Genomic DNA, 72089 nt, shown 5'->3' on the forward strand with positions numbered 1-72089 from the left:
CTCATCTAACCCTTTAAATAACAAAATCAAATATTGATCGTCATATTTAGGGTTTCAAATTACAGACCAAAAATGCGATAGCGATCGTGATATTGTGGTAGCACCGCCGTCCGAAATAGTTTTCATGATTTTTGCGGTGGGTAACGGATTCACACCAATAGCGGTATGTCGCTTGCAATTTAATGGGTAACGGTGGATTGCGCTGATCACGGGACACTATAAGCGTTATTCCAACCATGATTCCAACAGTAATTTTTTCTTTGTTTCAAAAAATTGAAGGTCAGGGGGGAGGAGGAAGGGGTTTGAGAGTGAAAGCATAATTGTTTTTTCATACAATGAAATCGGGGGGGGGGGGGGAAGGGGGGAGAGAGTTGAGAGTAAAAGAAAAAAAAGTTTTTTGTTTCAGAATGAAAGTTCGGGGAAGGGGGAGGGGGAGTTGGTTTATTTATTTTAGTTTTTAAAATAATTTTTAAAATATAATTTTAAAGGATGTATTAATTTGACATCCCTCCCACTTTTATAATTTATAATTTAATCCCTAGTTTAAAATGTAAACTTTAATTTTTATTTAATTTAGTATTAATTTCAGTAATCTAAATTTATGCAATTTAAATTTTACAATTTTATTTTAATTATATTTAATTTAGTCATTTTAGCGTAAGTTGAGCGACATTTAAAAAAAATGTTGATTGTGATACCCACAATGACCGCAATAACATATGTTATGTCCGCAACTGTGAAAAACGCGACGCGACCGAAAACGTGACCGCGAATGCTATTTAAATCCCTGGTCACAATGCTTATATGACAGTGTACAAAGCTTACATGATAATCTACAATGTTGACATGGTAGTTCACAATGGACAATGAGGTGATGGATGAATTTAACTGATTTTTGGCTAAGTTTGATGGCCTAATTAATTTTTAAAAAAATTTGATTTTTTTAATTTTTTAGAAAAATTAATAAATTATTTAAAGTTGAAATATAAAAAAATATTAAGATATTCAACACATAAAATATAAAAATATTACAAAATAAATTATTTAAAAAATGCAGTTTATGGACCACAATGAGTATAAAAAAGTTTAGGGTCATAATGATTTTTTTTGCAAAAGTTTAAGACTTTTAGGGATCATTGAGTCAAAATATTATTGTTAGAAAAATTTGAATTTGTGTAAATTAAGTTAAAATCAAGATCATATATTTTCTCCTTTTTCAAATTACAAAGCAATTTTAATAAAATTACTGAAAATATTTTTTTTATGTTTTCATATTTTCATTTTTTATTTTTTAAAAATCGTTTTCTAATTTACACTCAAACACATTTTCTATTTTCTAAGAAAATGAAAATGAAAATAGTCTATAATTCTTAGAACCAAACGCACAACAGAATGCCTAACCCTGAAAGTAGAATGTGACATGAACTATGTGATATATGTGTAAAATAAAGAAAGTAAACAAAAAAAAATAACAAGAACAAAATATTTGAGGGGGAAAAGAGAATTTTAATATTGTTTTTCAATGTGAAATGTGTTGAAAGATTTCTTCAATCTTTAAATTTATATTTATAATCATAAGTAGTAGTTGTAAGATAATATTCTAATACTAATAAATACTTTTTTTATATAGAAGTCATCAATTTTACTAAAGATATAAAATATCCAAATTATAATAGAGGTTTATAACACAATCTTAAACTAAACAAATAATAAGGATATTTTTCTGAACACGAGAAAATTATTCACTTAAGATCAAAATGATCATATAAGTAAAATATTAAAAAACGTAATCAAATAAACTCGGATAGAAGGTAGATACGAAAAGATCTGACCGTATTGGTAAATAAACCACAAAAGGGGATGAAGCTATTAAAAGGCCACTAACAAATCACAAATCAGAATTGAACGACATGAAAATACTATCTACGAATGCAAATTGTGAATGCAAATTGCGTATCAAAATCCAATCTGAGAGTCCAAAGGAGGGAAGATTAGCATGATAACAAATAAGACGTCATTTTGATCAGTCGTGGCGATGTCATATCCAACCTTGAAAAAGGGATAAACAAAAATAACGGTCAAACGACCGAAAATGTGCTATAAAAAAATAGAGAAAATGTGTCATAAAGACAGAAGAAGATATACCATAAAGGCATAATTATTAAAAATAAAAAAATAAAAAATGTTTTAATAAAGTAAAGAAAAAATAATGAATACCGACAATCGACGATCAACACCAAAACTAATTCCATTAACAATAACAAAGATAAGGGAAAAAAAAAGAGAATGATGATGCTAATGAAAAAGAGAGAAAATAGATACTTACTAAGACTTAATAATAAAATAAATCAAAAATCTTATCTTATACATAAAACCCTACTCATGATAGACGAACACATAAATAAATATTTATAACATATTCATCATTTTTTCTACTTCTTTAAAACTCTAAATCATCGTTTTTCTTTTCTCTTACATGATTGATTCACTTATTCCTATTATCTTTTTGTTATTCACATCATTACAGATCCCTCAATAAACATAACTTTAATTTATTATTATTTTATATATTTATGATATACTTAATTAATTATAAATTTATTTCAATTTTAAACTATATCCGTTCTCCTAGTCACTCTCTCCTCCCCTTTTTCTTTTTTTTTCTTGCTTTGAGTTTGTATTGTCTTTTATATATTAAATTAATTTTTTTTCTTTGATTTTGTTTAATTGAATGCAACACCAATTTTGATGTTAGTTATCGAGATGGTTTTTTTTTAATAAGAATAATTTTTTTTCATGACACGTTTATCTATATTTTTGTGGCACGCTTTTCTTTTATTTTTTCTCAATCGTTTGACTCTTCTTTTATTTATGTTTTCTCAGGATCGTATTTTACGACGCTACGACTGATCATATGACGTTTATTTGAAATCTTATTGATCTTTTTACTATGGACCTTTATATGAATTTGGATGCTCAATTTTGCGTTCGTGGATAGTTTCTCTAGATGCTCGGCTCTGATTTGCATTTTGTCGGTGATCTTTTAGTAGTTTAAATCCCTTATTGTGGTTGGTTTGCCATAGCAGTCAGATTTATTTGTATCTACCAGTTGTTCGAATTTTTTCTGGATGAGATTTTCATCTTTTCCTTGTATGATCCTGATATAATCTTGAATGACTAGTTTCTTAATTATTATAAAAAAAATTCTCAATTATATATTTAATTTACGATTTTTGTAATAAATTTTATTGTAATTTTGAATTTTTCTTATTTATATATTAATAAAATTAGCTGCTTTTATTTATTAAAAGAACAATTTCCTTCCTCGCTCGAAGACTCCCTTACCCCTCTGATCTCCCAAAACATTTGGGGTGGAAATTTTTAATATCTAAAAAAATAAATCTATAAATATTCAAATTAGCTATTAATTTATGGGTTTATCTAAGGAAATGCGGACTAATATACGGCTAAGAAACGATGTGGCCGAAAATTTAATAAGGTAATTAATAAATTCGGTAAAGCACTATCAAAAATGTTGACAAACTCATAATGTGATAGGTGGAAAATATGAAGAACTATTAAAAAATTTGGTAACTGATAAACTTTGGTTATCGGTAGGTATCGATACTTATATATATAAGTATTCATACTTATTTCACTGTGAAAAATATTAATTTAGGGTTAGCTTTTAAGTGAGTTTTAAGATATTAATTTAATAATTATAAGCGTCTAATGACTTATTTTTATGTTATGGTATATATTATTATTAAATTAAAAAATAAAAACATATATTACATATTTATTATTATCTTTAGTTAAAATTGTTAAATTTAAATTATAAATAATATTTTATAAAAAATCTAAATAATCAAATAATTTTTTGTGTAAATAAAATTATTAAATTAATGTTGAAGGTGAAAAACATAAAGAACTATTAAAAAAATTGAAACATAAATTGCATAGCTTTTGTATCCTTATTTACTTTAAAAGTATGTATATTGTTTCGACAGTAAGTTATGTCAAACTATTGTCGTGAAAAAGTATTCATACATATATTATATGTATCGATACATATATTTAAAACTTAATCGGTTAAAATAAAATAGTCGCTACCTATTAAGTAAAAACTACTTACCGATTTGTTTGAAGGTTGCTAATAATGTAAACGGTAAAATAAAATAAGCGCTATCTATTACGTTAAAATATCTACGGGTTTGTTTAAAGATTACTAATAATGTGAACGGTAAAATAAAATAGACAATACCTATTAAGTTAAAATATCTACCGGTTATTTTAAATGTTACTAATAATGTAAACGATAAAATAAAATAAGTGTTGTCTATTACGTTAAACTAGCTACTGGTTTGTTTAAAGGTTAATAATAATGTAAACGGTAAAATAAAATAGGCGTACATATTATGTTAAATAGGTGCTACCAATTACGTTAAATAAGCGCTACATATTATGTTAAACTAGCTATCGGTTTGTTTAAAGATTAATAATAATACAAACGGTAAAATATATACAACTTAACCGTTTGAAATAATTTTTTAAAATTCAAAAGTATAGATACTTATTCTAAAAGTATAAATACTTTAAAGGTTATAATAATAATGTATCCATACTTACTCTAAAAGTATGGATACTATTTCAACAGTAAGTTATGTTCAACTATTGACCTGAAAATAAAATAGGTGATATCTATTATGTTAAATAGGCGTTACCTATTACGTTAAATAAGCACTACCTATTACGTTAAACTAGCTACTGGTTTGTTTAAAGGTTAATAACAATGTAAAATGCTCATAATGTACACGGTAATATATTGATAATATTGAAAACAAATCAAGTAATTAACCTATTTTTTATCGTTAGATTTCTAAAGCTCTGTCAACTTTAAGCAAGCGCTACCTATTGCATTAAATAAGCGCTACTTGTTATTTTATGATGGTTTATAATGTTTCCAGTAATTAACCTATTTTATTATCGTCGGATTTCTAAGGCTCAATGAGCTTAAACTTTGGTAACATTTTAGGCGTCACTTAAAATGTTGATAATATTGATAACAAATCAAGTAATTAACATATTTTGTTATCGTCAGATTTCTAAGGCCCCATCATCCAGTAATTAACTGGTTATGTTAAAGTCAATATTTTTGACACATTTTACATACGACGATAATATTTCCAATTATTATCATTATTATTACCAACACAAATAATATTTACGATGAAAATATATAACATTTCGGCGATTTTCCCGATATATCACTGTTGAACATTATATTTCCCGATCAGGCACCGTTCAGACTGTATTTCTCGATCTAACACCCTTTGCAGAAAGGCACGGCCCCTGCAACGCGCTTTACACTAATTTGGTGCCACGTGGGGTAAGGCGTGCCCCCTGAAGCGCGCCTTACGCTAACATGGTGTACACGTGTGTAAAGCGCGGCCCAGAGGGCGCGCCTTAGGCCACCTAGGAGTATAGCGCAGGGTAGGGGCCGCGCCTTAGCTTTATCTGATATAATTATGTAAAGCACGGTACTGGTACCGCGTCTTGTAGCTTTTCCCGGCTATAAATACCCTTCCCCCGGGGTAACTCCTCATATCTCCTCTTGATTAGAAAAAAATTAATACAACAATCCGACAATCTTCTCATATTTGATTCAGAAGTTCGTGTGATTTTTCGTTATAAGGTAATTTTGTGATAAATTTTTTTATTATACTTATTGTTTATTATGATTATTTGAAAAAAAAATATTATACTAATTGTTGTCAATTAATTTCTGTGTTTATATATAATTAGAAAGCATACGTCGAAATAGTTTTGCGGTACAGGAAATAATATAAAATTATATTATTTAAATTATTTACGTTTATGTGTAAAAAATTTATTGTGTTATATTTTCGTTCATATATTATTTATTTAATCATCATTGTTCCAGTTGTTTTTTTTTTTTTGCAAATATAATATTGTCGCACTTTTAAACTCAAAGAATGGCGCGACTTTCAGCTATTGTTTGTTATGATGGTGAAATTCGAGAAGATAGAACCAACGTTGTTTTCGTATCAAAATGAGCGTGTTAAAATATCATTGAAGAGAAACATAACTCTTGAGGAGCTGATAACGAAGATTTCGAGGAAGATTCATGTTGGAAGTGGTAGAAGAATGTCGTCGTTGCAATACAGATTTCCAACATCATTGTTGTCATTAACTTATACAGCGTTCGAACTTTTGAACAATGATGATGTTGAAATGATGGTTGAAGCTCAAAGTAATTATTCAGACGCCGATATTGAGATGTATGCAAATTTTATTCAAGTGCGTGCTGTTTGGGGTCAATCATTAAGCTCCTACTATGGGCTGGCTGAACAAGTTGACAGCCCGACGAAAGTAATGTGTAATGATTATAATGCCATAATGGGGAGACATTCATCCACAACTCCTTACGATATGTACCGAGGTGGGTCGACGAACAATTCGTATGGCAACATCGCGTCTAGTTTAAGGGGAAGACATTCATCTGCAAATCCCTTTGACCTTAATATGGAGATGCTATCGACGCAATAATCTGTGCAGTTTCCATATGACAAGATGGCTTCAAGCTCTAGGGGAAGGCATTCGACTGCGAGCTTTTTCGATCTGAATGTCGATATGCCTTCCAATTCAAGGGGAAGGCGTGCAGGTAGTAGGTTCTTCGACCTAAATGTGGAGAGCATGGAGGAACCATCATCTCCACCAGAAGAACCGCTTCATGAGCCTGGTGCGGATGGTGCTGAGACTGGACTATTCATTCACCCAGAATCACCGCAATTCAACTCCGATGATAATGATGATGTGGATGAAGTTCCAGCAAATGTGGCACAAACGGACCCTCCAGCACACATGAATGAAGCTGATTATAGTGCAATGTATGGGCCAGAATTTGCGGATATGCCTCATCTCGGTGACTATAGATATTACTCATCAATAAATAATAGTGAGTTATATTTAGGCATGGAGTTTTCAAGCAAAGAAGAAGCGATAATGGCTATAAAAAATTACAATATATGTAATTCTGTTCAATCAAGAGTCGACCGCTCCACGCCAGAAAAATATGTATGCTACTGTGCCCGACGCAAAAATGGATGCAATTGGATGGTTCACGTATCGAAGAGGAAGAGGAAAAACAACAGATGGGAGCTAACAGTATACAACGGTCCTCACACATATTGTGCTGGAGGGGTCAACCAAGATCATCCCAACTTGGACTCTGAAGTGATATGCCAAACCATCATGGCCATGGTAAAAGCAAGCTCTCATATAGCTGTTGTTGTGTTGATTTCAGCTATACAATCGCAGAATGGGTACACTGTCTCCTATAAAAAAGCTTGGTTGGCAAAACAAAATGTCATTGTCAAACTTCATGGCGAATGGGATGTATCTTACAACAAACTTCCAGGCTGGTTTAGGCTGTTGCGGAGGTTGAATCCTGGGACAATTGTGGACTTCGAAACCTCCTATGCATACCATAATGATCGAGTTCTCCGCGATCGATGCCAATTCTACCGGGTTTTTTGGACTTACCCACAGTACGTTAATGCTGTCAAATACTGCAAGCCTGTGGTCCAGATCGACGAGACTTTCTTGTATAGAAAATACAAGCAAGTTTTATTATTAACAGTTATCCAAGATGGCAATCACAACATTCTTCCAGTTGCTTTTGCTCTTGTCGAAGGAGAAGATACAGATTCTTGGGCTTTTTTCCTCTAAAATTTACGTGCACATGTTATCACGAGGGAAAAAATCTATGTCATTTCAGATCGCGGAGCTGGGATCAAAGCAGCAATGGATTCTTTGGGTCCAATGTGGCAACCACCCTTTGTCCAACATAGGTATTGTCTCCGACACATTACTGCGAACTACCATGGAAGATACAAGAAGAATGATGAGCGTCAATTACTTGTGTGCATAGGTAATTGAAACTGATGTAGTTTGTTTTCTTTCGATCCTTTTGATCATGTTAGTAAGTTATACATTTTTTGATCAAGTTACAAACTACTTCCTCGAATCTTTGAATCAATGCTTCAAGATTTGCAGGCAAAGAACGAGGAAGAATATGATTACATCAGCCTCATCGATAAAGAAATGTGGACGAACGCATATGATGGTAGATATCGATATGGACACATGACGACCAACTTGGTAGAGGCAATCAATTCAACCTTAAAGGGTGCACGTCACTTACCTGTAGCGGCTTTGGTAAAGACTACATATTTTTGTTTGGGGGCGCTTTTGCGAAGCTCAGGGGACAAGCTCAAACCTGGATGCAAGACGGTCATGTGCATCACCCTAGATTAGTTGCAGATCTACATAAAAAAAATTGCTGCATCAAATGGGATGTTTGTAACAAGTTTCTCTAGAAGGCATGAAATGTTTCGTGTCACAGAGTTGCCGCGACCTCTTCAAGGGATTGAAGTTGTGTCGTTAAGAGTAAATCTAAGGGATAGAACGTGCGACTGTGGGTTTTTTCAAGCTCTGAAATATCCATGCTCTCATGTGATAGCAGCTTACTCATATACACGTCAAGACTATAACCATTTTGTGGATCACATATACCTAATATCTGAAGTTTTTAAGGTATACGAATTTGAGTTCCCCCTATAGGTAATGAAAAAGACCCTGATGAGGTTCAAGATTGGCTTCCGATTGTACCAAATCCGAGTTTATTGAGGGAGTGTGGTCGTCCAAAATCTAATCGAATTCATTGTGATATGGATATTCGAGAAAGATCTAGACAAGACAGAAGATGTGGGCATTGTAAAAACCCAGGACACACTAGAAAAACATGTCCACTTCTGTTGTCATCAAGTAACAATTGATGAGGAAATGATGTAGTTGTTTATCAATTAATAATTATTGTACTTTAATTTGCATTTACTTCAAGTTAATGTTATTCGATAACCGCTGATGAAGATTAAAAAAACGATATAATTATACGAGATTGGACATTGGCATTATATTAACAAATAACTGATATTAACGATACAATAAATATTAAATGGTAAATGATAACTAAATTACAATAACTAATATTAAATTGTAATAAACAAAATTAAGCAAAATAAATTAACAAAAAGTCCAACAAATTTATCAAAATAAATTAAAATAAATCCAACCATATTAACGAATTAAAAGTAAGTATTAAATGATAAATAAAAAAAAATTGCAATAAAAAAGTCCAATAAACAACTACAATAAAAAGTACTAAATACAAATATAATAAAAAAACAAAATCTATCGATGCCTGCGACGCGAATGTGTTCCGTAGGGCAGTGGATGTCGGTCTCGAGGAGGATTTCTTCGTATCACTGGTTGTGACTCCTTGCTGTCATCGTCATCACCATCATCGTCGTCGTCATCCTGAGCAGCTAAATTTTGTTGATGAGGAGTTGATGACGATGAAGCACCTCCATAGAATAAGGACCCTGGAGGTGTATGACTGACTATCCCACCGGCCTACGAAAACTGGGAAAACTCATAAAACCCAGACATCGCTGAGTGTGAAAACTGTACAGGAGGTGTTTGTGCTGCGGCCATGGGTGATGAGGCTGAACCCGCTAAATATCCAACATATGAACCCCAAGTCGAATCTATAAACATAGACCCATAATAACCTCCAGGAGGGGTCATATAACTCTGTGAAGGTGGCAGCGACGGGGTCATAAAACCAGGTGATGGTGGCAGTGGCGGCATCGGGTAAGGGAATGGCGGTGGCGGCATAACATATGGTTGCGGTATGTAAGTCGCTGTAGACGGTGGCTGCTGTGAAGGTCCTGCTGGTGCAGCTGAGGATGAATCGGAAGAACATGCTCTCCGTCCACGAGTCGGGGGACGATGGTACTGTGTCGGTGAATGTCTCTGTCGACGTCGTGGAAAGGTTTGCCCTCGTGCATCCTCGGGAAGCAGAAACATTTTCTCATTTCTGTTGAACCACTTATAATAATCATCACCAACCATTAAGTCATCAACATAAATGGGCTCTCTACAAGGAAGGCGTCGATGTCGATCCTCCCACAACACGACCCACTCATGATGCCTCACCAGCCAATCTGTATCGGTCTTGCCGCGTCTATTTGTGGCATGCAAGTCGTCCATATTGCGAGGTGCTTTCGGAATTGGTTGAAAACAACCACATTGCCGGAGCATGCGATTAGTAGAGTGCCACTCGATGGTCGTATAACATATCAAAGGGACAATCGCCATCCAAACATCTGATGGGGCCCTCAACTCAGGTGGGATCACTGTCCTCACATCATCATTAGAATATGACACCCATTCAAACTAAAACAAATATATATAATTTTTATCAAAATAATAATCTAATTATATAACTATAATCTAAAATCGATTTTTAAACATTTAAATTCATACTTGTGTGCCAGCCTTCTGATCGATGAGCACCCTAATTTTTTCTAAATCATTAGGTAGCTCCTGATGATTTTTCCTATTAGTAGACCACCTATTCAAGAAAAAAATTTATTATATGCTATATAAAATGATTAATATACGAAATCAGTTTTATAATTACCTCAAGAGTAGCGGAAATACGAATGGGTTCTTTACAACGGGACATAAAAAGGGCAATCGATACCATACCCAAGACTGCAGCAGGAGGAGACATCTGTCGATAGCATTTCTCTTGTAGTCAGTGGCTCGACATATCTCCCTGTACAAAAAAGCCAAAACTTCCGAGCCCCAACTGAGTGATCCGGCCAGACGAAAGTCGACAAGATGTCGCAACCACATACAGTGAACTTGGTTGCACGATTTGTCCGACATCAACAACCCTCCTATCAGTTGCAGTATGCATGCCCGTGCATACATTTTAACTTCATCATCTGACGCGTCCTAGCTCAACTCCCGAAAATTGGCATCTAACTAATTTAACGGTATCCGACCACCGTTAAAACTTTCCGAGACACGTCCTAGATTATCCCGACACAAAGCAGTCCAGGAACCCTACGCGATCCCCGATATCACATCTCCATCCACCGGAAGCCCCAGGTGCATAGCAACATCCTCAAGTGTAATCGTGCACTCTTCGCACGGAAGATGGAATGTGTGGGTCTCTGACCTCCACCGCTCTACTAAGGCAGAAATAAGGTGTGGTTCTATCTTACAGTGACCCTGATATCTACCTATGTAACCGAATCCAGCCTCTACTAAATACTGCAAGACACTGCTAGGTATCACTAACTTAAGATTCCTAATAAAAATGGATCTAATACACGGTCCTTCTCCTAAAATTAAATAATTACAAAAATTAATTCTTAATCTAATAATCATGCATTAAATAAATCAACAAATAATTACTAATAATTTAAATTAAAATGTTAAAATGTTACCGTATCAGCAAAGTGTCGAGATATATGATTTCCATCCAAGCGAAGTAGACCGTCTTCCATTTTATATCTACAAAAAAATTAATTAAATAAAATATTAAATAAATTAAATAAATTAAATAAAAATATTAAAAATATAATAAAATATACCTTAGACAGAGATTATAAGAGTATTTGAGAGAAGTTGAGAGAATTTGGTGTGATGAAAGTGATTGAGGATGAGAGTATTTATAGGGAGGGATTGGGGTGTGAAACGTCGGGGTAGGTGAGTAATTATACCCAAGCGGGGCGCGCCTTACTGACGCATGGCAGATTCTGGAGTAAGGCGCGACCCTTGCACCGCGCTATACCCCTGTACACACGTGTATACCATGTCAGCATAAGATGCGTTTCAGGGGGGGCGCCTTACCCCACATGACACCAAATCAGTGTAAAGCGCATTGTAGGAACCTTGCCTTTCTACAAATGGTGTTAGATCAAAAAATATAGTCTGAACAGTACCTGATCAAAAAATATACTATTCAACGATGATATATAAAAAAATCACCTAACATTTCCAATATCGCTTTTAATCAATCACACCACTTTTTAACTATATATTAATCCGACTAACAGCATAACCTCCTTTAATTTATTGAATGCAGCCGACTTAGAATTGAGCCGTTTCTTACCACGCCATACATTATAAAAAGGCAAAAGGAAAAAAAAAACAGCAATTGGAAAACAGAAAAATATTAAAAATAGTTTTTACAATCAACAAATCCGTGTTTATCGATCGAAGTGATTAATCCAATTCATCTGTGGTGCAGTCTTCCCTCTCATTCTCTTGCGCCTAATCTTCTTCTTCAGCTGTTTTCATCGGGTCTATCGTCTTTTCTCTCTTCTCTTTCTCTGCACTGTAATTTTCTCCTCTCTTATTTTTCATTATGTATATGTATATTCGTTCTTCTCAATTGAATTTCACTTTCAGCATCGAGATTCGTTCTTTCTTTTTTCAGTTATGATTACCAGATTTTAGGAATGTGTATAATGTGCCATTGTATGCATCGACTCTGATTCATTTTTTATTAATATTCAGTCTGGTTTTGATGTGAAATCTGATCGTTCAAATAGTTTATAAATTAGATTCTCTATTTCTTTTTTTTTCGAAGATATCGATGTTACTCGACGTTTTTTCCAGCTATCACATTGCTGTCTAATCTATATATGTCCGATGGTCGTTGATCCAATCATTTATTTTTCAATTATCTTGCAATGAAATTTTATTGCAGTGTGTATATTTCAGAATTTGGGCGTGATTCATGGAGAATTAGAGGCATTTTAGGTTCTTTTGTGGTGTTTTGGATTTGGAACAATGTCCTCGAAAGGCCATTTTGGAACAATGTCCTCGAAAGGCAAACATCAACCAGTGACGTTGTCTGTTCTACTGGAACGAGAATCGACAAATGGAAAGATAGAGAAACCTGAGATTGTACATGGACTAGCGAGCCAGACCAAGAAAGGGGAGGACTTTACGTTGCTTAAAATGGATTGCCAAAGAACAATGGGAGATGGTGTCACCACATTCTCAGTTTTTGGGGTATGGATTTTTGTCTCCCTTGAACCATTGCCAATCATATACTAATATGCTCCAGACGTTGTCACTTATCGCCATGAAGCTATAATTTGTATCACTAGCATACAAAGATTTAGAAGCTTTTGTCTATTAGGCTATTGGTGCAATCACCTGTACAATATGTTTTGTTTTCCCCAAATGTACTTGTCATTATTTATTTTCTGTTGAAAATCCTTGGAAGGATCATCATTTAAGGCGGATCTTTCTTGATTTTCTTTATTGTTTTTGTTCTCTTTTTATGGTTTTGTTTTGCTAAACTTGTTTCCTTTTTGCAGCTCTTTGATGGCCACAATGGATCTGCTGCTGCTATTTACACTAAAGAGAATCTCCTTAATAATGTCCTAAAGGCTATTCCGACGGATCTTAATACAGATGAATGGGTTGCTGCGCTGCCAAGGGCTTTGGTTGCTGGCTTTGTTAAAACTGATAAAGATTTCCAAGAGAAGGGTATGAGTTGTTTTGGTAAACATATCTGAGTACAGCATATAATTCATAGGATAATTTTTGGACAAAAATGGAGTATTGCTCTAGATATTAATTTTAATGTTATAAGACTTTTCCATTTACTTTGGACTGGTTGTTACTATTAATGCAAATTGCATCTTTTTCAGGCACTCTTCTATGGTAGCACATATGCTTTAGCCATGTAGGCCGTGTCCTATTTTACTGAACTAACTTTTTAATATTCTCCCTACTGTCTTTCGATGTTGATTTTTGCTTTATGTGAGGTCCTTGTATGATATGGATTACAGAGTTTTATAGATTTATCATTAAGAATCTTCGCGAGAAAAAATGCTTATACGTATAGATGGTTGCATATTGGAAGTTTATGGATATCATTTTTTTATAGTCGATTATAACTACCTGTAATTACTCAGTTGCTAAATGGAGCCCTTGTACAACAAAAAGAAGATACCAGATCAGATGGATCAGCTTGTCTATATTAATATGATCTTTTCACAGAAGATATTTAGTTTATGACTATTTTCTCTGTAGTTAACAGATAGTTCTTGAGATAACTTGAAATTGGTCTAGATATAATTGTCTCTACCAATAAGCGTCCAACTTGATACTTTTACCATCCATACCATGAGACACTCGCTAGATAGTTTCATCTAATAATTATTTTTCCTTATAATGATTTTACACAAGCATATAGTTCATGGACATAAGAACATAACTTCTTCCTCCCACCAAAGCAATTGGGTTAAAGAAATCATATTTTTAACTGTTTTCTCTTTCTTTTTTAAGCAACTTCTTTGGGGTTTCTCTCACATGTTTAGTATTTGGTATCGTGTTACGCTTTTCTTTCCAGAAAAAATATCGGGAACAACTCTAACATTGGTGATAATAGAAGGATGGGTTATAACAGTCGCATCTGTTGGTGATTCCCGGTGTATATTTGACTCAGCTGATGGTGGAATATATTACTTGTCAGCTGATCATAGGCTTGAATGCAATGAAGAGGAGTAAGTTAATGACATGGAGTTTGTTTGATTTGAAAGTTTCCTTTAATTTTAAGGTCTTACTCTCTGTTTTCTTCTCATCAGAAGGGAACGAATAACTGCTAGTGGGGGTGATATTGGTCGGTTAAATGCTGGTGCCGGTACAGAGGTATCTGCTCTTTTTGAGTGCTTCAACACCTTCTCTTTCTAGGCAGTGAAACTTAACACCCTCAAGATATTTTCATTGAGATATATTCATGTGAATGGATGGATATGCAACAAGAATACTTGGAACACACAAATTAGAAGCTAGTTTCGGTCATTTCATGACTTATCAAACATACAATAAATTTATTTGAAAATTGATGTGAATTAGAGGGACTCCTTTTTTAAAACTTAGAAATATAGTTCTAACAATTGTAATTAGCAATAACTTTTCTGTATCCATCTTTGTTTGGATACATATATTAAGAACATGCTATTGACATGCTTGTAAATGACTTGGTTCCATGTATAGAATTTCAGTATCTGCACTCAGTGACAAAAATTGCATTTGATTAATTGTGTGGATCAAAGCTGCTGACTTAATTTATTTTGCAGATTGGTCCCTTGAGATGTTGGCCTGGAGGCTTGTGTCTTTCACGTTCCATTGGCGATAGGGATGTTGGGGAGTTCATTGTTCCTGTTCCATACGTACAGCAAATAAAGGTTTTGTCTCTCATATTCTATGTGCACATTGCATTTTATATAGGCTAGTTGGTCTATCTTAATTTCTGGAATTAACTTCTTCGCTTAAAATTGTATTTTGTGCACTGCCTTTGGGAGCACCTGGTTAATTTGTATTTTCCTTATGAAACTGCTAAGAAGTTTAGTACGTTCTTTTTTGTAATAGACTACAACTTAGCTTGGACCAATATCTTTTCTGAATTCATTGATCATTGACGGATTTAGTACAGGTATTATGTTCATATCCTTATGTTCTACACATTGGTGGAGCCACCTTATGCATTGTGGGGTCAATTGACCCCCAAAAAAGTTTCATTTTTTTACTTTGTGAAATATAAAAAATAATTTGTGAAGAATTGATCCCGAAAAAAGTGGGAAAAATATTTTATAAAAAAATAATTTAATCTATTTTCACCCACTAAAATCCAAAAATTCATAATGTTTTTATTTTCTTTCAATCTTCATCTGATCAAATTTCTCTTATTATTTGATACTCTCTAGAAATTTTACGAGATAAGTTATCATTTTTTCAAGGCTTTCAAGTGGGTCTCCTAATTTCATAACAACTCTTTCTTTTCTTTTCAAACTTTATTGATCAATATTAGAAAATTTTGGATCGTGACTTTGCTGGTCATAGATTAGAACTTCTATGCATAGTTAGGATTTTTTTATTGATTGAATGATTTTGGTATATTAATTTTCTATGGGATTCCTATGTCTTAACATCTTGCGTAATAATATTTAGAGATTGATTAATACAAATCCTTGAAGAAATTAAGTTTGGTTGTCTTTACTCTTGATTCTTTGTAATATTGATTAGAAATTTAGCATTGTTGTTTAGAACTTGTGGGTGATAGTGTGATTACTGTGAATGTTGTGTTTGTGTTAATTTTGTGTTTATCATATTGCATTCTCATATTAGAAGAAAACTACTAGTTGTATGTTGACTTATGTTATTGAAATTTATATGAAATACTTTTTTCTTTTAATTTCTACTTCAATAGTTTTGTAATAATCTTATATTAAATCATATTCTACTTTAATTTATCAAGGTTTAATGATGTTAGCTAACCAGGCTTCTTAAATAATGGAGAAGTCGGTAGCCTTGTTGTTTCCCGATCTAGGAGAGACACCAAATGCTACACGTTGAATTGAAAGTAATCTGCACAAAATAAGAAGAATTGGCTAAGTAAATGGATAATTAAGAAAGGAAATAGAAATGGAAAGAATTAAAATGGAAAGAAAAGTTATCAAAGATAGGCTGCGGAAGTGATGTTGAATTATCCTTCAAATGTAAGAGAATTCAACCACCAATATTGTTGTTGGACGTATGCCTTAATTGATGAAGGAAAGTTGCTTTAATGGTGATGAATATGGTAAAGGGATGGTGGTAGAGTTGGCGTGAAAGTGATGATGGAAGATGGCGATGAACAGATAGTATCTTATAAAATTAAGAAGGAACCAATGCTATAAAGGAGCAAAGACATGTTTCTTATAAGTCTTATCAGGGATGGTAGTAAGGACTTTGACCCACTAGTTATAAGAACTAGGAACCAGAAATATCAAGGGGAAGGAATGACGCCACAAACATAATAATTAAGCTTGCTTAATCGATATAGTTCTAAAAAGAACTTAAAGAGAGAATAATCTCACAAGAGTTTAATTTATCAAAAGGGTTGTCTTACAATGTAAATAGCCTAGCCTATTTATAGCTTTCAAAGGGTTTAGGTCGATTAAACACTTGATGGTTCGGCCAAGGTTGAAACCCTTTTGAAAATACATGATTTTTTATGAAAATACATGATTTAAATGAAGATACATGCTCTTGGCCGAATGGTTTTGTATTGGTTCATCCCTAAGGATGATTTGAATGCATTTGGAAGTTATTTGGGCGCCAAAATGAAGAGGAAAGAGTCTTTGGCCGAATAGGAAGCATCCCTTGGTGTTTTGGCGCCAATTTGATGTCACATGGAGTGCACATGCTTGAATGATGCACATGGAAGCCTACTTGAATGCACATGAGTCTTCTTGTAATGCTTTGGTGAGGTTGTAATCATAGGATGATGTCTTGAAGTCCATGGAATGGAGATAGGCAGCAACTAGGTGTGACTTAGCTTCCAACATGCATCTAGGTGTCATGGTCTTCAATGGGCAGCAACTTGTCATGAATGGTTACATGTGTAGAAGGTAACCTTTCATCATTTGAGCTACTTTCCATGCGTTTGAGCTAAAGATGAGCTGGCCATAGATGAATTACATGAAGATGAGTCTTTGGTCAGCTCCTTGTAACAAGACACCTCTTGGAATGGCAACTCTTCGCGAAAAAGTACGAATCCACAAAAATTGACCTAGACCATATTTGTAGTGCTCTGTGTGGTGGTGATGATGGTGCAACTCTCCAGCTGAAATGAGGTCTCTAGCTAGCTCAAAAATTCAGCTCAAGTCAGCTATGACCTTGGGGGTCAGCTGACAACTTTTCACCATTTGTTCTTCATGATCTTCCGAGTCATCCTATGTAAGTTTTCCTACCTCCTTATCCTTAGTTAAGCTCAAATTTAGCTCTCATCATGTGGCCGAATATGCACCTACAAAAGAAAGCATAATATAAGCTAAGTATTTAAAGTAAATAACTTATAATATAAAGATGTGGACTATAGGTTATAATAATAACTCATGCATCATATGATAATGAATGAATATTATTATTATAACTATAGATTATATGCTTGAATATCAATCAATGATGCAAACCATAAAATGAATGAATGCACATGTTATGATAATTCAGGTATAGTCTAATCTGTAAATGTATGCTTATAATAATATATAGTGCATAAATGAGTAAATATAAGATAAAGTAAGGTAGAACTCCCTTAGAACCAGATTTGAATAACATCCATGGTGTGATCAAGTCATGGAGAAAATTGGAGCTAGACAGTATCACATCATCCTCCCTTCTTTTAGGCGATCCTTGAGAAGATTCTCCCCATGAAATGTTCAATTTCATTGTTCCATCTCGTTTGTGTTGTTTTGGTTCAACATTTCTCTCTGTAAAGACTTGCGTCTCTTGGAGTCCTCCTTGATGTCCTTTTCGAAACATCATATCCTTCATCGATGAAGAATGTCTTTTGATCAATCTTTTTACTTGAAGCAACACATCCTTTGGAGAAGGTATATAACTCTTCGTCTTCTCTCTTTGAATCATCATGATGGTTGGTGAAGAGTCTTAACCCTTGAAATCCTTCAAGTAGGTAGATCATGTCAACTCCTTGGTACTGTTTAAAAACATCATGTCCTTTTGTGAAGACACTAGTTTCTTGAACGTCTCCTTGGTGTTGTTTGTAACCAACATGTCCTTTGGTGCATGGATGTGTCTTCTGAACTTTGCTCATCCCTTCAACTTTTCTTTGGTGATGGTAGGAAACATCATGTGCTTTTGCCTTTGTATCTTTCCAAATGATCACCTTTGATTCAATGGAAACAACCATTAAATAGCTAGGTATGGTAGGAATAAATTTTGAATCATCTTCTTTGTTTCTTCTCATCTTCCGGTGCAACTCTTTCTCAAACTTATGTCATCTTTCATTTCCTATATCCGCAAACATATTAGTTGAAAAGAAAATGAATTCCAAAAGAGTAGAGAAAACAAACCCATTAATGCTTATGAATGGAAGTGAACACTTGTTCATGATGGACAATTGTATTAGTTCATCCTTTGAAGTATTTTCATTATCCTGCATCAAAGAAAAATCAAGAATAGGAGAAAAAGAATCGTTAGATAAAATCAGTTGTTTATCCTTCTTGTCTCCAAATTCATTCTTTTCAATTCTTTCATTCGTAACTCCAATGTCTTCTTCATTCGAACCTTCTGCCAAACGTTCTTCTTCAAGTTGCTCCTTCATTGCTTCAATGCTTTTTCTCAAATGAGTTTGGTCTTCATGCACTTGACTAGGAGAAAGTGGTGTCAAAATGAATTTCTTGCCATTATGGGTGATAGTATATCTATTCGTAAACCCATCATGGATTGCTCGTCTGTCGAATTGCCACGGCCTTCCTAAAAGTATATGTCTAGCATCCATTGGTACAACATCACAAAGGACTTCATCTTGATATTTTCCAATTGAAAATGGAATGACAACTTGCTTTGTGATCCTTACTTCTCCACCGTCATTTAACCATTGAAGTTTATATGGATTTGGATGCTTGGAAGTTTTCAGACCAAGTTTTTCCACCATAAGAGTGCAACGTTCGTACAACTTCCTCCATCGATGATCATAAAACAAACTTTGTTGTTTACATGACAACGAGTATGGAAGATATTTTCTCTTTGATCATCCTCTATGATTTGAGTGCTTAAAGCCTTTTTAATGACAAGAACTTGTCTTGAAGCTGTATGAAAATCAAGCAATTCTTGTGACATGGTTAGTGAAAAAAAATTAAAACCTTACTAGCACACCACAAAAACCTCACTTGATCACTCCAAAGAAAATTTCAGATTGCACTCCACTCACACTCGTGTTTGCACTCGGGGATATATTCTTGGCTTTTTCTTGATCCCCCTTCTGATCTCACCCTCTCGTATGCCTTTTTCCGCTCGATTCTCTCTTGTGGGTCCTTTTTAAGAACTAACTCAAGATTGAGCAAGTCTCTTTAGTTGGTGCGTCGACTTAAAAGAAATGGTTAGATATAGAAATGGTTATGGTAGAGGTATAATAGAAAAGGTTAAGAAAATAATAAGGTAATAGAGTAAGAATAGATGAAAGAATAAGGAAATGAAATAGTAAGAAAGTGAAGATAACTTACAACTCAAGTTGCAACACTTACTATCTTCCTTTACAAGAAACAACAAGGATACCTCCTTCTAGTTTGTTGTTGGGCAGATTGTTTTGTGCTTCTCTTTGAGTGTACTTTGCAACTTTCTTCACTTTTCTTTTTCTTTGAATTTTTTTCTTCTTTTTCTTTTCTTTCTTTTGCACTCCAAATTTGTTGTAGGAGTATTTTCTTTTCTTTTTGTTTTTTCTTCTTTCTTGTTGCTTTTTGTTGTAGCACTTGATTGTCAATCCAACAAAGCTCTGATTACCGCTTGATGTAAGGCTAACCAGGCTTCTTCAATAATGGAGAAGTCGGTAGCCTTGTTGTTTTCCGATCTAGAGAGACACCAAATGCTACACGTTGAATTGAAAGTAATCTGCAAAAAATAAGAAGAATTGGCTAAGTAAATGGATAATTAAGAAAGGAAATAGAAATGGAAAGAATTGAAATGGAAAGAAAAATTATCAAAGATGGGCTGCGGAAGTGATGTTGAATTATCCTTCAAATGTATGAGAATTCGACCACCAATATTGTTGCTGGACGTATGCCTTAATTGATGAAGGAAAGTTGCTTTAATGGTGATGAATATGGTAAAGGGATGGTGGTAGAGTTGGCGTGAAAGTGATGATGGAAGATGGTGATGAACATATAGTATCTTATAAAATTAAGAAGGAACTAATGTTATAAAGGAGCAAAGACTCGTTTCTTATAAGTTTTATAAGGGATGGTAGTAAGGACTTTGACCCATTAGTTATAAGAACTAGGAACCAGAAATATCAAGGGGAAGGAATGACGCCACAAACTTAATAATTAAGCTTGCTTAATCGATATAGTTCTAAAAAGAACTTAAAGAGAATAATCTCACAAGAGTTTAATTTATCAAAAGGGTTGTCTTACAATGTAAATAGCCTAGCCTATTTATAGTTTTCAAAGGGTTTAGGTCGAATAAACACTTGATGGTTCGGCCAAGGTTGAAACCCCTTTGAAAATACATGATTTTTTTATGAAAATACATGATTTAAATGAAGATACATGCTCTTGGCCGAATGGTTATTGTAGGAATTATAGAGATGATTTGTTACCATTCCTATAGAGATATGATTTGTTACCATTCCTATAGAGATATGATTTTGTAAATAGATTTCTACAATCCCTTATTTTAAGGGATCATATCCTAGGATTATTATTTTTCCTTTCTTAGAGTTTCCTACTTTAGAGAGAGATTTTGTATATAAATATGTAATCTGTCATATTGAAAAGAATAAGAAATTACAGAGAATTACTCTGATTTTTTACATGGTATCAGCTTAGGTTACGGTTTCTTTCCAACCTAGATGATGTTCACAACTTCTTCTCCTACTCCGGAGATCACTTCAAATCCAGAAAATTTTTCTGGTTCTGCTGCTCAATCAGAAGGTAATCTGGTCATAAAAAGAACTAGAAGGTAAACCTCATGCTACAGTTTTTTTCTCCTCCCAGTCGTCCCCTAATTGGATCCTCGATTCTGGTGCTACGGATCATATGACTGGTAATAAGGATTTGTTTTGCAATTTTTTTCCAAACTTTGGTAAAGCTGTCAAAACGGCTGATGGTTCTTTGAGCAAAATAGAAGGACATGGCACTGTTATTCTCAATGGCCAGATTGTACTTGAAAATGTCCTCTTCGTACCAAATCTGGCTTGCAATCTCGTTTCCGTTAGTAAACTTTCCACCGACTTGCACTGCTTTGCAATTTTTAATGATATTGATTGTACTTTGCAGGCACTGAACTCGAAGAAGATGATTGACAAGGCCAGCTTGTAGAATGGTCTCTACATTCTTCCTGTCTCTACTAAAATCGAAATCTCGAAATCTTTCACCGCTTTAGAAAAAGTTGATAATGTTATGTTATGGCACTATCGTTTAGGTCATCCTAGTTTTCATTATCTTGCAAAAGTTTTTCCTACTCTATTCATTCATAAAAGGTCAAATTCTTTTTCTTGCAAAGTTTGCTCTCTTGCCAAACACACTAAATCAACTTATTCTCCTTCTACATATAAGCCTTCTCACCCTTTTGCTTTGATCCACAGTGATATTTGGGGTCCTTCTCGGGTGAAGAATGCTGATAATTGTAAGTGGTTTATCACTTTCATTGATAATCACAATAGGATAACTTGGACTTATTTGCTAAAAGATAAATCTGAAAATGCAGGTGTTTTTACCCAATTTTATAACATGGTTCTCACTCAATTTGGGTCTAAAATTCAGCTCTTTAAATCTGATAATGGCAGTGAATTTTTTGCTAAGTCTTTGGGTGCGTTTTTCAGGGAAAAGGGCATAGTTCAGATTAGTTCTTGTGTTGACACCCCACAACAAAACGGTATTGCCGAAAGAAAAAATAGACACCTCCTTGAAGTTACTCGTTCTCTTCTATTTACCACTAATGTTCCAAAATATTTGTGGGGGGAAAGCCTTATTAACTGCCACATATTTAATCAATCGAATGCTTAGTAAGGTTTTACAATTTCAAACACCTCAATCTATATTTTTACAATACTTTCCCCATTTTAAACCTATCTCCTCCATTCTTCCACTTAAAATATTTGGTTGTACTGTTTTTATCCAAAACATTGCTCCTAATAAGTCCAAGTTAGATCCTAAACGATTTTTTACCACTATGGATATAACATTTTATGAGCAGGATCCCTATTTCACTCGGGCTGAAATTCAGGGGGAGACATGGAAGGATTTTCAGCCACATCAGGTATCTCCTCCTACTCTTCATTCTCAACCTTCAGAATTGCCACCAATTTTGTCCTTACCTACAGATTTGTCACATGTAACTACTCCCATTGATCCACCGGTAGTACCTATCACTACTTCACCTATACCCACTTTAAATACCCTTCCTGAAAATACACCTACTCCCATTCAAAATATTCCACAAACAACACCGATCAAACAGCTCCGTTTCTATACAAGGAAAAGAAAACATATTCCTGAGGCTGTTTTGCAATCTGATGCTTGCCGAGAATTGGATTTGGGTCCAGCTGCCGAAATAGAAGAAGAAATCAGTAAGTCCACTTCCCTTACTCTAGATGACTTCCCTATTGCTATTAGAAAAGGGGTTAGACAGTGCACCAAGCATCCTATTGAAAAATTTGCTGGTTATAATTTATTGATGCCGTCTTTTCAAGCATTTACAGCAAACTTGGATAAAGAACAGGTTCCCACAAAATAGCTGAAGCTCTAAAGGATTCAAAATGGAGAAGGGCTGTTGAAGAGGAAATTTGTGCATTGGAGAAAAATGCAACTTGGACTGTTACGGACCTTCCTCAAGGAAAAAAAGGTTGTTGGCTGTAAATGGATCTTTATTGTAAAGTATAACTCAAATGGTAGCATCCAACGATACAAAGCGAGACTAGTGGCCAGAGGCTTTACACAAACATTTGGGATAGATTTCACAGAAACTTTTGCACCTGTGGCGAAGCTGAATACTGTTCGAGTACTCCTAAGTTTGGCTGTAAATTGCGATTGAAAATTACACCAACTTGATGTAAAAAACGTTTTTCTTAATGGCAAGCTAGAAGAAGAAGTCTATATGAAGTTGCCACCTGGCTTAAAGTCTGTTGAAGGAAATAACAAGATGTGCAAGCTCAACAAGTCTCTATACGGGTTAAAACAATCGCCCAGAGCTTGGTTCGAGAGGTTCACTAAAGTCATCCTAAAAAACGGCTATAAGCAATCCCTCGCCGATCACACTCTTTTCATCAAGATAACTTCTACAAATAAGAAAGCTATCCTTATTGTGTATGTGGACGACATAATTCTTACCCGAGATGATGAAGAAGAGATTTGCAATTTGAAGAAGTTGTTAAATAAGGAATTCGAAACCAAGGACTTGGGAAAGCTAAGGTATTTCCTAGGAATGGAGATGGCAAGGTCAAAAGAAGGACTTGTGATCAACCAAAGAAAATATGTACTTGATTTACTCAAAAAAACTGGTTTTCTTGGTTGTAAGCCGATTGATACACCAATGGAGGCAAACTTGAAATTTAACAAAGAAGATGGGTCCTTGGTAGACAAAGAGAAATTTCAAAGATTAATTGGGAAACTAATTTATTTATCCTTGACAAGGCCAGATATAACATTTCCTGTAAATGTGATAAGTCAACACATGACTAATCCTACTGAAGAGCATATGGCAGCAGCAAATAGAATTCTCAAGTACTTGAAGAAAACTCTAGGACACGGTTTAATGTTTAAGAAGACACAAGACAGAACTGTTAAGATCTTTACAGATTCTAGTTGGGCCGGAGACCTTACTGAAAGGAGATTCACTAGTGGCTACTGCACCTTTGTTTGGGGAAACCTTACAACTTGGAGAAGTAAGAAACAATCTTTCGTTTCAAGAAGTAGTGCTGAAGCTGAATTTAGAGCACTAGCATTGGGAATATGCGAAGGAATTTGGCTACTTAAACTACTGAAAGAACTTGTCACTAATCAAGAGCATCACTTTGAAGTTTTGTGTGATAATCAATCTGCTATTCAAATTGCCAAGAACCCAGTTCAACATGATCGGACAAAGCATGTTGAGATTGATAGGCATTTTATTGCTGATCAAGTTAACAAAAAGACAGCCACACTTTCATACATTCCTTCAGAATAACAAGTTGAAGACATTCTTACTAAGGCTTTGCCAAAGCCTGTTTTCAATAAATTCCTATTCAAGCTGGGATTATACAATGTATATTCTTCAGCTTGAGGGGGAGTGTATGAATTATAGAGATGATTTGTTACCATTCCTATAGAGATATGATTTTGTAAATAGATTTCTACAATCCCTTATTTTAAGGGATCATATACTAGGATTATTATTTTTCCTTTCTTAGAGTTTCCTACTTTAGAGAGAGATTTTGTATATAAATATGTAATCTGTCATATTGAAAATAATAAGAAATTACAGAGAATTACTCTGATTTCTACAATTATGTATTGGTTCGGCCCTAAGGATGATTTGAATGCATTGGAAGTTATTTGGGTGCCAAAATGAAGAGGAAAGAGTCTTTGGCCGAATAGGAAGCATCCCTTGGTGTTTTGGCGCCAATTTGATGTCACATGGAGTGCACATGCTTGAATGATGCACATGGCAGCCTACTTGAATGCACATGGGTCTTCTTGTAATGCTTTGGTGAGGTTGTAACCATAGGATGATGTCTTGAAGTCCATGGAATGGAGATAGGCAGCAACTAGGCGTGACTTAGCTTCCAACATGCATCTAGGTGTCATGGTCTTCAATGGGCAGCAACTTGTCATGAATGGTTACATGTGTAGAAGGTAACCTTTCATCATTTGAGCTACTTTCCATGCGTTTGAGCTAAAGATGAGCTGGCCATAGATGAATTACATGAAGATGAGTCTTTGGTCAGCTCCTTGTGACAAGGCACCTCTTGGAATGGAAACTCTTCGCGAAAAGGTACGAATCCACAAAAATTAACCTAGACCATATTTGTAGTGCTCTGTGTGGTGGTGGTGATGGTGCAACTCTCCAGTTGAAATGAGGTCTCTAGCTAGCTCAAAAATCCAGCTCAAGTCAGCTATGAGCTCGGGGGGTCAGCTGACAACTTTTCACCATTTGTTCTTCATGATCTCCCGAGTCATCCTATGTAAGTTTCCTAGCTCCTTATCCTTAGTTAAGCTCAAATTTAGCTCCCATCATGTGGCCGAATATGCACCTACAAAAGAAAGCATAATATAAGCTAAGTATTTAAAGTAAATAACTTATAATATAAAGATGTGGACTATAGGTTATAATAATAACTCATGCATCATATGATAATGAATGAATATTATTATTATAACTATAGATTATATGCTTGAATATCAATCAATGATGCAAACCATATAATGAATGAATGCACATGTTATGATAATTCAGGTATAGTCTAATCTGTAAATGTATGCTTATAATAATATATAGTGCATAAATAAGTAAATATAAGATAAAGTAAGGTAGAACTCCCTTAGAACCATATTTGAATAACATCCATGGTGTGATCAAGTCATGGAGAAAATTGGAGCTAGACAGGATCACATCATTTAATGTTTTGCACATTAGTTTACATGAATTTTTTAGCCATTTTGTATATGGCCCCACAATCGAAATTTTCTGGTTCCTCCCTTGGACTCTTACACAACTGAAAAGCTTTTGCATATAGGTTTTTTTTCTTTCAATTTCTCGCAATTTTCATTTGTTTGCCCTAATCAGGTTTCTTTAGAAAGGTTGCTAAATGTTTGGCTGTGCTAGTGACCTCTTGCTGTTATTACTAGTTTATTTTACCTACTAGTTTATTTTCTGCAGATGTCTTCAGCTGGTGGTAGGATGATCATCTCTAGCGATGGTGTTTGGGATGCCTTATCGGCTGTCGAAGCTCTTGATTGTTGTCGCAGAATGCCAACAGATGTAGCAGCTGCACAGATTGTGAAAGTAATCTTGAATTACATTTGTCCACACCGTGCTCTATAAATGTTTCTGATGGGAGCACTATGCCCTTCTGCCGTTGCTATATTTTAGTATCAGTTGCCTTTCTTATATATCTTACGACTCCTTGGTCTCCAATGAACAGGAAGCTTTGAAGGCTGATGGTCTTCGAGACGATACAACCTGCATTGTTATTGATATCTTACCACCAGAGAAGCCAGCTCCTCCTCCGATACCACAAAAAAAGCTAATAAAACGCATAATGTCATTATTTCACAAGAAACCTTCTGAATCGTCTTCTCATTCTGATAAAAAATACAAGGAGCCAGATGAGGTGGAGGAATTATTTGAAGAGGGATCTGCTATACTTTCAAAAAGGTTTGTGTGAATGAGGATCCTCTATTTGTTAAAATGTTAAAATATGTACTTCGAATGTTGGATAAAGTATCAGACCTATATATTTCTTGTTTCTATCCGTTCTGTGGGGAATAACTTGCTATGAATAAGGACATGATTTGGTACGTTTTGCTTTCATCTCATGGGAACATGTCTGTTGGATGCAGGTTGGATACAAAATATCCAGTGTGCAACATTTTTCAACTGTTCATGTGTGCAATCTGTCAGTTAGAGTTGAAACCTGGAGAAGGTATTTCCGTTCATGCTGATTCTTCTACTTCAGTGAAGTTACGTCTGTGGGATGGTCCTTTCCCTTGCTCTAGTTGTCAGGTGAAGAAAGAAGCCATGGAAGGGAAAAGACCATCGGGAGGTAATGACTGAACCTCCACTTCTCTTTTTCAATTGCAAATCGTTGTCACTAAAACACACTTTCCCCCCTATTTTCAGATAGATAGAGCAGTGAAAGTAACTAGCCAGGCCTCTCCGATTACTTTGGCATGTTATGGGCTATACCAATCGTTTTTGGAGGTGGTTATTAATGGGGAAGATGGTGCATTCTTACTACAGTGGCTACCTTCAAATTTCTTATTGGAGGGCATGGAACTCTCTGTCCATTTGCAATCGAGGATCCAGATGAATCTATACTCCCAATCCAAAGATCAGTGTTGAAATGTGTTTAGATTTCTCAAAACTACCTCAAGTGGTAATAGAAAAGGAAATTCTAAATACAAAATGAGAAAAGACGGGCAGAAGGGTTTTAGTCTCGGCAATGTCTACTGGCATTGCGTCAGAGGTAATTCTTTTGTATTTTTTTCAAACATCTTTGTCCCCATTGTATACCAAGCGTTTCATTTCTTAGTAGTGTGATAATGTATAGGGCGTTTGATGAGCATATATGCGCATCTGTCAGAAATTAGGAAAAACTTGTGTGACTAGCTTGTTGAATGAAATTTGTTGATCTATCATTTGGTCTATCGATAGAGTTCGGACTCATAGTTTTTAGTGTTCAAGGATGAACCTCTGTCTGTCTTAGTTATCATTAGGAAGTTAAACATACACCTACTTAGTTTATGTATACATATATCTGTTGTTTCGTGATACCTAGTTGTGGAATATTGACCTGTGAGAGTCTGGATTGATAGATATGTTGAGCACGGGACTAGCTTTCTTATCGGGAATAGTAGGCACTGATTGGCTGTGAGGAAGTAGACTCTAGTCAAGTCTCACTATGAACTCACCTTCTGTGTCCAGTCCGTGTACAATTCAAGCTCTATGGGAAGGCAATTAAGTTTCCCCGGGGAAAGGGAAGAAAGTAAAAATAAGATGAATTTATCAGTTATCCCTACAAGAATATTTTGTATTAGCATTTGAAAATTATATTTGTATAAACGTCTTAAATTTTGTAAAACTCACTGATTGATTTTTGTCTGGACAGCTCTTTATGTTTGCTGGACTAGACTCCAAAGAAAGCTGTAACTCATTGCAGAATTTGATTTTTTTTTATAGGTATAAAAAGTTAGAGATGATTTTGGCACCAAATCCTGCATTTCATCAAGCACGGTGTGGCCTTCCCTTTTAGGCAATAGTATTAGCAACTCCTTTTTCATTACCTTTACTCCAAAAGTAAGAGTTTTTGTATTCTATGTATTCTTTCATTCTTTTTCAGTTTTCCTTAACCATTTATCTATGTCCATGGATTCCAAATCGGATTTTCTGATCTTAACTAAATAAAAAAACAACTACTCTGTTTTTCCGTTTTATTTTTTATTTTCTATTTCAAAGGAATAAAAGAACATTCTTGTTCAAATATGTAAATAAAGATTCAGGCAAGGTATATAATTGAATCATTATTCCCATGATATAATAGAAATTTTGCATGGATACTATTCCTAGTCTCTGTAGATTGGGTTGAAGTTCGGTTCCAATTTTTTTCAAGTTTAACTTTGAATCCAACTTGTTCAAATAATCTATTTTTAATTTTAAAAATAATAAAATAATTTTATATTAATAGTATATATGTTTTTTTATCAACTTAAAAAAATAACGATGAAGTGATCATTTTGTTATAAATCGACAACGTTAGTGACTAATTTGTTACTTTTGAAATTTTAGTGGGAAAAATAAAATTTACTCTAACATTAGTGATTATTGTTTTAGTTTACCCTTTAAATAATTACATTTACAGATCGTACTTAAATTATCATTTTAAAATTTAGGAATATTGTGCGCGAGATGAAAATTTAAAAATAGGAATTTATGTCATTTGTTACGTGTACATAAAAATTATAATATAGAGGTGATGAATTTTATAAAATATATTAAAAGCAAAACTGAAATAAATTAAAATTATATGAAATTCACACCTCCACGTAACATATTTCACATATACGGTAACAAGTGATTTACATCTCAAACATTTCTCAACCACTCTAATTTTTCAATTTTAATATCGCCCGCACTATTTAGCAAAATAATTCTATTATGGATTATTATTTTTTAAAATTAATATTATTAAATAAAAATATATAAATAAACTGTTTGAAGGCTTCTCAAGTTTATACCACATTTACCCTTTTCCCATAGTTCTTTCGGCTTTACAAAAATACAATATGGACCTTGGATTCACTCCATTAAAGCAGGCCATTTATGATGCCTATAAAACAAAAGGCTCAATACAAAAATAAGTGTGCAAAGTATACCTTGATAAATATTTTAATACTTAAATTATTTTTCATTAAAAATAAGTGTATCACGTTTTCTTGGTTATACTTTTAGGTGTCTATCGTTTATTTTTTAACTTTTTAATAATAAAAAAATATTTTAATTAAAAAAGAAAAAAATATTTTAATTTATTTATAAAAAACCCAACTTTTTACTGAAATTATAAAAAAATCCTAAAAAACTAAAATCTCTCATTTCAACCTCATTACCAACCATTGCAGGTCATCTCCGGCCACCATCGTCATCGTCGAACGGTCACTCGACCGTCGCCACCTGCCCATTGATTAATCGTCATCCTTATCATCACCCAAAATCTCAAAATCTAAAATGGCCAATATCCAAATCCTTAATTCTCAATTTCAATTTCTTAACCCAAAGGGTTTTCGGCCATCTCTGACCATCATCATCGTCACATAATGGTTGGGTTTTGATTGGAATAGCACGGTGGTTCGAATGATGGCGCAATGTGATGGACGTCAGAATCGGTTGGAATCGACGAAGAACGACGACAATGGCTTAAAATCCGACAAAACTTTGAACTCTTCTCCACGACAAACGATAGCATATTACGATGAAAGGCCAATAAGAGTTAGATCGGGGGTTGACGCTGGTGTTGATGACGGTGGTAAAGATGATCACTGTTGGTCGACCGACGACTTCTTGAAGGAGAAAAGGGGAAGATGAAAGGGGGAAGGGGGGAGGGGGCTGCTGCACTGGGGAGGGATGTTGGTTTTCTTTTTACCAATTTTTTTTAATTTTTTAAATAAATTCTCAAAATTACCAGAACATGACATGTGTCATTTAACAGGGATTTTTAAAGACAGTTAATTTTCAGGAACTAAAAGTGTACCGTTTGAATAATTAGGCACCTAGTTTTAGTGAAAAATTCTTTAGGCACTAAAACATTTTTCGAGACATAGTTTGACTGCTTATAAAACTTAAACAAAAGTGACAAAATATTGTGTTTCTTAAATTCAGTGAGAAAAAGTTTATAAAACTTAAACAAAAGTGATCAATCATGCAATTTACAAAAAATATATATAAAATATAGAAGTATAAACTACAAGATTGATAATTGTCGTTTAAGTTTTGTAAACATTTCCCCACTAAATTAAAAAATGATATTTAATCATTTTCGTTTTTATTTATTTAAGATTTGGTTACTAAGATTTAACTATTATTGTACCTTTAATAAGTTGTTGATGTGACACGATGAATTTATAGTATTAAAAAGGACAAACTACATAAATGGTTACTAATGTTTGAATAATTTTTTTCATATTAAAATTTAAAAAATAACAAATTAGCCACTAAAACATCGAATAGGTCCTTGAAAAATATTTTTATATCTAATTTATTCTAAATGCTTTCTAATTTTTTGTTTATCATTTGAAATATTCGATTGCTTCATGTCAAAGAAAGTTAATTTCTAAGTTTTTTTTTAAAATTTAAAAAGTACATATATAAAAATTGAAAAAAAAATTGAAAACTTTTGAGTTAAATTATATATAAAGGTCTTGCGGTAACTATCGATGAACATATCTTAATTAAATAAAAATAAAAATGACTAAATATTATATTTTCTGAATTCATTGAAGAAAAGTGTATAAAACTTAAACGAAAGTGATCAATCATGTAATTTATCCAAGAATGTATAAAATATAAAAGTTTTAAAAATAAAATACATAAAAACGAATTAAATAAAATAATCCCTACTTTTTTCTTTTAAGTACCGTCTTTCTCATCGTCCTATTAGATAAAAGTAAAACCCAAGGTTTTGTTACGCTAGAGATATTTGGGAAAAGGTTCAGCCGCCTGGAATCTCTCCGTCAGTTCGTCGCCATCCGGTGATAGATTCCGTGCAGACCTGCATTGTCACTCTCTTTTGTCTATGACTCCATGTAGTGGCACGAGGGGAACTACTGCGACATGACATTTGTTGAAATCGAGGCATGGCGTTGTGGAGATCGTGATGGTTTGGTTTAATTCAGTACGGTCCGGATTAGCGATGGGGAAGAGAGGGATGGGCTACAATTTGCAGTCGAGCGATTCGATTGCCGATAGCATTGAAACCGAGATGAATGATCAGTGGTAAGATGGGTTATATGGAAAACGTTTGATCACTCTTACAAACTGAAACACTTATGGCCGTCAAAAGATCTCTGTTAATGCCAACTAGCAGTCCATTAAGCTGAAACACTTACGAGTTGACCTCTTTCTTCAAATTTTAACGGGTTTGTAATTCCTTCAAAAAAAATAATGGGTTTGTAATGGTTCTTTTAATTTTAGGGGTAAAGTTCATAAATAATCCACCAATTCTAGAGTACTACTTTGTTGAGCCCTCAACTATTAAAAGTTACAAAATGATCCTCTGACTAGGGTGATATTTATTGAGTTTCTCGACAATTAAAAGTTATAAAATGGTCACTCGAATACTCTTATGTTCCAAAATCATCATTTTCTGTTAAAAATTGACTGTCGCCTAAGCTAGGCGTTAACTTGTTGATTGGGATGTGATAAAATTTGATTTAAGAACCGTTTGAGTTGTATTTTGTGGATCGACTCTCCATTTACATTATGTCATCAAGCCAATACTTGAAAGCAATGATGATGCTAGTAGACATCATTAAAATATGATTTTATCATATCTCAGTTAGCAGATTAACGTCCAACTCATATTACTGTCAATTTTTTTAACGAAAAAGGACAAGTTTAAAACATATGAATAGTCAAGTGATCATTTTGTAACTTTTAATAGTTAGGGACAACAAAACAACGTCCTATAGTCGTGAGATCACTTAATAATTTTTAATAGTCGAAGAACTCAACAAAACATCGTCTTATAGTCATAAGCTCATTTGTGCACTTTACCCAAATTTTAATGGGTTTGTAATGAAATTTTTTAATGTTAGACCAACACAAAAGTTATTGGTCTTTAAGGTTTCAGCTTAAAGAGGTAACCTAAGATTTTCTTTTTTTGGGCCCATGTTCTTTTAGTAAATTACGTATTTAGTATTTAAATTATCAATTTTGATTCATTTTAATATTTAATTTTCAATTTTTTCAAAATCATACATGACATTTAATTTTTATTTCATTTAGTACCCCAAAATTAAAAACTTAACGCGTTTAGTACCTAAACTATCAATTTTAATATGTTTTAGTATTTAAACTTTCATTTTTTTTCAAAATATAATGTTAAATTTTGAACGGGAGTACTAAAATGAAACAAAAACTAAACTTTAGGTATGATCTTGAAAATTTTGAAAGTTTAGGTATTAAGTTTGATCAAAACTGATAGTTTAGGTACTGAACGTATAATTTACCTTTTTTCCGGTTGAATGATGGTTTAGTTAGACGGTTCAATATGATTATCCGGTGAAGCCGTGAAGACAAGCAACAAAGCAACAGCGGTGTTTTGGTGTGAAGACAAGCAAATACCTGATCTGAAAATGAACATCTTTATTTGGGCAGACATCTATCTTTATTTTAATTTAATTAGGGGACTTGGGCACTTGGCTTCGGAGCCACCACCTCATATCTAATATCAGCCTGATATGGGACTGTGGGAGCCATTCATTGCTGGCTTTTCGTACCAATAAGGATACACAAAAAAAAAAAAAAACAAGGTAAAAGAAATGGCTCACACTAGTGGTCGTGGACTACTTCCCTTCCCTTCCCTTCCTTTTCATAATCAAGGCAGCCCCGTATATGACTATGATTTGAACAGTTCTCGTAAACGTTAGTTTTTATGTGTGGCTCTCTTTTCTTATCCCCTTCTCAACACTTCTTGATTTGTATCATATATTGCCTACATTATCTCCTCCACTCTTAAAATTCAGTGGTATGGACCGTTCCAAACAAGGAAATGCCTCCCCTGAAGACCATGAACTCGAGCTAACCCTTCCAAATTTGTTGTTTACGAAAACGGTTCGAGAACTCTATGCTAAGATTGTGAATGAGTGGGATTTCCTCAGAAAGTCGGCATGCCAAACGGCGGCCGCAAGAGCCCTGTGGAAACATGTCATTCATGACCCTCTTGCACATGTGCTTGCAGGAGAAACATATCTAATTAACCTTCATGAGAAGATTAAGAAAGATCGCCACAACAATGCTCGAGAGATTTCGGGAGTGATCCTGGCTGTTCGAACCCTTTGGTTCGATTCGAAGATTGAAGCTGTTGTTGATTCCTTGGGTGGTGCAGCTCAAGTTGTTCTCCTTGGTGCAGGTTAGCAATCACTCGGACTGTATTACTTACAGCATTAATGTTAGAAGCAATGAAGATATGCATAGCCTTGCTTTTAGAAGGCACTGATCCCTTTATATCCTGCTTTCACATTGATAGTTACTGAACTAGATTGCTCAACAATCAGGGATAGTGATTAAAAATTTAACAAATGCTAGACTATCATCAGTTTAATTTTATAGATATGAAAATCTGGAAATATGTACCTCAGTGTAGGCTTGCATCGAGAGCAGATAAATTCTTCACCGATTCCGAAGAACAGCGGTCATATTTCAAAATAAAAATGCATGATCATCATTTTGCAGGAATGGACTCAAGGGCGTACCGGTTAAGCTGCTTGAAAGTAGAAGCAATGAAGATATGCATAGCCTTGCTTTTAGAAGGCACTGATCCCTTTATATCCTGCTTTCACATTGATATTTACTTTACTAGATTGCTCAACAATCAGGAATACTGATTAAAAATTTAACAAATGCTAGACCATCATCAGTTTAATTTTATAGATATGAAAATCTGGAAATATGTACCTCAGTATAGGCTTGCATCCAGAGCAGATAAATTCTTCACCGATTCCGAAGAACAGCGGTCATATTTCAAAATAAAAATGCATGATCATCATTTTGCAGGAATGGACTTAAGGGCGTACCGGTTAAGCTGCTTGAAAGAAAGTGATGTATTTGAAGTAGATTTCCCTGAAGTCCTGCAAGTGAAAGCTGCTCTTCTTGAGGAGACTCTGGAGTCCACCGAACATCTTTGGTTGATGGAAAAGTCCTTAACAAGAGTAGCTGCTGATATTAGAGAGAATGACTGGGTCGAAAAGCTACAGACCTCCGGGTTTGTACCGGAAAAGAATACAGTATGGATTCTAGAAGGCATCATCTACTACCTCTCGAATTCTCAAGCCATGCAAGTGCTGAAGATCGTAGGTGAAAAGTGTACCCTCACACACAGTTCTCTTAGCAGATTTCATGAACAAAGCATCAACAACGCTCTCAAGTGCTACTTTCCATTTCTACAGTGATTGGCCTGATCATCTCCTGCCATCTCTAGGATTTTCTCATGTTAAGCTTTCACAAATAGGTGACCCGGACGCGCATTTCGGCCTCATGCACGATCCGTTGAATTTGTTCAATAATCTCCGAAACTTGCCAAGGTCGGTAGAAATGAACCCGGACAATGGAACGCCGTGCTGTCGCTTATATTTGATGCAGGCTTCTGGTTCACCTAATCAAACAATATCCCTGAAAGCACCATCCCAACTTAGCATATAGAGATCGTAACCGCAAACATAATGATTATGATATAGATGCATGAATGATTGTTTGCAGTGTTGCTCATTGAATATAAAATCCAATTGAACACAAGCAACATGATCATCAAGCTGTATAATGAACCTTTAAATTGTATAAGCATATACTGTCGCATAGTAGTAAATTCTGGGCAGTTTCTTTGTTAAAGATCAGTCCATATTATTGTATAATTAAGCATATTTTAGTCATGTTTATTGCCAATGATCATAATGCCTCTTATCACCAAGAGATCGGAGCATGTTTGGACAATTTATTACTAACTTATGCATAATTTAACCTAATGGTTACTTAGTATCTACAAATATGTGGATTCAAGTAACATAATACTAAGCACATCTTTCTTCCTGGTCGAGGCTAATCTCGTTACACAAACACTAAAAATCCTATAACAAGTCCCTTATATCCGAAACTATATTAATAACCAAGGACACCATTTTAAAACATAACATACATATATTTTCACTTATTCACATAACGAAGTGATACGGAGCATATCGTATCAATTTCTATATCGAAATCAAAACACATACCTCTATTTCGCGGCACGGTAATAACTTGAAAGCTCAATACATAACCGAACAACATGCATAATATTTTCACACATTTGAACATATGTTCCTACATAAACACAGACGCACAACAGCATACAACTGGGAGTTGGACCGAACAAAACTCGGTTTACTTGAAAAAATTGAATTTTATAATTGAATTTTATGATTCAATTTGATGTTAAAAAGTTTGACCCTATTCATTGACTTGATTTAATTTGAATAATAATTTTATAAACTCAACTTGACTAAAAAATTTTAAATTTAATTCGAGTTATAAATAAAACTCGAATAACTCAAATTTTTTAATAATTAATGAATCATTTCAAAGTTCGAGTTAAGTCCCTAAACTTTATAGATATATGTATATAACATATAAAAAATATAAAGAATTATATACATATATAGTATATGATTATAGAAAATTATTTAAATTTAAATAAAATAATACCATAATATTAAAAGAAACTAATCGCTTTCTTCTCCTCCTCCCTCTTCCCTTTTTTCTTCTTTACAATTTGTGTTAATTTTATTTATCAATTCAACTTTTTCTTCTTTAATTTTGTTTAACCGACGGATGCACCGGTTTTGATGCTGGTTGTCGTCCGTTGATTATCTTTTTTCTTTGTTTTTTTTTTATTTTTTAATAAGAATAATTATGTATTTGTAACATGTTATCTGTCTTTATGACACGTTTATCTCTATCTTTGTGGCACGTTTTTATCTACTTTTTGGTAGCTTACGATTATTTGCTATTATTTTCGTTTATTTTTTCTTCTTCTCAGGATTGGATTTAACATCATCACGACTGATCAAGATATCACTTATTTGTTATTATGATGATATTCCCTTCTTTGAACCCTCGTATTGATTTGGACAGCGTTTTACGTTTGTGGATAAATTTTTCACGTCACTTGACTCTGATTTACGATTTGTCGGTGGTCTTTAGTAGCTTCATCTCCTTTTGTGGTTCGTTTGTCGATGTAGTCAAATTTGTTTCTATTTTTATTTTGTTTGAGCTTTTTGGTTAGATTTTTTAACCTTTTCTTTAGTTGGTCCTTGTGTGATCTAGCTGAATAATTTTTATGCTAATGATTATAGAAAAATATCTTAATTATAATTTTATTTATGTTTACGTTATACTCGTAAATCTTTATTATAATTCTAAATATTTTATATTTTTAATAAAAATAGCTATTTTCTATATAAAAAAAAATTTAACTCGCCTAACAAAATTTAAATAAAATTTGAATTTTTAGGAAAGGAATGTCTATAACAGGAGTAGGCTTTATTGGTCCATAACAGACAATTAGGGCTTGGAACCAGGGTCATCATTTCCTTCGCTTTTCTTCCTTCTTTGCTGTTTCTCCCTACATAATCTCCACTTTTGCAAAAGAACGAACTCGAAGTCATAATGGAAGACAAAACTTCTCAGTTCAAGGTACGCTCAAAATCCTCCTTACTTGAAAATATTGTTTTTAGTTGCTTCTCTTAAAAATAATTTATACCAATAATTCCAGAAGAAAAAGAACAGTTCGATTGATTGATAGCTGTTTATAATGCAGATAATATTGGGGTCGTCTTCCATAACCCGTCATAAAATATTAGCTGAAATGGGATATGAATTCACACTCATGGTAAATTTCACTATTACTAGGAAATTTTAATTTAAATGTTTATATTTTAAGGAAAATAAGTTTCAGTTTTGTTGGTTTTCTCGACAGAGTGCAGATATTGACTAGAAGGCTATCAGAAAGGAGAAGCCGGAGGAGTTGGTCATGGCTCTGGCTGAAGCGAAGGTTCTCTTCTTAATTAATTTTGCACTGCCTATTTGGAATGATTTTTTTTTTTTCACTTTACAGTGCTTTCTTAATGTTAATATTGTAAAATTGGAGGGAATTTTTCAAGTTTCTTTTATTGATTATCAAAACTACGAGCTCTCACCGATCTGTTAAATCTGTTTCATTATCAGTGGTATAAGTGCCAATATTGCAATTTAAGTTTAATAGGCTGCTTAGTTTGAATCACATTCATTTCAGTAAAATCCGGGTTTTGATCCGTGGTAGATTACAATAGAATAAAAATGAAGTATGCCTAATCAAGAGACCTAAACCGATCACGTTTCCCACAACATATGCTTTCAGACTTTAGCCTTTGTATATTCCCTCTTCGGATCATTTATCTGCACAGTCTTTCTTATTCATTGTTTCAATGACTTCTGTTGCCTTCTGCATGGTACTGTGTTCATATGTTCTGTTGCTTAGGCATAGCTGGATTGAAAATTTTCAGGCAGATGCTATCTTACGGAGGCTACCCATTGGTGATTATGTAAAGGAAGCTGAGCCAACATTACTGATTACTTCTGATCAAGTAAAAATATATTCCTTGGATATGCTTTAGAGTTCTGGAAATGTTTAATCATGCCATACTGCCTTTGTTGCATGTGCCAACCTTCTCTTGTAAATGTTATTTGGCTCTGGCTGCTTGGAAGAAAGTTAATACTTAAACCATATATTGGTGAATCAGTTTCCATCTTCAACCTTCAACCTTCAACGAGGTTCTTTTAATTTAATGCTTCTGTAAGTAGACACTGCAATGGATTTGTTCTGTTTTATGGTTAGTGTGAAGTCTTTTGACGGTAATTTTTTCAATACTTTTTAAGGGCCTATAGTGTTACAATTATTCGGATTTACCATCTCCTCCAGGTAGAAGTTCTTTCTCTGTTTGGGAACCAGATAGCCGTAAGATACGCATGACTGCTTCCACTGATTTTTTTTGTTTGCCGAAATCATATATGCCAATTGGTGATAATTCACGCATGTAAGCGTTGGCACATTTAACATTTTCTTGTTTTAGGAAACATAACACTTCTACTTCTATACCTCACTGTTCTTGTTAAATGGTCTGGAGGCGGTGGTCTATGAAGGTGTTATTAGGGAAAAACCAGCCAATGCAGATGAAGCACGTGAATTCTTAAAGGTTCGTCTTAATATTATCGATCCAGTTCCTACTGTTTTACTCTTTTAGAACTTTAATGATTTACCATTCTACAGGCTATTCGGGTGGGCATGCTGCAACCGTGGGATCTGTTCTAGTTACAAACCTTAAAACTGGATTCAGAAAAGGCGACTGGGATAGATTGGAGGTATTAATTGCTTTCATTCTTGATTTGAATTTACTAAACAATAAATCTTACCACTTGCTTGAAGAATTAACAGGCTTTTACGATTTTAATGAATGGGGAGTATCGCAGCAACATAAACTTATGATTTGGTGGCATGCAGTTTAATTAAGTGTTTATGTTCTTTCCTGGCTGTGTCAAGGACCTAGTGAAGACATACTATAAAAACCATCCAAGGACTGACAAAAATGACGACTTCCGATGACTCAGATTATTTTCTGACGTAAGCTGCCAAAACCAAAAGTCAATGAATTTTAAAAATTATTCTCCCAAATTACTCAACCAAATTAACTGCCACATATACTATTAGAAAGATCTCGATGAGTCCGTTCTATAGGCAACCATAATGTTGCAGGAAATTCACTGAAATTTGTCAGAGCTGTGTTTGGTGTTTTTTAAGAACCCTAGAACATACTGCAACACTGTTTTCAAGTCTAAATCTTACATTGCAAATAGAACAATAGATGAAAATGTTTTGGTTTGGACCCCACTCATTCCAATTTCCTTTCATTCCTTGAGGGGGGGGGGGACTATATAGTTCAGTTTTCTTAGTCAAATTGGAAGTATGATAATTAAACTGTCGGCACTTGAGCGTGACAGTACTTAAACAGTGATAAAAGCATGTTGATAATGTGGCTTAACACTTTGTTTTATTGTTATAATTCTTCATTTTTAATCTCGTGCAGATATATTTCCATCAAATATAAAAAAATATCAAATGAAATCATTGAGAAATTGGTAAGTTTTTTCTTTTTTTTCTTTTGAAAAATTTCCCCTCCTTTTGCCAACGGCTGGGGCAATTTCATTGTTTCTTTACTTGATCAGATTGAGGAAGGGAATGTACTACATGTTGCTGGAGGACTGTTGATTGAAAATCCTTTGATGAGGCCATTTATTAAACAAGTAGCTAGTTTTATTATTTATGTGAATCTAAAGTTTGCGTTGGCCTAAGATGTTCGGAATCGTAAAATTTGCGGCAAGAATTTGTAAATATGGTTCTTTCTCCATATCTTCTAGGCAAATTCAACACATGATTACCTAAACATTTTTCAAAACATGTCACTCGGCTTAGGTACAAGGGCATGTGTCGTCCTAGATTTTCATGCATTTGAAGGGTTTGTTGGGGGCATTGTATTCGGATATGCCGCTAACGCGGATTTCCACTATGCTAAAAGCATTTTTCCCCCCTGTACATAAGAGGTAGATAAGCTGTGGTATCGGTATCTTTGCTTTGCAGGTAGGGACGACAGACAGTGTGGTGGGATTGCCGAAAGCTCTGACGGGTAAACTCATAAAGGAAGCTCTCTAGGCTACGCACAATTTGATTCCATTGTTGCAACGTAATTCACATGTATTGTCTTCAAATTGGATCATTTTTTTAAGTGATCACACTTTCCTTTTATACTAAATATTTGTTTGGTTCATAGTGCCAACCAAAGTCGTCCGAAGCCAAAATCATCATCAAAAGTTAGTTTTAGGTAGGGTTGTAAATGAGACGATAGTTATTAAAATTTTATTTTATTAAAATTTGGTCAACACTCGAATTAAATGGTCCCAACTTGATTTTTTAACTAATCAAAATGAATTATTTAATATTCGATTTGAAAAGCTCTTAAGCAACTCTAAATGAAATAATATATTAAATTTTTAAAATTAAATTATTAATAATATTAACATTTATCTGTTTTTTTTAATAATAAGTTTGTGTTCATGTATTTAAGACTCAAATTTTAGTTATATCAACGATCGATCGAAAAATATTTTAGGTAGGGTATGTATGCATTAGTAACATAAAATTTTAGAGTGTGCACAATAATTAAATTGGGTAACAAATCAAAGAAAATTATATTTCAGGATAGACACGTGTTTATTTGAGCTAAGGGTGGATCCACTTTTAAATTTAAATTTGAGTTTCAATCGAGTTAAGTTTAATAATATTTAGAGTTCAAATTTTATGAATCAAATAGAATTTTATTTTTATTTTTAATTTAGATTGAAATTGAATTTTATAATTTTGAGTACATGAAATTTTAAAATAATTAAAGTTAAATAAAAATAAAAAATATTCGACTTAACAAAAAAAATCATTCAAAGCCACGAAAATTCGCATTGATGTTAACAATAACTTCTAAAAAAATCATTTTTTTTCAACAGAAGAAACAAAAAGTTCAACAATAGCAACCACACGAGTCTTAACAATGACGAAATCTGAATATTTTCTCCTTCAAGAATCACTCTTTAGCCTTTAGATTGGATTCCCATTTCCCACCTCTATTTTTTTTTTCTCGAGAAAGTAAAAAGTTTGAAACTTTCCAGAACATTTTTAACATTTTTTTGTTATTTTAAGTTTAATCCTTTGGGGCATGTCGTCATTCAGTCCCAAAAACACACCTACTACCACTCTCACGATACTACCATATCCCGGTTCATTTCCGTTAACGAATACGGATGGCATCACCATGAACCAAAAAAGTGTAGCCATCGCCAATGGTGGCTCGGGAACGGACTCAATCAGTGTTCAGATCCAACGATCCCGAATACTCCCGAATTTCCTTCAAAGCGTTAATCTCAAGTACGTAAAACTGGGCTATCACTACCTGATTTCCAATCTTTTGACCCTCTGTTTTATCCCTCTGATTGCTGCGATATCGATCCAAGTTTCTCAAATGAATCTCTATGATTTACGCCACTTATGGCTTCACCTTCAATACAATCTAGTCATTATCATCATCTGCTATTCTAGTCTTCGGGTTAACCGTCTTCATCATGAGCCGACCCCGACCCGTCTACCTCATCGATTACTCTTGTTACCGTCCTCCTGACCATCTTAAAGCTCCATATAATAGTTTCTTGGAGCACACGAGGTTGACTGGTGATTTTGATGAATCGTCCCTCGAGTTCCAGCACGAGATTTTGGAGCGCTCGAGGCTGGGAGAAGAGACTTATGTGCCTCAAGCAATGCATAATATTCCCCCGACGCCGTCTATGGCGGTTGCAAAGGAAGAAGCCGAGGAGGTTATGTATGGGACTTTAGATATTCTGTTCCGGAACACGAATGTTAACCCTAAGGATATCGGTATTCTTATCGTGAATTGTAGTTTGTTTAATCTGACACCGTCGTTGTCGGCGATGATTGTGAACAAGTACAAGCTAAGGGGAAATATTAGGAGTTTTAATCTAGGTGGGATGGGGTGTAGTGCTGGTGTTATTGCTGTTGATCTTGCTAAGGACATGTTGCAGGTGCATAGGAATACTTATGCTGTTGTTGTGAGTATTGAGAATATTACTCAAAATTGGTATTTTGGGAATAAGAAGTCCATGTTGATACCCAATTATTTGTTTCGGGTTGAGGGGTCCGCGATTTTGCTTTCGATCGGAGGCGAGCTAAGTATAAGCTCATTCATGTGGTGAGGACTCATAAAGGAGCAGATGATAAGGCATTTAGGTGTGTATCAGGAACAGGATGCGGGGAAGACCGGTGTTTCGTTGTCTAAAGATTTGATGGCAATCGCCGAATGTGCGCTTAAGACGAATATCACGACCTTGGGTCCTCTCGTGTTACCGATCAACGAGCAGCTTTTGTTCTTGTGACATTGTTGGTGAAGAAATTGTTCAATGCCGGTGTCAAACCTTATATTCCAGATTTCAAATTGGCATTTGATCATTTCTGTATACATGCTGGTGGGAGGGCTGTGATAAATGAGCTGGAGAAGAACCTGCAGCTTCTACTGATACACGTGGAGGCTTCTAGAATGGCTTTCCATCATTTCGGAAACACTTCTTCGAGCTCCATTTGGTATGAATTGGCGTCCATCGAGGCTAAAGGGAGGATTTGGAACCGCAACCGTATTTGGAAAATTGCATTCGAAAGTGGCTTCAAATGTAATAGTGCAATCTGGCAAGCACTTCGGAATGTAAAGCCATCAGGTAATGGTCCCTGGGAAGATTGCATCGATAAGTATCCTGTGAAATTAAGCGCCTAGCCGGTAACATTTCGAGTATTTCATCGGGAGGCAAACATTCCTTTTTTCTGCTTATTGATGTGTACTTTTTAGTAGTCAAATTTGGGATACCATTGTGTTTCCTATTTTGCAGTTCCTGCATGTCTGTAGTTGTTGCTCATTTGTACTATAATTCTCAAATGTATTTCCTTGTTACAGATATCATTGATGTATAATACCTTTATGGTTTGGAAAGGACCACGATGGCAATAATTGATTAGTGATGCTTTGCTTTCCTGCTGCTCAAAACATGTATTTGTTTCGAAGCAATGAAGAGTGAGGTACCCATTTAGCCAAACCCATGTTATTCGAACTCGATGTAATGTCTAGCAATAACAAGTGATGTAGAAATACAAGGCATGAAGAATAGATGCTGCCGGCCAGAAATGTTTTCAAGGCCAAAGAAAGTTGATTATAAAGTATAAACCAAAAAATAGTTACAACTAACGAACTCTGAGTGAGATCATTTCAAGGCCAGGAATTGGATTCTTCAATAGTAAAAACAGAAAGAGAAGGGATAAGAAAATCTTATCCAAAAGACCGTTGGATTTCTTCGAGTGTTTCGTCTTTCGTCTCGGGGACCCAAAGAGACACAAATATGATATGAATGCACTTACAAGCATGTACATCATAAAGGTTCCTATTGAAGGCGAAGGGAGCATCAGTTAATTCTTACTCAATACTAGTAGCTTACCTCCTACCAGAGTCTCCATGGAAGTTTAATAATATTTGTATTGTATTTGTGTTTGTGTCATTATTGATAATATTCGTATCGTGTTTGTTTTCGTATCGTTTGGTGGCAGACTTACCTCCACTGCTCCAGACCAAAAGCAGGTTGGCAGTCATTGTAACCAGCCACGCAGAGAGCCAGTTGAAAAGTGTGGCCATGCTTCCTCCAAGACCCTGTATATTTACTGGAAGGATCTGCAATGGGCAATGAGCATGCAAAGGTTTAATGTGAGATCATGGTGGACAAATCATTTTGTTAAGATGAAGCTTATTTTGTACTAGAATCGAACGAGCTCGAGGGATCGATACCTCCGACATTATAACCCAAGGAATAGGCCCCATTTCCAGAGAGAGTAATCACCAGTGCCTGGAAAAATGGACCAGTTAGACAATTGCCTCTTAACAACAGCAGTATCAGAAAAAAGGAAAAGTAACACACCACAACTCCAACTACTGACAATATGCCCATAATGTTATGAAGGCTATAATCACTTTCTACCACATCCTGGATCAATCATCAAAATGGTGACAATTTAGGTTCTTAGATTGAATCATTTATGGATTTCGGTTTGTGCTGGGGTAATGTTAACAGAAGAATTCACCATATTATTTACCTTTAAAAAGAACGAGACAACAACAACTAGGAGGCTGAGAGTTGTTCCAAAAGTGGAGACCTGGAAGAAGTTGAAGGGAAACTATAATCTCTTTTGACGTTAGTTGTAGAATAACAGAACAGTGAAAAAATAATCTCTTGTATTTCTAACACAAGGTTACACTTTAGAGACCTATATACATACAAAGAATTCTAAAGAATATAGGAAAGTCAACTATATAATAAATATAATAAACATGAAAATATATTGACAAGAATTTGTCAATATTGAGCTGGAACATAGATGTCTATCATGCAAAGCTTGTCACTGAATATGTGAAAACCTTCTTTCTTAAGGCTTTAGTGAACATATTTGCAATTTGAACTCTTGAAGGTGTAAAGGGAGTAAAATCTTCTTACCAGTAATATATTTCTCACAAAATGACAATCAACTTCAATGTGCTTAGTTCGTTCGTGAAAAACAGGATTGCTTGCAATATGGATTGCAGTTTGATTATCACAACGCATAGGAATAAGATCTGAATTGGTGATTCTGAAATCTTTGAGGAGAGCTTTTAACCAAAATAACTCACATGTTGTTTGAGTCATGTCACAATATTCAACTTCAGTACTAGATCTTGATACAACTGTTTATTTTTTACTCTTCCATGTTACTAGATCTCCACCCACAAACGTACAATAATCAAATGTAGATTTTCTATCACTCTTGTCACCGGCATACCTAGCATCAGAATAGCCAACTAATTTTACATGATTGTTATTTTGAACCATAACCCTTTTCTTGGAGATTTCTTTATATACCTTAAAATACTGTAAGCAGCCTCCCAATGACCTCACTTAGGCTTGTCCATAAATTAACTAATCAATCCAACGACATGCATAATATCTGGTCTAGTAACTGTTAAATAAATGAGTTTTCCAACAAATCTTCTGTATTGCCCAGAGTCTTCAAAGTCGTCATCCTCTTTCCATAAGTCAAGATTAAGGTCCATCGGTATGTCTAATTGTTTTGCACCAAGTAAACCAATTTTTTGTAATAGATCAGTTACATACTTTCTTTGAGAAAAAAACTACACCTTCTTTACCATGGACAACTTCAATACCAAGAAAGTATCTTAACATACCAAAATCTTTGGTGACAAATTATTGTTGCAAGTGTTTTTTGGTTTCTTCAAGTCCAGTTATATCACTACCTGATAAAAGTATATCATTAACATAAACAATAAGTATTATAATTTCCAATGAACTACGTTTCACAAAAAACCGAATGATCAGCTTGACTTTGTTTGAATCCTGCTGCAAAATCAACTTGACTAAAGTTATCAAATCAAGCTCTGAGACTCTGCTTCAATCCATAAATAGCTTTGTTGAGTTTACATACCATGTGTGACTCCCCCTGAGCAACAAAGCCAGGTGGTTGCTCCATATAAACATCTTCATTCAAGTCCCCATAAAACATGTGTAGACACCCGTTTTTGTCCGGGTTTAAAAAATAAAATTATTATTATTATTATTATTTTATTAATATATATTCTACATTTTTTTGCAGGCCTAAAATGAAGCCTACAAGTCACCCAAGCCCATTATATAGCCCAAGATACAAATCACCCCAGCCAACCTAATTACAAACCTACCCAAGCCCAATGGAGATACAAACCCTAATGACCCGATTCAAACCCAGACCTGTGTCCCAAGATCCAAGGATCCGCCCTGACCCAGTATCAACACCCTAGGGTTTTTGAAACCCTAGAGAGATACTGCTGCAGCCACTGCTATTGCTTCCACCTTCGACTGCCTCTGATACCGTCGCTTCATCAACAGTGACAGAAAGTCACACCATAAGTCAGAAAAATCCAAAAAAAAGATATACAAATATTATCCTAGAAACTAGGGTATCATTACCCTACTAAAGGCCATGATTTCACCCCGAAAGCACCAACATAAATCAAAACAAGGGAAGAGAAAAGGAAAAAATGATTCGGAGAACAAAAGAAAAATAGAGTTTTGAAAAAATATAAGAAAACAGAAAGAAATAAAAGAAAAACTTCGAACCAAAGAGAAAGAGAGAGCAAAACTTACACAAATCCGGTCACCATTGCTTCATCAGAGACTAGGAGAGCCACGTTTGGAGGTAAATCTTTTTAGATCTTTAGGTTTTCTAGAGGGTATGTTTTTGAGGTTTTGGGTTCTTGAAGGGTTGGGTTATTAGGGGAGGTAAGGAAAAAGGAGAAAGGGGAGCTTTGGGGGTTCAGTGTTATCACCGTCTATTTACGACGGTTGGGCTTGTTTTTTCTTCCCCACGACGAGGAAACGAGGAGGCATAAGAGAGAGTTGAGAGTTTTCTCTCTCTTTCTTTCCTTTGAGGAGAAAAAAGTGAGAAATGAAGGGTATGGTCGTGTTTTGGCCTTGGTTATTATATATATATATATATATATATATATATATATATATATATATATATATATATATATATATATATATTAAGTAAAATAACGTCGTTCTGGGGGGTTTTCAGCGTATTTTCAACATGTGGGCTAATTGTTGTTCAGGCGCTCATCATCTGTAACTTTGTGTTTTAGCCATTAATGAAATTTGTGATGTTTTACTTTGAACCTATATTTTTCAATGTTTTCATTTAAGTCACTAGTTTATGTATTATGCTATATTTGCTTATATTCGAATCTGACCTTGTGATTTATGCATGTTTCGTTTTGGTCATTGTTTTAATATTGTTTTATTTAGGTATAATTATTATTTACTCCTTCATGTTTCTCATTTAATGTATTTTAGTCCTTAAATATTATTTATAGGATATTTTTGTTTCTTGTATCTATATCTGTTTAAAATGACCATTGGGGCTCTGACTTGTTTATATTTGTTGTTTGGTCCTTTAAATTTTCTGTTAGTACCATTTTGATCCTTTAAATTACATAATGTGTTTATTTTTGTTGTTTTTATTTTGACATGCAATGTTTTATTGTTTATGATTGAGTCCTTTACATATGTATATATTTTACATATTTTGTAATTATATGTAAATAAATATGCTTAGCTCTATTTATTGTAGATATTTTATTTCACATGTTCCCAATCGCATTTGTTTCTATTGTATTTCCTTAACCATTAATATTTTTCGAATATTTCAAGAACCGATATGTAGAATGAGCATGGAAAGTATCCTTAGCCGAAGTAATGCGATCCGATACGACATTTTAACAAAATGAGAACTTGAAATAAATTTTTTATTTTACTAAATAAATTTTTTATTATTCTAATAATACAATGCATTTTTCTTTAAATGGCAATTTAAGTTATTTTACGCAAATATCAATTTTTAGTTTATAATCGATAAACACTTTTATTGAGGAGGGAATATTCTTTACAGATAAGAAATAGGTTAGATCGAATTCCCGATGGAGGATTGTTAATCTCGAGATTTCTTTTCAAGTTAAAGAATTTTTCTAACTAATCAATTTGAAGCAAATTAATTAATTTCAATAAATTGAACATAATTTAACTCTATATTCGATTTATACTTTCCACCATTTCGACAACGTACCAATTTTGGGCGCTGTGGGGGTGCTAATCCTTCCCCACGCATAACCGACTCTCGAATCTGTTAAATTGAATCTTTGGATGGCGCAGACCAAGTTTTGTCTTGAAAAATGATTTTTCTTAAAATTATTTTAAAAGACGTTTTTAGGTATTCAACCTACCTAACCCAAAGGTATATGACGACTCCCATCCAAATCAATTCAAATCAATACAAAATCTCTAATTTTCTGAATAAAAGTTATAATTGTTTTTTAAAATAATAACTAATTACTTTTCTAAAAAATGGTTATGACAGTTTGGCGACTTCGTTGGGGACTTTTTTAGAGAGTCAGGATGTAGGTCGTTCACACATTGTCGTTATGGTGGAAATTATGAGTTCGATTCTTTAGTTAACTTAAGATCCATTTATTGAAGTTTTTAATTTCTTCAATTTTAATTATCATACTAACATTTTAGTTTTTTCTTTCAGCTCTGTCAAAGTTTTTATTGAGAGTTTTCGTTTTTCTTTTTTGAGTCGAAGGTTTGTACATTCTTCCTCACACACATCACGTGCATTTGCATGACATAAGCTCTAGACCCGAGCTTAGATCCAAATAAGTCGAGGTGAATGCATTACTCTCGTAAGAATTTATTCTTCGTATGAGTTTTAGCAAATAACCCATGTGATACATACCTTATACATTCATAGGGATTTATTCCTCGTATGAGTATAAGGCAGTGAATCCCCTCAAATTGAACTCGTTTTGTTCGAAACCTGTAATGGGTAAAGATCGAGGGTTTGGTAGCCCAAGAGGGCACTGACATCAAGGATAATTCGAGCACCCTTTCCTCATAGGGTTGAAACCATGCATTTAGTGAACTGTAAAACGATCACCCTAGGTATAGTCATACCGAACCTCTGTCCGTCAATAGGTACCCAAAATAAGTGTACACAACGGAGGGGCGTTTCTAAACCTTTCCTTTTTGATTTAAATTTTGTCGAATAAAAGCATGCGAACTAGATTCCATGCGATTAGGATTATTTTCTTAAAAACAAATAATTGTGGGTAGAGAGCATGTCTGGGTAGGATTACTATCTAATAAAAGCATGCTCGAGTATATATCATGTTTGGGTAGGTGTTGTATTTATTTTATATAGCATCTTTTACTTTTATTGATTATCTTTCCCGTACTAACTTATTTCTTTTCTTTTGTTTGTGTTATTTTTATTCTTTTTGCATTGCATCTCATCATCATGACATAATGAGAAAGTGTTGATCCGCAAAGGGATATTTGAGGGAAATTTTTCACAAGAAGAGGTTTAAGCTTTCAATCAAGCAGTCACGTACACAGACATACAATGAGGGCTAAAAGAAGTTCAAAGTACAAGAATTAGACTTGCTCGAAGATCGTACAACATTCAAGACTGAAAAGATGATCCACTTATCCGAGAGTAATCCAGCAGTGGATTCTTATTTATGATCATTTTATCGCTAGTCATTAAGAAGCGACACACTGGTTACAGTATCGCCAGGGCATTACAAGAGTTAGGTTACAAAATGCTTGAGGCATAATTTTCAAGGACGAAATTCTGAGATTGAATAGAGATCCATTCAGACTCAACATATAAGCTAAAGCATGTTTGTAAAATGAATTGTCTTGTAATATGTAGGCTTTTATCTCTGGTGAAAATTATTCTATGAAACTCACCGTTGGGATCAACATTTTTTGCATATGCATTTGCATCATTGCATTCTGCATGGCATTAATTTAAGCATTTTTACGTGCATTAATCATGGATTCATGGGTTTATCTCATGGAGGACTCTAAAGAAGTGTTTCCAAATGTGAAACTTCATTAACACAGTAGTGAGAATGGAAGCAAAATTTGAGAAACTAAAGAAAGAACTAGAAGAGAGTTTGCAAAGGATGCAAATAGATTGAGAAGATAAAATGAAGAAAGCACAAAAGGCCACTGCGGATCACATCTTGCAAAGCCAAGACGACCTAGTTGACCAAATCGTAGCAAAACAGACTGGGCTCAACCAAGAAAGAGGTAAAAGAAGATCTCCTCGACCAGAGAAGCCTCTGAATGTGTGATGGAATATGATAGTTCATAACAACTCATTTCACCCGACAAGCTTCCAAGCCACCAAGTAGTCTTCTCCACTACTAAAACTCAAGCAACTGTGTTAGATCCTCGGGATAGTCCTACTGATCCAAACATGTCAGATAATGATGAGAAGAAAACAACCAAGAATGAGATCCTGGAAAATTTGAAAAAGTGGTGGAGAGAGACATTCACAGGAATGAGAGGACAAAACTCCCATAATGAAATGGATGTAAGTGAACTAGTCTTAGTTCATGACTTGGTGCTCCTGCCCAATTCAAGATGCCTGACTTTGAAATGTACAGTGGAACCAGTTGCCCTAATGCCTATCTCACGATGTTTGTTCGAAGGATAATTGGATACACCAACGATGATCAGATATTCATCCATTGCTTAAACATACAACAAATTCTACATTTTTGCTCATTTCAATCCTAAGGTGTGACCCTGTAGGTTCTTGTAATGTTAGTAGTAATTATTAGAACAATTCTAATATTAATACAATGAGTGACATCTAGCAATATATCATTGTCACCTAAGTTACAATAATTATGATTCGACATATCATCTTTGTGATTAACTCTTTATGTATTACATCCTTTTGTCCTTTATATCTAGAACAGGCACAAGTCTTAGAATAGTCACACTTGTATAACCCATCTATTGTTTCTTGATATCTAGAGTAGACTATAATTAACGAATATGATATCACATATCAACTTATTCGAGCATGGCCATGCATTTCTAGTCTCACTCAATCAAGTGGCCTATGATATATTTCCTATTATGTAGGAAGGACAAATCCTATCTTAACCATATACACCCCACTACATATATCGAAATATATTCAATAAATGTCTTTATAGTGCAACCAGTTATGGAGCATGTTTAACTGTATCAAAACATATAACAATATATGTTGGGATGACATTGATCTCAAGTCTGAGGATCATATATATAGTCACCACCATAAGCAATGTTATGACCGTTACATAATAATCCAAGACATATGTCATGATGGGTCAATCCAATACATTGTTCTCTAACAATATAATTATGTATCAATTCTGACATCTCTATGTCAATGACATCTCCTAGTCATCAATCAATAACATGTCCATGCCCATAATAATACTTGACTATGGATATTTTAATAATGTCATTATATGGACTTTATTATCTTTTAGTTTATGTTAAACACAGTCACATAACTGAAAATAATAGCGGCAATGCCTTTATTCAATAAAATCAGTAAATAATATATTACAATCGTCATATGATTGGTCTTTGGGCATACTCTAACAATATCCCACTAGCACTAAGACCAATCATTCACATATCTAATACCGAGGGACTCAGTGTGACAATCATACCTCTGCTGTGTAAGAGGCTTCATAAAGGGATCAACAATGTTGTCATCCATGTGTACTCTGCATATTTCCACATCTCCTCGATCTATGATCTCTCGAATGAGATGAAAGTGTCTAAGAATATATTTGGATCGTTGATGAGATATGGTTCCTTTGCTTGTGCAATGGCTCCATTATTGTCACAACGGAGTTCTACATCATCTGATATACTGGGAATAACCCCTAATTCCAATATAAACTTCTTGATCCAAACAACCTCTTTTGTTGCTTCACTGGCTGTAATGTATTCAGCTTCTGTTGTAGAATCAACTACTGTGTCTTGCTTTGAACTTTTCCAACTCACAACACCTCCATTAAGACAAAACACAAAACCCGATTGCGATCTTGAGTCATCCTTGTCAGTTTGGAAGCTGGAATCAGTATAACCTTTTATACTAAGCTCTTCATCCCCTCCATAAACAAGAAATTTATCCTTAGTTCTTCTTAAGTACTTAAGGATATTTTAACCGCAACCCAATAATTTTCACTATGGTTCGCTTGATACCGACTCGTCATGCTTAAAGCATACGATACATCTGGTCGAGTACATATCATGGCATACATGATAGAACCAATAGTTGAAGCATATATAATCTTATTCATCCGTTCTCTTTCTTGTAGAGTTGAAGGACACATTTCCTTCGAAAGAGAAATGCCATGTCTCATAGGCAAAAATCCTTTCTTGGATTCTTCCATACTGAACCTTTTTAGCACTTTGTCTATATACGTACTTTGACTTAGACCTAGAAGTCGTCTTGATCTATCTCTTTAGATCTTAACTCCTAAGATATACGCTACCTCACCCAAATCTTTCATAGAAAAATAACTACCTAACCAAGTCTTAACAGATTGTAAAGTAGGTATATTATTTCCTATGATGAGTATGTCATCTACATACAAGATTAGGAAAAAAAAATGCTCCCACGAGCCTTCTTATAAACACAAGGCTCATCTTCATTTTTGATAAAACCAAACTCTTTGATTGCATCGTTGAAACGAAGATTCCAGGTTTGAGAAGCTTGTTTTAGTCCATAAATAGACATATGTAGCTTACAAACATTTCTAGCATTTCCTGGAATGAAAAAACCTTTTGGTTGTGTTATATACACATTTCTAGCAGTTTTGATGTCCATTTGCCAGATTTCATAATCATGGAATACAACTATTGCGAGCAAAATCTGGATGAACTTAAACATAGCTACAAGGGAGAATGTTTTGTCATAGTCTACACCATGAACTTGATGAGAACCTTTAGCGACTAATCACCCCTTGTATGTTTGTACATTACCATCCATGTCGATTTTCTTCTTGAAAACCCATTTGAACCCTATAGGTTTGACCCCTTCTGGTGGTTCAACCAAAGTCCATACTTGGTTTACTGACATGGAATCCATCTCAGATCTCATGGCTTCAAGCCATTTATCAGAGTCTGGGCTAGACACTGCCTCTTGATAAGTCCTGGGCTCATCTTGATCCATAAGAAGAACATCTCCATGTGTCGTATTGAGAAATTAAAATCTCTCAGGTGCCCGATGTTCTCTTGTGGATCTACGCGGTGGTTGTGTTTCTAAATCTGTTGAATGCTCCTCAACAACTTGTGAAACATGCTCAACTTCAGGTTTATTTATCTGTTGTTCTTGAACTTCTCCAAGTTCAATATTTCTACCTTTCCCTTTATTTGAGAGAAATTCTCTTTCGAGAAAAACTATTGTTCGAGCAACAAACACTTTGTTCTCGTTAGGGTTGAAGAAATAATATCCCTTAGTTTTTTAGGATATCCAACAAATATACATTTATGAGATTTAGGTTCGAACTTTATAGATATATGATGTTTTACATAAGCTTCACAACCCCAAATCTTCATAAAAGACATACTAGGACGTTTTTTAATCCATATCTCATATGGTGTATTTTGAACCGATTTAGATGGAACACAATTTAGTGTGAAAACGGCTGTGATGTAAGGCAATTCTACCTTGTCAGTTGATTGTGGATATAAGAAGGAAGCAAAACAACCTGCATAAGGTAATGGCTCAAATAGATGGTTTGGTGGTAGATGTAAATGTGAATAGGTAGGCTATTTATGATATGAGAGATGGTAGCGGAATGATGTTATGGCTATGGTTTGGTTGATGAAATAATGGAATAGTTTTGAGGGTAGTATCTTAAAGAAGATTGAAAGAAGAACCAATGCTATAGAGAGCAAAGACCCAGACTTTATATTGCTTCTTTAAGGGATGGTAATAAGGACTTGGACCCACTATCTATATGGAGATAGGAACCACAAGTATCAAAGGGAAGGGTTGACACCAAAAGTATTAAAATACTTCATAAGTCGATAAAAGTCACAAGGACTTAAGCAAAGAGAATAATCTCACTTTAATTAATCAAAAAGGTCTGATGTAAGGCTCTTCTGATGCCTTGACAATGATTGTGGATCTAGGAAGGAAGCAAAACAACCTGAAAGTGAATGGCTCAAAAATAGAATGGTTAAGGGTGGTAGACGTATGGTGAATAGGTGGGCTGTTTAAAATGAGAGATGGAAGTGGAAGATTGTTGATATGGCTATGGTTATGGTTTATGAAACAAAGGTGTGGTTGTGAGGATAATATCTTAAAGAAGACTCAAAGAAGAACCAAGGCTATATAGAGCAAAGACCCAGACTTTATATTGCTTCTTTAAGGGGTGGTATGAAGTACTTTGACCAACTAGTTATAAAGAACTAGGAACCATAAGTATCAAGATGAAAATAGAAGGGGTTGACGCCACAAGTATAAATTATACTTGATAAATCGATAAAAAGTCACCAGGACTTAAGGAAGAGAATAATCTCACTTTGATTAATAAAAATGGCCTGATTACAAATGATGAATCCTTTCTTATTTATAGGAAATGGAGAGACATGGCCGAATAATTACAAGGAGATTCGGCCAGCCTTGTGCCTTCCTAAAATGAAATAATTTAATTCATAAATAACTTGAATAATTAGGTGCTGGTTCGATTGAAGTGTAGGGGTATGTCTCATGGCCGAATAGCACTTGAAATCCTTCAAGTTGGCACCAAATTGGAGGAGTAATGGTGATTGGCCGAATGGATAGATGGCCATTCATCTTGGCGCCTAAATGAACCATATGCAAGGCACATGGGGGTTGATCACATGCAAAACACATGGCTTGGCCAAATAGGGAGAAAACTCTTCATCTTAGCGCCTAAATGATCCACATGCAAGGCACATGGGGGCTTGTCATATGCAAGGCACATGGGTGTTCTAGGAAGCCTTGTGGTGCAGCCTTGTGCATGGAATGATGGCTGGTCATGCTCTCTCTTGGGCGTGCATGTGTCTCCTTCAAGCTAGCTAGAGTTGTGGAGCTAGCTAGAAAACATGGGCTGTTGTGAACAAGCTTCCTAGCTAAGTCCTTGTGAGCTCCTCAACATTATGTTCAGCTACATTCAGTTACCTTTGACATCACTTTTGGCAACTCAGCTCCAAATAGTCCAACTAGCTAAGTTTACCTAGCCTTAAGCTCCTCTATTAAGCTCCTCTAGCTGAATCGAGCTTCCCTTAGTGTTCCATGAGCTGCCTTGTACTTTGTAAGCTGTTTGGGAGCTGCATATGACGTCCAAATCATTCACCAAGCTACCTCAACATGCATCATGCTCCAATGTACCTATATATGCAAGGAAACAAGGTAAGTCCATGATATTGAGCTAAAACGAGCTAAATACCTTGCTGCCATGCTTGATTATGGTAATGTGAGCTATGTTTGAAGGACATGAGCTAATTATATCATCTCAAAGTAGTGTAAGATAATACATGAAGCTTAAGAGCTAATATGAATGCATATGAACTAATGAAATGATTTATAATGATGCTGCCTTGATGTATATATGATAATCATGCTTAAATGAATGCAAGACTAATATAGCATACTTAACATGCTTGAAATAACATTGTGGATATATGTTGTATGCATGAATATCATTTAACATGGTATTCATAATAAATGATAAATGGAAACATGTAATAATAATATCATAAGAAATGATATGTAATCATAGCATATATTTGAATGATATGAATGACATGATCAACTAGGCATAGGATGGAATTATTATGATAATTTATAATAACATGTGAATGCATGCTTATGATATAATATAATGTATGAATGATATAATATAGAGAGGGTAAGGAAGAACTCCCTTAGAAACAACTTTGAATAACATCCATGGTGTTTTCAAGTCATGCAGAAAGTTGGAGCTAGTTTGGATCGTATCATCCTCCCCTTCTTTTAGGTGATTTGTCCTCAAATCGAAGTAGTTTCTCATTGAAGACATTCTTGATGTAGGAAGGATTGAATCCTTATGTTTTTCTCCAATAGATGATTCACACGAAATATTCAACTTCTTGGCTTCAAATCTGGTAACTACACGTCCTTTAATGGGAGGACACAATGTTTGGGAACCATCACATGTCCTTTGAATGGAAAAGACATATCCATTCACAAAACAACTTGATCCTTTTACTTTATTCTTTGAACCATCACAATGCTTAGAAAGGACCTCTATCTCTTCAATTCCTCCTTTTAATTCACCATGCTTGTTGGTGAAAAGGTTTGTCTCTTGATTGGAGTCACCATGTCGCTTGGTGAAAATAATTGTTCTTTGAATGACTCCTTTCACCTTTGTGCCTCTCCGAATGATTGCCTTTAAGGTTGGTAGTATTTCACCATAAGGATGAAACAAGTTGTTGCAAAACAAATCAAAATTAGTAAATGAAAAACTATTAACAATATGAAATAGCAAACCATGGAGGATGTTTAATGGTGTTGGTTGTTTGATGATGAAAATTCCATTGGTTGCTGAAATCTCTTCAATAGTTGTAATGTACTTGGAGCCTCAATGATCACAGCTTGTGGCACTTCAATTGGCACATTCTTTTGAATTTCAAGAGGTACATCCTTTGAAATGTCAAATGACATGTCTTGTGGATCACCAAAAGTCACATCTATTGATTCTCCAAAAGACATGTTTCTTGAATCTTCAACTTGAAGTGACATGTCTATTGGATTGTCCTGCACGTCAAAAGAAAGAATAGGAGTAGAATTAGATAAAATATGTTCTTCACCCTCATTTTCCTTGTCCTCTTTGCTCCCATATTCAATCCTTTCATTTTGTTCATTTTTAACTCTCTCTACTCTTTTCTCATGCAAAAATTCTCTTTCAATTTTCTTCATGGCTTTAGCTTTCTCTCATTCCTCTATACGTGATTTGAGGGTAACCTTGATTTGGAAGCATAGGCACCAATATGATTTTCGTTCCTTGATGTTGGAAAGAGTACTTGTTAGAAAATCCATCATGAGTAGCCTTCTTGTCAAACTGCCAAGGACGTCCTAATATAATGTGGCTTGCACTCATGGGCACCACGTCACAAAGGACTTCATCATTGTATCTTTCAATCGAAAAAGGAACAAAAACTTGTTTGGTTACATTGGCTTCCCCCACATCATTGAGCCACTGAAGTTTGTAAGGATGAGGATGCTTGGAAGTCGTTAGACCCAACTTTTCCACCATGTGAGTACTTGCTATGTGTGTACAACATCCTCCATCAATGATTACCACACAAACTTTATCTCCCACATGACATTTTGTATGGAAGATATTTTGTCTATGTTCATCTTCTTGACTTTGAATATTCAAATTCCTTTTGACTACAAAGATGTTGGATGGAAGAGACATGTTTGCAAATAAGGAAAAACGAATTGTGTGTAGGACCTTACCAGAATATACTCTCACAAAGTCTCACGAGTCACTCCAAGGAAAAACTTGAATGTCACTCAATCCGCTCGTGTTTGAACTCTAGGAGTTTAATGGGTTGTACTTGTCCTCTTCTGATCTCACACACTCTCAAGCCTTTTTCCTCTCGATTCTCTTATCCCAAGTTCTAGAGGACTTTACTCAAAACGTATCAAGTAAATTTTACTTATTGTGCGTCGGCTGCAAATGGGTTAGTAGGAATGGAAAGCAAAATATAATTGAAAGGGTGGCTTAGAAAATAGAAAGAAGAGAACAAAAGGGTTACTTACACAAGTCACTTTACAACCTTCTATCACCATAATCAATTTAAAGGATTACTTTAATGGCTTGGTGTTGAGAATTGTTGATGAGTGCTTCAACTTTCTTTCTTTTCTTTTCTTTTCTTTGTTTTTCTTCTTTTTGAGTGCTGTAAATTTCTTCTTTTGGAGTGCTTCAATTTGTTTTCTGATTTTTCTTGATTTCTTTGACTTTGCACTTCACTTCCACTTCTTTTTTTGTATTTTATTTTTGTTGTTGTTGCACGTTACTTTCTTCCACCAAAACTCTGATTACCGCTTGATGTAAGGCTCTTATGATGCCTTGACAAATGATTGTGGATCTAGGAAGGAAGTAAAACAACCTGCGAAAGTGAATGGCTCAAAAACAGAATGGTTAAGGGTGGTAGACGTATGGTGAATAGGTGGGCTATTTAAAATGAGAGATGGAAGCGGAAGATTGTTGATATGGCTATGGTTATGGTTTATGAAAGAAAGGGATGGTTGTGAGGATAATATCTTAAAGAAGACTCAAAGAAGAACCAATGCTATATAGAGCAAAGACCCAGACTTTATATTGCTTCTTTATGGGGTGGTATGAAGTACTTTGACCCACTGGTTATAAAGAACTAGGAACCAGAAGTATCAAGATGAAAATAGAAGGGGTTGACGCCACAAGTATAAATTATACTTGATAAGTCGATAAAAAGTCACCAGGACTTAAGGAAGAGAATAATCTCACTTTGATTAATAAAAATTGTCTGATTACAAATGATGAAAGCTTTCCTATTTATAGGAAATGGAGAGACATGACCGAATAATTACAAGGAGATTCGGCCAGCCTTGTGCCTTCCTAAAATGACATAATTTAATTCATAAATAACTTGAATAATTAGGTGCTGGTTCAGTTGAAGTGTAGGGGTATGTCTCATGGCCGAATAGCACTTGAAACCCTTCAAGTTGGCGCCAAATTAGTGGAATAATGGTGATTGGATGAATGGATAGATGGCCATTCATCTTGGCGCCTAAATGAACCATATGCAAGGCACATGGGGGCTGATCACATGCAAAACACATGGCTTGGCCGAATAGGGAGAAAACTCTTCATCTTGGTGCCTAAATGATCCACATGCAAGGCACATGGGGGCTTGTCATATGCAAGGCACATGGGTGTTCTAGGAAGCCTTGTGGTGCAGCCTTGTGCATGGAATGATGGCTGGTCATGCTCTCTCTCTTGGGAGTGCATGTGTCTCCTTCAAGCTAGCTTGAGTTGTGGAGCTAGCTAGAAAACATGGGCTGTTTGTGAACAAGCTTCCTAGCTAAGTTCTTGTGAGCTCCTCAACATTATGTTCAGCTACATTCAGCTACCTTTGACATCACTTTTGGCAACTCAGCTCCAAATAGTCCAACTACCTAAGTTTAGCTAACCTTAAGCTCCTCCAGTTGAATCGAGCTTCCCTTAGTGTTCCATGAGCTGCCTTATACTTTGTAAGCTGTTTGGGAGCTGCATATGACGTCCAAATCATTCACCAAGCTACCTCAACATGCATCATGCTCCAATGTACCTACATGTGCAAGGAAACAAGGTAATTCCATGATATTGAGCTAAGACGAGCTAAATACCTTGCTGCCATGTTTGATTATGGTAATGTGAGCTATGTTTGAAGGACATGAGCTAATTATATCATCTCAAAGTATGTGTAAGATAATGCATGAAGCTTAAGAGCTAATATGAATGCATATGAACTAATGAAATGATTTATAATGATGCTTCCTTGATGTATATATGATAATCATGCTTAAATGAATGCAAGACTAATATAGCATACTTAACATGCTTGAAATAACATTGTGGATATATGTTGTATGCATGAATATCATTTAACATGGTATTCATAATAAATGATAAATGGAAACATGTAATAATAATATCCTAAGAAATGATATGTAATCATAGCATATATTTGAATGATATGAATGACATGATCAACTAGTCATAGGATGGAATTATTATGATAATTTATAATAACATATGAATGCATGCTTATGATATAATAGAATGTATGAATGATATAATATAAGATAGGGTAAGGAAGAACTCCCTTAGAAACAGCTTTGAATAACATCCATGATGTGTTCAAGTCACGGAGAAAGTTGGAGCTAGTTTGGATCGTATCAAGGTCTGCTTACAAATGAAATATGATAGCCTATTTATAGGTTTTGGAGGGGCATGGCTGAATGGTTATAAGGGGTTTCTGCCAGTCCTTGTGTCTCCCTATAAAGAAATAATTTAATACATAATTAAATTGAATAAATAGGTACTGGTTTGGTTGAAATGTAGGAACATGCCTCATGGACGAATAACACTTATATCTCTTCCAGTTGGTGTCAAATGGGAGAGGAAATGATGCTTGGCTGAATGGTTAGATGGCTCTTCATCTTGGCGTCTAAATGAGACCACATGCAAGACACATGGTGGATGGTCATATGGCACACACATGGTATTATAGGGAACCTTGTGGTTCAGCCTTGTGCATCATCTTGGGCGTATATGTGTCTTCCTCCAAGCTTGCTTTAGTGTGTAGCTAGTTGGTAAGCAAGGGGCTGGTTGTGAATGAGCTTCCTAGCCGAGACCTTGCAAGCTTCCTAACAACACATTCAGCTACATTCGACTACTATTTATATCACTTTTAGCAATTCAGCTTCAAATAGTCTAACTAGCTGAGATTAGTTAGCCTTGAGCTCCTCCAGCTGAATTGAGGTTTCCTTAGAGTTCCACGAGCTACCATGAACTTTGTGAGCTGTTTGTGAGCTGCATATACTATCCAAATAATCCACCAAGCTACCCCAACATGTGTCATGCTCCAATGTACCTAAATATGCAAGGAAACAATGTAATTCCATGGTATTGAGCTTGTATGAGCTAAACACCTTGCTGCCATACATGATTATGGTATTGTGAGCTATGATTGCATGTCATGAGCTAAATATATCATCATATAATATGTGTGAGCTAATTTATAAAGCCTAAGAGATAAAATAAATGCATATGAGCTAATAAAATGAATGATAAGTATGTTGCCATTATATAAATGTAATGAATCATGCTTAATATGATTGCAAGACTATTCTAACATGCTTAACATAATAAAATAACAATGTGTATGATGTGTTCATACTAAGTTATTTATTAATTACATAACTAGTAACCTTAACATGAGATGTATCATAATAGCATATATCATTAAACTAGTATAAAGTAAATATAACATAAAAATGTTCAAGAGTACTCCCTTTGTAGGTGAAAACGTGCTTGGATCATCCCCCCTTCTTTAGGGTGATTTGTCCTCAAATCTAATCCTTGCATAGCTTCACGTTTCTTTGCTAAAAGAAAGCATCCTTTGAATGAATGTGTTATTTCAATAGTTACCGTTTAACAAGATCTCCTTTTAGACCTTTCTTTGGAATATAATTTACCAACAGGTGCCTTTTGGGAATGATCTTCTTCTAGGGATATCCTTTTTGGAAGTGACCTTTCATGTGGTTGATCCTGAAAAGTGAGGAGAGATGAGGTTTCAAATGAAGGTGTACTTACCTTTTGAAGATTAAGACCCTTGGTGAAGAGTTTTGACTTTGAATCCCAACCATCACCATTTTTGGTAGGAGACCCTTCATTTTCCAGTAATGAACCATCATATTTCTTCATTAAGAAGTTTGGTTTCATGTTTCGTCTTTCTTCATTCTTCATCGGTGGTTTGTATTTGCGACATGCTTGTACACTCTTTTGCATATGTAATTGATCTTGTTGTACTTCTTTAGGTGTAAAAGGCACCAAGGTTACCTTGCGTCCTTCATCCTTAAAGGCGTATTGATTGTGATAACAGTCATGCATGGCCCTTTTGTCATACTGTCGTGGTCTACCAAGTAAAATGTGGCTAGTATGCATAGGGATAATGTCACAAAATACCTTATCTTTGTACATACCAATTGAAAAAGGAATTAGAACCTGTTTAACGATGTTTAACTCACCTCCTTCATTGAGCCATTGGAGTTTATATGGACTGGGATGTTTTGATGTTGGCAAACCAAGTTTTTCAACCATAAGAGTGCTGGCTACGTTTGTGCAACTCCTTACATCTATAATCATTGTGCAAACTTTTTCCTCTACATGGCACATGGTATGGAAAATGTTGTTTCTTTGTAAATCCTCTTGAGATGTTTGTGATTGTAGGCACCTTTTTAATACAAGCATTTCTCCATGGTCTGCATTCTCTTCTGATTCTTCTTCTTGGATTGCTTCAGGTTCCTCATCGTATATAGGTTCTTCAGATCTGATACAACATCTCCATTATCAAGTACTATCATAGCATTTCAGTTAGGACATTGACTGGCAACATGTCCTTTTCCAAAACACTTGAAACACTTGATGTCTCTGGACCTCTAGAAAGTGTTGGTTTGCTTCTCTTTACCCTTGCTAGATTCGCTCACTTGTTTAATCTTGGTTACTTTTGTAGGATCCTTTGCTTGGACTGGAGTTGGCTTTTAGAAAGTATTAGGCTCTTGTTTCTATTTGGTGGCCGAATTTGGACTATTCTGATTGAAGGCTTTCCTTTTAATCTTTCGTTCAATTTTCATGACCATATGTACCATCTCTTTATCTTAACATAATGCTGCATTTCAACAAGGTTACCAATGTTAGGATTTAGGCCTGATAAAAACCTTGCCATGGTTGTTTCTTTGTCTTCATCAATATTTGGTCGAATCATGGCTATCTCAATCTCCTTAAAATATTCTTCAACGCTTCTGCTTCCTTGTTTAAGATTTTGTAGCTTATGATAAAGATCTCGGTGATAGTGAGTAAACACAAATCTTTTCCTCATAATGGCCTTCATTTATTCCCACGTAGTCATGGGGCGTTCACCATTTCGTCTTCTTGAACTCACCAATTGATCTCACCAAACTAGGGCATAGTCAACGATTTCCATAGCAGCAAGCATGGCCTTTTTTTGCTCCGTATAGTTTTGACATTAAAAAATGGTCGTCCTTGAAATGGAGGAATGGTTACCTTGATGATGTGATCCGATTCAGCGTCAAAAATGGACTTGCATCTCCAACCTTTCTCAATAATCAAAGGGGGATTTTCTTTAAATTAATCTTTCTGTATACCATAGTTATGATAACAGCTTACATACATTATATTTATAGTTATAATAATGATATTATGAATGTATGAAGTTATTGTTATGAACCACATATTTATATATTTATATCTTATATTACTTAGCTTATAAATGCTTTGTTTTGTAGATACATGTTCGGCCACATGATGGGAGCTGACTTAAAGCTAGCATTGGAGTCAACGAGCTAAGGAAAAGTGACTAGGACAACTCCGGGATAGCTCAAGAACATTTTGGGACAAAGTTGCCAGCTGACCCCCGAACTCATAGCTCACTTGAGATAGACTTTTGAGCTAGCTAGAGACCTCTTTTCAGCTGGAGAGTTGCACCAACATCTTCACCATACAGAACACTACAAATATGGTCTAGGTCAATTTTTGTGACTTCGTACCTTTTCGCGAAGAGTTGCCATTTCGAGAAGTGCCTTTTCACAAGGAGTTGTCCTATGTCTTATACACATGTCCTTCATCTATGGACAGCTCATCTTCAACTCAAACACATGGGAAGTAGCTCAAATGATGAAAGGTTGCCTTCCACAAATATGACCTTTCATAAATAGTTGATGCCCCATTGACGCCATGTCATCTAGAAGCAAGTTGGATGCAAAGTCACACCTAAGTTGCTGCTCAACTTCACGCCAAGTAGGAGACACACCATAAGACCCCAAGCCATCCATGTGAGTGCCTCATGACCAGCCCACACATGTGCCATGCGTGTGGATGAAATAGGCGCCAAAATGAAGAGGGTTCTCTCTATTCGGCCTAAGCATCCTTTTGATTCAAAATTGGTGCCAAGATGAAGAGCAAGGAGACCATTCGGCCAAGGACATCTTCATTCATTAAAACATCATGTATTTCTATTTAATAGTCATGTATTTAGCCGAATGGACACCTATTTATTCATCCAAACCTATGCTAGCCTATAAATAGGCTTGGATATTTCATTTGTAAAGAGAACCCTTTGATATTATAAATCCTTTGTGAGATTATTCTCTCTTTAAGTTCTTTTTAGAACTATATCGATTAAGCAAGCCTTTCTAAAGCTTGTGGCATCATTCCTATTCCTTGATACTTATGGTTCCTAGTTCTTATAACTAGCGGGTTAAAGTCCTTAATACCATCCCTTATAAGACTTATAAGAAACGGGTCTTTGCTCTTTTATAGCATTGGTTCCTTATTAGTTTTATAAGATACAATCTGTTCATCACCATCTTCCATCACCATTATCACGCCTATATCATCACCATAGTCCATCACCATATCACGCCTATATCATCACCAAATTCCATTTCCATTTCTTCATCTTTGAATTATCTTTCAAACATCAACAAGGCATACGTCCATCAACATCATTTGGAGGTCGAATTCATCAACTCTTGAAGGATTCTTCAACAACACTTTCGCAGCCCATCTTTGATAACTTTTCTATCCATTTCAATTCTTTCATTTTTCCATTTCCATTTCATTTTCTTAATTATCCATTTACTTAATCAATTCTTCTTCTTTTGTGCAGATTTCTTTAATTCAAAGTGTAGCATTTGGTGTCTCTCCTAGATCGAGAAACAACAAGGCTACCAACTTCTCCATTATTGAAGAAGCCTGGTTAGCCTTAAATCAAGCGGTAATCAAAGCTTTGGTGGATTGACATTCAAAGTGCTACAACAAAAAGCAACAAGAAAGAAGAAAAAAAAAAACAAAAAGAAAAGAAAAAGACTCCTACATCAAATTTGGAGTACAAAAGAAATAAAAGAAAAAGAAAAATCAAAAGAAAAGAAAAAGTGAAGCAAAGTTGCAAATACGCTCAAAGAGAAGCACAATACAATCTGCCCCAACATCAAACTTGAAGGAGGTATCCTTGTTGTTTCTTGTGAAAGAAGATAGTAAGTGTTACAACTTGAGTTGTAAGTTATCTTCACTTTCTTACTATTTCATTCTTTCAATTTTTTTTCTTATTTCATTACCTTATCATTTTTCTAACCTTTTCTAGCCTACCCTTATCATAACCATATCCTATTCCCTAACCATTTCTTTCTAAACCGACGCAAAAACTAAGAAACTTGCTCAATCTTGAGTTAGTTCTTAAAAAGGACCCACAAGAGAGAATCGAGTGGTAAAAGGCAAACGAGAGGGTGAGATCAGAAGGGGGATCAGAAAAAACCAAACATATATCCCCGAGTGCAAACACGAGAGTGAGTGGAGTGTAATCTGAATTTTTTTGGATTGATCAAGTGAGGTTTTGTGAGTGTGCTGGTAAGGTTTTCAATTCATTTTATTTGTACTAACTATGTCTCAAAGCCCTAGAGAAAATACAGGAACACCAATCTTACAAATTCAGGCACTCATTGGCGAAATGATGAAAATGTTTCGTGAAGAGTTCGATGCTCTTCATGAAAAGATAGATCAACACCAGGATCTACCACCAGGCCATAATAATGGAGTCCCTAGAAGACAACAACCACCACCAGCTCCAGAAGAAGATGTTCAAGGAAATTTTGATGAGGGAGGACAAGTAGCATTCCAAGGCCCTAGACGTGCCATTGTTGATGACAATCTGAGTAATATAAAGATCAAAATTCCTCAATTTCAAGGAAAAACTGATCCCGTAGCTTATCTCAAATGGGAAAGCAAAGTGGAACATGTTTTTAGTTGCCACAACTATTCTGAAATGAAGAAAGTGAGATTGGCAGCCATGGAGTTCATAGACTATGCTTTAATATGGTGGGATCAACTTACCTTGAACCGAAGGAGGAATGGAGAACGACCTGTCTCAACTTGGCTTGAAATGAAAGGTATTATGCGGAAACGATTCATTCCTGTTCACTATCACCGTGACTTGTTTCAAAGGTTACAGAATCTTAAACAAGGCCTTAGGAGTGTGGAGGACTACTACAAAGAGATGGAAGTGGCAATGATCCGAGTTAAGATTGAGGAAGATCGTGAAACAACTATGGCAAGATTCCTTGCTGGACTTAATCCCGAAATTGCCAATACCTTAGAATTGTATCATTACATCGAATTAGATAAAATGGTGCAAATGGCAATAAAGATTGAAAGACAACTAAAGAGGAGACATACATCTCGCAATATTGCACCCACACCATCAAAATGGAGTCCAAACATAAAGAAACCTACTCCTCCTCCTGTTAAAGAACAAGCCGAATCTTCAAAGATGCAACAAGTAAGTAAAGACCCCAACTGAGGAAAGCAAATCACTGAACGTACAAGAGACATTAGATGCTTTAAATGTCTTGGGAGGGGCCACGTAGCTACACACTGTCCTAACAGGAACACCATGCTCTTACTTGGAAATGGTGAAATATAATCTGAATCTGAAGAAGAAGAAGAGGTACCTACTGAAGTCAATGAAGAAATAACTCTTGCAGATCCCGTTGATGGAGGAGAAGCCTTGGTAATTAGAAGAAGTTTGAATCTTCAAGTTGTGGAAGATAATGCACAGCGAGAAAACATATTCCATATCTGATGCCATGTGAATGAAAAGGTATGCTTTGTTATCATAGATGGTGGAAGTTCTACTAATGTGGCCAGTACAATAATGGTGGAAAAGCTTGGTTTGAAAACGATGAAGCACCCAAATCCATATAAGTTGCAGTGGCTCAATGAACTAGGAGAACTCAACGTTAGCAAACAGGTGATAATTCCTTTTTCCATTGGCAAATACAAAGATGAGGTTATGTGTGATGTTGTCCCTATACACACTAGCCATCTACTTCTTGGAAGGCCATGGCAATACGAAAAAAGGACTATTCATGATTATTTTACCAATCAATACTCGTTTAGCCATAAAGGTAAGAAGATTATCCTTACTCCTTTAACGCCTAAACAAGTCCAGAATGATAAAGCCAAAATGAAGCAAAGTGTTGAGGCTATAAGAAAAAGAAAGGCAACAACCATGGAGGAAACTGATCCGAGAACAAGTGCTTATTCCTCAAATTGCTTGATTCGAGAATGCCTATTGACAGAATGCAAGGTTGAAGATGAATATTCTAACTTTGAAAATTTAGATTGTTTCTTTGACTTGCAGGTTGTATCAAGAGACACCATTTTCCAAAAGGAATGTTTAGGAGAAGTGATATTTGGGAATACAAAAGATGTGTCCATTGAGCAATAAAAGAACACCATTTTTCATTCAAAGGATGTATCTTTAGAAGAACCAATGGATGTGACCTATGAGGATTCAATGATCATGCCTATTGGAGTATTAAGAGACACCACTTTTGGGATATCAAGGGACCTAAACATTCAAACCAAAATTACATAGGCTTATCTCATTCAAGAGCCTAAAGAAGGGATCCCAATTTCTAACGAAACATCAACTATGGAATGAAGAAATGTTGAAAAGAAACCACCCTTCGATTTGAGGATAAATCGCTTTAAAGAAGGGGGGATGATGTGATCCGATTCATTGTCAAAAATTGACTTGCATCTCCAACCTTTCTCAATAATCAAAGGGGGATTTTCTTTAACTTAATCTTTCTTTATACCATAGTTATGATAATAGCTTACATACATTATATTTATAGTTATAATAATGATATTATGAATGTATGAAGTTATTGTTATGAACCACATATTTATATATTTATATCTTATATTACTTAGCTTATAAATGCTTTCTTTTGTAGATACATATTCGGCTACATAATGGGAGCTGACTTAAAGCTAGCATTAGAGTCAACGAGCTAAGGAAAAGTGACTAGGACAACTCCGGGATAGCTCAAGAATATTTTGGGACAAAGTTGCCAGCTGACCCCCAAGCTCATAGCTCACTTGAGATGGACTTTTAAGCTAGCTAGAGACCTCTTTTCAGCTGGAGAGTTGCACCAACATCTTCACCATATAAAACACTACAAATATGGTCTAGGTCAATTTTTGTGACTTCATACATTTTCACGAAGAGTTGCCATTCCGAGAAGTGCCTTTTCACAAGGAGCTGTCCTATGTCTTATACACATGTCCTTCATCTATGGCCAGCTCATCTTCAGCTCAAACACATGGGAAGTAGCTCAAATGATGAAAGGTTGCCTTCCACAAATGTGACCTTTCATAAATAGTTGCTGCCCCATTGACGCCATGTCATCTAGAAGCAAGTTGGATGCAAAGTCACACCTAAGTTGCTGCTCAACTTCACGCCAAGTAGGAGACACACCATAAGAACCCAAGCCACCCATGTGAGTGCCTCATGACCAGCCCACACATGTGCCATGCGTGTTGATGAAATAGGTGCCAAAATGAAGAGGGTTCTCTCTATTCGGCCTAAGCATACTTTTGATTCAAAATTGGTGCCAAGATGAAGAGCAAGGAGACCATTCGGCCAAGGACATCTTCATTCATTAAAACATCATGTATTTCTATTTAATAGTCATGTATTTAGCCGAATGGACACCTATTTATTCGGCCAAACCTATGCTAGCCTATAAATAGGCTTGGATATTTCATTTGTAAAGAAAACCCTTTGATATTATAAATCCTTTGTGAGATTATTCTCTCTTTAAGTTCTTTTTAGAACTATATCGATTAAGCAAGCCTTTCTAAAGCTTGTGGCGTCATTCCTATTCCTTGATACTTATGGTTCCTAGTTCTTATAACTAGCGGGTCAAAGTCCTTAATACCATCCCTTATAAGACTTATAAGAAACGAGTCTTTGCTCTTTTATAGCATTAGTTCCTTCTTAGTTTTATAAGATACAATCTGTTCATCACCATCTTCTATCACCATTATCACGCCTATATCATCACCATAGTCCATCACCATATCACGCCTATATCATCACCAAATTCCATTTCCATTTCTTCATCTTTGAATTATCCTTCAAACATCAACAAGGCATACGTCCAACAACATCATTTGGAGGCCGAATTCATCAACTCTTGAATGATTCTTCAACAACACTTCCGCAGCCCATCTTTGATAACTTTTCTATCCATTTCAATTCTTCCTTTTTCCATTTCCATTTCATTTTCTTAATTATCCATTTACTTAATCAATTCTTCTTCTTTTGTGCAGATTACTTCAATTCAAAGTGTAGCATTTGGTGTCTCTCCTAGATCGGGAAACAATAAGGCTACCAACTTATCCATTATTGAAGAAGCCTGGTTAGCCTTACATCACTTGATATTGTTGAAGTTATCATTCTGATTTCGATGAATGTCTCTTCTTGCTTCTGATGTTACTTCAGCCTATTCTTCCTCAAATTCTTCTTCTATTTTAGGGTGATTTATTCTCCGGTTGCCCAAAGATGCTTCAAATTGATCCATACGATCATGCAAAGGCTCCAATTCTAGTTAAAGAAATCTTTCCATTTCATGCATAATTGCTTGAGTTTGCAAGTTAGGGGTTTCTCTATCAGGGGTTCATCCTGGACTCCAAGACATGATTAGTGAAATAAGTAGAGAAAAATATGTGTAAAAGAACTTACCAGATAATACTCTCACAAAGCCTCATGAGTCACTCCAAGGAAACTTGAATGTCACTCAATCCACTCGTGTTTGCAATATAAGACTTTTAAGGCTTTTACTTGTCCTATTCTGATATCACACACGCTCAAGCCTTTTTACTCTCAATTCTTTTTATCCCAAGTTCTAAATGACATTACTCAAAATCGTATCAAGTAAATTTTACTTGTTGTGCGTCGGCTGCAAAAGGGTTAGTAGAAATGGAAAGCAAAATATAATGAAAGTGTGGCTTAGAAATAGAGCAAAGAAAACAAAAGGGGCTACTTACACAAAGTCACTTCACAACCTTCTGTCACCACAATCAATTTAAAGGCTTACTTGAATGGCTTGGTGATGAGAATTGTTGATGAGTGCTTCAACTTTTCTTTCTTTTCTTTTATTTTTCTTCATTTTGAGTGCTTTCAATTTTTTCTTTTGAGTGATTTGATTTCTTTGCTGGGTCTTGATTTCTTCACTTGCACTTCACTTGTATTTTTTTGTTGTTGTTGCACGTTTGTTTCTTCCACCAAAGCTCTGATTACCGCTTAATTTAAGGTAATTCTACCTTGTCGATTGATTATGGATCTAGGAAGGAAGCAAAACAACTTGTATAAGTGAATGGCTCAAATAGATGGTTTGGTGGTAGATGTAAAGGTGAATAGGTAGGCTATTTATGATACGAGAGATGGTAGCGGAAGGATGTTATGGCTATGGTTTGGTTGATGAAACAATGGAATAGTTTTGAGGGTAGTATCTTAAAGAAGACTCAAAGAGAACCAATGCTATAGAGAGAAAATACCCAGACTTTATATTGCTTCTTTAAGGGGTGGTAATAAGGACTTGGACCCACTATGTATATGGAGATAGAAACCACAAGTATCAAAGGGAAGGGTTGACGCCACAAGTATTAAAATACTTCATAAGTCGATAAAAGTGACAAAGACTTAAGCAAAGAGAATAATCTCACTTTAAATAATAAAAAAAGGTCTACTTACAAATGGAATATGATAGCCTATTTATAGGTTTTGGAGGGGCATGGCCGAATGGTTACAAGGGGTTTCGACCAGCCCTTGTGTCTCCCTATAAAGACATAATTTAATACATAAATAACTTGAATAAATATGTGATGGTTCGGTTGAAATGTAGGAACATGTCTCATGGTCGAATATCACTTGTATCTCTTGAAGTTGGTGCCAAATTGGAGAGGAAATGACAATTGGCCAAATGGTTAGATGGCTCTTCATCTTGGCACCTAGATGAGATCACATGCAACCCACATGGTGGCTGGTCATATGGCACATACATGGGTGTTCTAGGGAGCCTTGTGGTGCAGCCTTATGCATAGGATGAAGGATGGTCATGTGCATCATCTTGGGCGTGCATGTGTCTTCCTCTAAGCTTGCTTGAGTGTGTAGCTAGCTAGTAAGCAAGGGCTGGTTGTGAATGAGCTTCCTAGCCGAGACCTTGCAATCTTCCTAACAACACATTTAGCTACATTAAGCTACTATTGATATCACTTTTAGCAACTCAGCTTCAAATAGTCCAACTAGCTGAGATTAGCTAGCCTTGAGCTCCTCCAACTGAGTTGAGCTTTACTTAGTGCTCCACGAGTTACCATGTACTTTATGAGCTGTTTGTGAGCTGCATATGATATCCAAATAATCCACCAAGCTACCCCAACGTGTGTCATGCTCTAATGTACCTACATGTGCAAGGAAACAAGGTAATTCCATGTTATTGAGCTTGTATGAGCTAAACACCTTGCTGTCAGGCATGATTATGGTATTGTGAGGTATGTTTTCATGTCATGAGCTAAATATATCATCATATAATATGTGTGAGCTAATGTATAAAGCCTAAGAGCTAAAATGAATGCATATGAGCTATAAAATGAATGATAAGAATGCTGTCATTATATAAATGTAATGAATCATGCTTAATATGATTACAAGACTATTCTAACATACTTAACATAATAAAATAACAATGTGTATGATGTGTTCATACTAAGTTATTTATTAATTGCATAACTAGTAACCTTAACATGAGATGTATCATAATAGCATATATCATTAAACTAATATAAAGTAAATATAACATAAAAATGTTCAAGAGTACTCCTTTTGTAGGTGAAAACGTGCTTGCATCAGGTTATTTCAAGTGCATGTCCCCAAAAAGAAGTTGGAAGATCACTATGATTCATCATCGATTAAACCATGTCTAACAGTGTTCAATTCCTTCTTTCAGAAACTCCATTCCACTGTGGTGTACCAGGTGGTGTAAGTTATGAGACAATCCCACATTCTTTTAAGAGTTCATCAAACTCTATGCTTAAGTATTCTTCATCTCGATCTGTTCGAAGTGCCTTAATACTATTTCCTAGTTGATTTTGTACTTCATTTTTAAATTCCTTAAACTTTTCAAGGGCTTCAGATTTATGGTGCATAAGATAAATATACCCATACCGACTGAAGTCATCGGTGAAAGTAATGAGGTAATGGAATCCACCTCTAGCTTGTGTATTCATTGGTCCACATACATCACTATGTATTAACCCCAATAAATCAGTTACTCGCTCACCTTTACTATTAAAAGGAGCTTTAGTCATTTTTCCCAACAAGCAAGATTCACATACATCATATTATTCGAAAACAAATGAATCTAAGAATCCATCTTTATGGAGTTTTGATATGCGTTTCTCACTTATATGAACTAAACGATAATGCCAAAGATAAGTTTGATTCGAGTCATTTGTTTTTGATCTCTTAGTATTTATTTTATAAATGGTCTAAAATATAGAGACCATTAACCAATTGTGCCGAACCATAAAAAACACTCGAGATAAAAAGAACAACAATTATTCTTAATAATAATCTCAAAACCAATCTTATCCAAACAAGAAATAAAATAATGTTCTTAGTTAAACTAGGCACATAATAACAATCCTCTAAATTTAAATCAAGTCCACTAGGTAAAGATAAGACATATGTCCCTATAGCTAATGTATTAACTCTTGCTCCATTTTACACTCGTAGGTCCACGTCTCCTTTAGCCAGTTGCAGTCCCTGTACAGAAGTACAAATATGAGAACCATAACCAATATCTAATACCCAAGAAGTAGATGTTGGCAAATTAACATCAATAACATAAA

General features: G+C 35.1%; 2 protein-coding genes and 2 pseudogenes across 2 annotated transcripts; all 4 read left to right on the top strand.

Annotated features, from left to right (window-relative positions):
• The first annotated feature begins 12738 nt into the window (after window positions 1-12738).
• On the top strand, window positions 12739-28315 carry LOC120156019 (probable protein phosphatase 2C 12). Its single transcript, XM_039167444.1, has 10 exons — window positions 12739-12963; window positions 13275-13446; window positions 14315-14468; window positions 14550-14613; window positions 15045-15152; window positions 26323-26448; window positions 26504-26820; window positions 27006-27208; window positions 27286-27631; window positions 28274-28315. The coding sequence occupies exons 1-9, from the start codon at window positions 12739-12741 to the stop codon at window positions 27291-27293; spliced, it is 1377 nt and encodes a 458-aa protein (XP_039023375.1). The 3' UTR covers window positions 27294-27631; window positions 28274-28315.
• Window positions 28316-33294: 4979 nt separating this feature from the next.
• Window positions 33295-35247, top strand: LOC120156009 (putative S-adenosyl-L-methionine-dependent methyltransferase MAB_0213c). Its single transcript, XM_039167437.1, is given in 3 exon segments — window positions 33295-33787; window positions 34432-34750; window positions 34752-35247. Coding segments are annotated over 3 exon segments (1026 nt in total). The 5' UTR covers window positions 33295-33405; the 3' UTR covers window positions 35077-35247.
• Window positions 35248-36984: 1737 nt separating this feature from the next.
• Window positions 36985-40139, top strand: LOC120155999 (annotated as a pseudogene).
• An 881-nt stretch (window positions 40140-41020) lies between these two features.
• LOC120155998 lies at window positions 41021-42954 on the top strand (annotated as a pseudogene).
• The last annotated feature ends 29135 nt before the right edge of the window (window positions 42955-72089 follow it).

The sequence above is a fragment of the Hibiscus syriacus genome, unplaced genomic scaffold (genome assembly GCF_006381635.1).
Source record: "Hibiscus syriacus cultivar Baekdansim isolate YM2019G1 unplaced genomic scaffold, ASM638163v2 tig00111210_pilon, whole genome shotgun sequence".
Taxonomy (NCBI): domain Eukaryota; kingdom Viridiplantae; phylum Streptophyta; class Magnoliopsida; order Malvales; family Malvaceae; genus Hibiscus; species Hibiscus syriacus.

What these genes read in the sequence shown, in the direction of transcription:
- LOC120156019 (XM_039167444.1), top strand. Translation starts at nt 12,739, where the DNA reads ATGTCCTCGAAAGGCCATTTTGGAACAATGTCCTCGAAAGGCAAACAT. An exon ending in CTTGAATGCAATGAAGAGGA is followed by an intron (nt 14,469 to 14,549) that starts GTAAGTTAATGA and finishes TCTTCTCATCAG; the next exon opens with AAGGGAACGAATAACTGCTA. An exon ending in ATGCTGGTGCCGGTACAGAG is followed by an intron (nt 14,614 to 15,044) that starts GTATCTGCTCTT and finishes TTTATTTTGCAG; the next exon opens with ATTGGTCCCTTGAGATGTTG.